Source organism: Porites lutea, chromosome 3 (assembly GCF_958299795.1).
Source record: "Porites lutea chromosome 3, jaPorLute2.1, whole genome shotgun sequence".
Classification (NCBI taxonomy): Eukaryota; Metazoa; Cnidaria; class Anthozoa; order Scleractinia; family Poritidae; genus Porites; species Porites lutea.
In genome coordinates this window covers 16,452,600-16,524,688 of record NC_133203.1, presented here as the reverse complement: position 1 = coordinate 16,524,688, position 72,089 = coordinate 16,452,600, and the positions used below count along the sequence as shown (strand labels likewise).

General features: G+C 39.6%; 6 pseudogenes; 2 read left to right on the top strand and 4 right to left on the bottom strand.

Moving 5' to 3' along the window:
* Nucleotides 1-413: 413 nt before the first annotated feature.
* LOC140931674 (uncharacterized) lies at nucleotides 414-1,936 on the bottom strand (annotated as a pseudogene).
* A 29,396-nt stretch (nucleotides 1,937-31,332) lies between these two features.
* On the top strand, nucleotides 31,333-36,528 carry LOC140931673 (uncharacterized; annotated as a pseudogene).
* Nucleotides 33,105-35,171, bottom strand: LOC140929927 (uncharacterized; annotated as a pseudogene).
* Nucleotides 36,529-37,736: 1,208 nt separating the features above from the next.
* LOC140931672 (G2/M phase-specific E3 ubiquitin-protein ligase-like) lies at nucleotides 37,737-40,535 on the bottom strand (annotated as a pseudogene).
* Nucleotides 40,536-41,641: 1,106 nt separating this feature from the next.
* On the top strand, nucleotides 41,642-42,255 carry LOC140931671 (uncharacterized; annotated as a pseudogene).
* Nucleotides 42,256-61,686: 19,431 nt separating this feature from the next.
* On the bottom strand, nucleotides 61,687-62,803 carry LOC140931669 (uncharacterized; annotated as a pseudogene).
* Nucleotides 62,804-72,089: the final 9,286 nt, after the last annotated feature.

Genomic DNA, 72,089 nt, shown 5'->3' with positions numbered 1-72,089 from the left:
CGAGCGAACACGTGATGGTAGGCCATATTCATTTACTGCATCAAGAAACAAGCTTAACACAGTTGCTGCTCTATTGTTGTCAGATGCGTTAAGAAACACGGGTATTCTGGAATAGCCATCTATTCCAGCATGGACAACAATTCTCCACCTTGAAAGAATACAAAAGCGAAGTAAGATAAATTAAGAAACTGGACTCAATTTAGAAAAGTAAAACAGTGACACAAAATGCAATGACAATTATAGTCGATGTTGTGATGATATTAACCCAGTATTTTCAATCAGTCATTTCGTGGAGGGTTCAAGGGGAAAAATATACCCCCCCCTTCCCCTAACATCAGACCTCCTCTGAAATTCTTGAGACTAACCCCCCATTTTTTCTTCCCCTCCACGCCATAAATAGTTAGAGAATCCATGTTCACCTTATCAATTTATGATTTCAATCTATGTGCCAAAGAGCCAAAGGACATTGGACATTGTATCGGCATCTTCTTACTGCATCCCTCCATCGCTGCATTACTCCAATGGGATCTGTCCTTAAAAACGACTGCCTTATCCTCTCGCTTTGTACACAATGCCCATTACTCTGTAATAAGCCTTTAGCCATCCTTATACCAATATTAGGATGAGACTGTTGTGCACATCTCAATAGTTTATCTAATTGTTCATCACTTCACTTACTATATGTACCTGAAATTTGAAAAGGTATACAATGTATATATTGTAGTTAATTTTTCATTTCAGGTAATTTTTATTTTCTCCTCAATTAAACTTCATTAGCATACAGTACAAAAACAAAGGGAAAACAAAAATTATCGGAGATAAAAAATTAACTGCAACCGTATACATGTTTAAACCAGTTGGTAAAGTAACATACGGTGCAACTAGGACAGTTAGAAAGGCTTTAAACGCAATATCAGTCAAAAGCAAAACTCAAATTTTAATTTGCTTTGTTAGGTTTAAGAACCAGAGTTGAGAAATGTACTGCTTGTTAACGCTGTTTTATGACCCATAGAGTGACAATAAATTTTTGGAATTTGCGGTTACTTCGCATTAGTCACGTTATACTGTCACACTTTATTTTGGGGGACAGAGGGATTGGGGGAGGGGTGCGTGAATATAACGTTTATTGTTTCCCACTTGGAATGGCTAATTTACTTACTTCTTTTCATAATGGTGGAATTTGAAAAGTTACTATACAGCCCCTACTAATAAATGGTACTCATTTTTCTTGTTACGAAAGTCTGCCAAAAGGGTACAATATTCAAATGAGTTTATGTTTTTAAACTCTCACATGAGATGCTAGGTCACGCAACGGTCAGCGACAGGGTTATGTGGTGGCTTGACTGTTTATACAGCCACCCATCGCCCAGGAAAAATTGCCTTTGACATCCCAGTTAAAATCACCTTTCGGTGATGCTTGTCGAAAACCCTTCTCTAACAAAAGAAAAAAAATCTAAATATCACCTGAAACACTCAGTCCAAACGCCGACATTCTCCTCTCAACAGTCCTCTGATCAACTCCCAGCATAACGCTGATTTTCGATACCTTGAACCCTTGGTCCAATAAGAAAGACAGTTGTTCCCTCGGTATTTCATAAGAAGGCCTTCCACGGGTCCCAGTGCAAAATATTGGGGCTGCATATCCATCATTTGCTACATTATGATTCGCCTCAAGCTGTACAACACTCTCGTATGAACCTCTCATTGTATTAGCGATCTCATCAGGCACTTTGAGATTTATGAGCATCCTAGTTATATAGTCTAGTCTTAAGACGATTGAGCCAATTTCAAAGCCATTCTCTGAATTCTCAAACCGCTCGATGCGAGTTATGAGGCCATTTGTAGCTTCCACAACGCTCGGAAGGTCTGCGATTTTGTGTAAGGACTGGGACCGGAGACTGGAAACAACCTCTGCATCAGCGGACATATGATACATTTTGGCGGAAATTTTAAGCTGTCCTCACAACGAGGTGAAGAATTCGCAATGATGACATATGATACATTTTGGCAGACATTTTATGCTGTCCTCACAACGAGGTCAAGATTTAGCAACTATGAACTTTAATCACATGGCAGTTATTCACGACCCATCGCTTCTGATAAGAGTTCAATATCTTTTTAACATCGGACTATAAAAAGAGATGATGACACCTATATGAAGTTGGTTTTGGTTCCTCAAGTTGAATGTTGCTTGTTCAACTGGCATGTTGTTGTATAGGCAGAATGCTGCGCGCTTAATTTTGAAGAACAAGTAATCATGTTAAATGTTGGGAGTTTAAGTTGAATTATTAACTTTAAATGTTGAAACGTGAAGTTGAAAGTTGGGTGCTATAACTTAATGTTAGCCGCTCAAGTTGAATATTGAGGACTCAAGTTGATTTTTGGGAGTTTAAGTTGATTTATTAACTTTGAATGTTAAAATGTGAAGTTGAAAGTTGAGTGCTATAATTTAATGTTAGCGGGTCAAGTTGACTGTTGAGGACTCAAGTTGATTTTTGGCGGGGATTGAACACCATATTGGGCGACTGTTTAATAGCCGGTGTCACGCGTGTTTGTGGTATGTTAGGGGTTGTGGCTTGCCTTTTTATACTTTTCTGAATTTTTCGAATATCCCCCATGAATTGTTGCATGGGACCCACCACTAAATTATTTTCATCATTATCCTCTTCTGAATCATTACGCCCTATAGAGCATATACCCCCAGGCTGACGAATTTTCTTGGTCCATTGTCATAACTGTCGATTCACGGATTGCAAACAGGGTTCTTTCCAGGTATCGGGGGCCGGACTTTCTAGCAACAGTTCTTGTTGGGCCACTAAATCCGCTGCTTTAGTCAGACCGCTATCATCTAAGAGGTCTGATTTGTATTTATCCCTTGGCGGTAAAAATTGAACAGAGTTTTTGACGGGTGTGCTACTAATACCGTCCATGGTCAGCAATGAATGAACATCAAAAGTCCCAGGGGCATACTTGTACGTTTTTGGACCCCCACCTCTTAGGATATTTTTCTTTCATTCGTTGGTGAAGGTTTTTCAAGAGGGTTGCCAACGTCATCAACCCTTCTAGCACACACAGCAGTCGTTGGAACAAGACTTGTTTCATCTCAATACAGGTAGTGGGTCTTAGCACAACGATAACCACGTCTTAATTCGCTCCAAACACTTGCTCCTAATTGATGAATCATGAGTTTGCGTCTTCTTTTTATACTCTGACGGGGAATTGCAATCAGGCGAAGCTGTTTGCTGTAGGGTTTTAATTTGGGCACAGTTTTTCTGCCAGGACGAATTGCCCCACGTAAGGTATTCACGACTAATTCACTCACAGCATTAATTTGTTCTGCATTGGCATAGCAAAGTTTTTGTTGACGTTTGTGTTGGTTAGCTTCCTTTAAGACATCTTTTAAAAAGGCCCCTTGTCGTGTCATACGTCCCGTCATCGTGCTTTAGTTCTCCTTTGAGGTCTGCATTTCCTTTTATACTTCTGTTTGGATAAGGGATGCAAAGCTTTCATGGTCCCATAATTGGCTGCAGCGCCTAGTCCTCCCATGGCTGCTGCTTTCCCTCCAGCCACTAAGGCAGGAATAGCTGCTGCTAAGAAGGGAGCTATCCCTCCACGTTGTCTTCCCACCCCAGGTTTGCGCTTTTTTGCTAATCCTCTCTGTCGTTGTCATCCTTTGGCCATGGTTAATGAATCACTCGTGAATGAATCTCCGTTTATATCATCGTCAAACGTATGAACCTGAGGTTTCCTCTCACGTTGGGTTAAATGACTCCATACGCAAAAACGATCGTCGGAGGCTGGATGTAAATCCAACATAGCGAGCCGTCAACCTCAAAAATAATTGAAGCACTCTTCACAATTTGTCTGGATACACTTGCAGCAACAAGTCACTTATGCCCGTCTTGTCCCGAGGACTTTTGAAGCAAATAGCATAATGCACGTTGCGGTTGATGGTTTTGGCAAATTTGCGGGGAGGAAAGAGATCTTGGGTTAGATACAAGGCGGTAATACCACGATGATGAGAATCTTTGGTAAACAAATCAAGCACGCGTTTATCATTGCCAGATTCCTCCATCAGATCATCGAGAATAAGAATCCCATGATGTTTTTTCTCTTAATAATAATTTATTACATTTAATATAGTGCTTTAACTACTAAAATATTCTAAAGCGCTTTACAAGAAAATAAATATATATATACAATACATGGACAGAAATAATGGTGATAAGAATATAAATTTACACATTAAAAGCTTTCTTAAAAAGATAAGTCTTCAACTGTACTTTAAAAGAGTCAATGTTCCTACAGTTTCTAAGGCTAGATGGCAAAGCATTCCATACTGTTGGTCCAGCATGGAAAAAGGCTCGATCACCAAGTCTTCCGTGTCACCTTAGGGATTACAAGCAATGTTTCAGAATCAGACCAAAAGAAACCTGAAACCCCAAATGCGTGTCATGCCACTCCCCATTTTGGGAGCGAAATGCAAATGAAAACCCGTCAAGCGAGACAAGTCGACCTCTCGCGACTTCATCGCTTGTGGTCGGCGGCTGCACGGCCAAACAAGGCTAGCTCCACTCACCAAGAGGTCTACTTGTGGCAAGTCTAGGATTGCAGGTAACAAGGATTATTTTACGTCCAGTGCATGGCAGAACACAGAAGAGAAAGTGAAGTTGTATCAAGGCATTAAGAAGCCTCACTACTCTAACATCAATCAAGCAGAGAGGCAATCCAGTAATCAAAGGCCTTCTCCTTCTATCCACCGCCACTCTTTATCCACCCTTCCCCATCTTGTAGTCCAGGGTGAGATACAAAATCATGTATCTATTTGGAAGTTTCCAATTTCCATTTCACAATCAACGGTTGGTGGCCGCAGGGGGAGCAATGCCTGCACATTTATAAGCCTTTTACTGGCAAAGTATTACTATTGCAATCCTTCATGTAATAATCATGAACTGACCTAATTTACCACTTCCCCAAGAATGGGTGTATCTATGAACATTAGCAATAATACAAGGCAACAACACACGACAGACTTACAGGAGGAGGAGCACACAATTTCGGAGTTCGGGAGGCTTCACAGGCTATGCCCTTATATTCAAATAGACTAAGAATTAGTGCGAAGTTCCCAGCTGACTTGGTTCCCCAGCCACAGCCAGCTGCGGAGTTCCCATTTTACCTAACACAAGCGGAACAACAGCAGAAAACTGTGGCTCTCTTCATCATTAATGAGAAGACAGTATCCTTTATTCCACAAAAAAGCGGGTACATCTTGATTGACAGCCATGTTCATCAGCACCATAGGGCACTGATAGCCTATGTCAAGAAAACTGATGTTTGGGAGCTCATAAAATTTTACCATGTATCAACAGGCCGTCCCTTTACGCTTGGAACAGTTACAATGGTGTCATTGGTGACATAAAAGATTGCTCCTATTGCTTGGTTACCGGTCGTTTCGATACAGGGTGTAAATTGTTTCTTGTACTTGGCCTTTCTTTGCAAACAATTAACCAGCATTAAATGGGAAGAAATACTACTCACCTTTAAAATTTTGTAACAGGTACTCCCTTTTCTTTCACCACCTGCCATAACGAAACGTATATTTCACACAGAAATTCATCGCCACGCCACAATATTCATCACTGAACACACGATCATCATCAGTTCAAAGCAACGTAACTGATATGTCACGGACGTGCACAGTGCGTTATTCAGCCCTGTCCTCCTGAACAAAGACGTACCTTTCCTTATAGATGACATGACCGATGTGACAAGCAAAGAACAGATGATCACAACCTGTTTTCGCTTTCCACAGACAGCATAGTCAGATCTGCTGTGGAAAACTGTCCAGGGATCATTTAAACCCTTCTCAAACGAGAGGGAAAATGTGCTACATCAGCAGGGCTATTACGTTACATCAACATTGGCAAGTTTTTTAGTACAATATACATTCTATACTCTGTTCTGCCCAAATTTTCAGATGTCTCCAAAGCTTTCCAAAGGTCAGTGGTTAATTTCAGCCGCATGAAACCTTGTCTGGATTCTGTAAAGGCTGCCTTGAAAGAGATGCAGACATCTTAAAGTCCAATGGAGGACGTTAAATCTACCACAGAAAAGCTGAAAGAAGCAGATCTTCTTGATTTTGAAGTTCCTGACGGAGTTGTGGAGGATCTGAAGCGAATGCTAGTGCACTACACTGATGCTCTTGTGAGAAATATAGATGACCCGTTCAAGGAATCTGACATTAGTGACAGCACTGTTCATATTTGATCCTTTGTTGATGCCCTCAGCTGGTGATTTCAAGTCATGGCCTTACAGAGATCGAGTTGACTGGAAAGCATTTCTTCCCTGAGGGCGATGGTTAACAGGAGGGAGTGAAAGCTGAATAGGGGAAGTTAACGTATGACATCCTTGACTGGAAGACCAAAATTCCTAGAGAGATCAAGGAAGGGACCACACAGCAGACAGAACAGCTACCTTGGATCACTATATCCTTATATCTCCATGACTGCAGAAGTTGTATTGGCATTGCCTGTTTCAAATTCATGGCCCGAAAGGGGAGCAAGCAAGATCAAATTGATAAAGTCCAGGGTTGGGAGTCGTTTGAAGAATGATCTACTCAATTCCCTTCTGCAGATATCAATAAATGGCCCTGATGTCTTCTCCAAGTAGAATGATTATGTAATCGAAGAGCAGTAAGGCTGTGGATGAATGTGAAGAAAAAGAAGAAGGTTGCCTACAAGACAAGTCGAGGAGCTGTAGGGCCACATGCAGGGCAAAATGGTCGGCTGTAGCGTTACAAGCAGGCCAGAATGAACAAGCCAAGTCAGTTACCCAAGTAGAAGCAGGTACACACACAGAACAGGGTTAGTTGAACTTGTGGATTCCGAGAAAGAACAAGAAGAAGTGGCAGCAAAAGTGTTCTGTTTAGACAAGGAAAATGAAGAATCTGACAGTGAAGGGGATGACAGTGGATGGGAGGACGATGACGATTATGAAGACTACTTTTCTGACTGAAAGTAGACTGTGTTTTAACAATAAACACAAACTAGGTGCAGACCTTAGATAAAGGTGTAGTTTTATTGACGCTGATTCATGAAGTGTGCAGTAAACTCCCCCCATTATTTGAAATTAACGATGGACATGTAAGAATGTAAATACTCGGAGCCTTTCCAAACTTGTGATTAACTACACATACATGTTGTGAAGGCTCTTGTGTACTTCAAGACCCAGATCCATGCTAAGGACATAAATGATATCATACACCAAGCAAATTAACCCATGCTGTAGAGTTAAAAATTAACCAGTTTATTTTCATTTCATTTATTATTAGACACATGAATCATAATTAATTTGCCCTGCCAAAATTGCAATGACTCTCTTGAACTCTTGTTTAAACGAAAGGAGTGCATTGTTATGGCTGGAATTATTAGAACCTATTAAAAATATCAGTGTTTTTTGGTATCTGAAATGTCCCATAATGCGTCTCAAATTAATCTGCAAGGAGGTAAGAGGTGAGAAATTATTTTCTTCTAAGCCTGCTCTACATGAAATAAGCTAAGCTGGAGTTGTTAGGAATATTGGCGTTTGCATGTGAAGTTTCTGCTGGCGATGACAACAAGTGAAAATATTTGTTGCTGAGATAGTGAAGAGGGGCTGGTGAAGTGCAGCTACCACCTTAACCAAAAAAGTAAAGCACGTCAGCATCAAAAGTAATAGCGTGTATATTTCAGTAACTTACCTCCTGAGTAGACGTGTCGTCAGTGGAAGTCTCCAAGGTTTCTGCTGGTAGCATATCCTGAGCAAGGAGAATAGCAAATAGAATCATATTCTCCTGGTATTCTGACATAAGCTTTAATAATTATGAAATGAACGCGGTTAATGGAAGTGCGATATTTGCAATCAGTTTCTTTTCATGACCTACTAATAAGCGAAAAGTAAAAGGCTTCTTGTTTTCCTGATCATTTTAATACGATGAAATTTTTCCCTTACCTCTTTTCCTGATAAAAAAGGACACAATGTACTAGTTGCTTTGAACCAAACCTGAGTCCGCAGCAGCTACTTTGTTCTTACACCTTTGCACTCTAATATTCGTGACACAGCCAGGGAAATATCGATGCATCGTTTCACCCTTTTATCAGCCAAGAATGAATTCTTACTCTGGATTGTCGTGGTCTTCAAAATGAAATTCTTTAACCTCCTTTCACAAGGCCTACACAATGGATGTGGCAAGGATTCACTGTGTGTTAGAGGACTTCTGCAAATATTCTCCACGGCCGCTAGCAGAGCGCAATTTCCCTTGCCATGTAGATTTTTCCAATGAGAAATATTGCCAATCGATTTAGAAGTTAGATCTTTTTTACCAACGGATTTATATACTTTTCTCGGTGTTTTCGGTAGACTGCCACTTGACATTTTGAAGACTGCTACTTGACATTTCACCACGTGATTTGACCTGGCTAGGTCAAGCACGTGAGTTTATTGTGATAACAACACTTTCCACTCTCCCCTGGTCTCAGAGGCGACAAATTTCACACTTATCTGCCCCTCCCCCAACTCATTTGTTTGTAATCTCCCAGATTATGGGAGAAACGTGACCAGACCCAACCAGGGTCTCTCGACGGGTAGGAGAGAGAAGCTGGGAACGAGGTTGGTCACACTATATAATTTTTGCTTAAATGACAGACTTATTTCAGCGTGCCATCCCAAAGCTGTGACCAGGACATCATCTTATAATGATAAAATTAAAGATAATTGCATAAGTGGGGTAAGCAGGTAAGAAAACTCGTTAAATCATGCCATGCTACACTTAGTGCCGGAAAAGTTGTTTGTGTTGTCATGTTTATTCAAAATTGTGCAATCATTGACAACAAACGTTTGAAACGAAGAAAAACGTGAGAGGCATAAGTAATTGGAATTAGAGCTGCCAATACAAATCTGTGCATGTTTTTACCTAGGCCACACTTTAAGGTCTTCTACATTTGGGTTGTCGCACACCTTGTTTCACCACACAGAATAATACCAGTAGCCCCTTCTCTCTAGTTTGCTTTTTAATGAATTTTATCCTTATAAAAAATGCGCACAGCAGCATTGTTTTTCAATAGTCAGTTCATTGTTATTTTATATGCCCCTTTGTGTAAGTGATAGTGTTGACAACTAGCAAAACAAACCTGTAATGTGATACCTTTACCAGCAATTGTAAAATTGTCAGGTTTTAATTATGTTTACATAGTAAATAGGACAAAATAATTTTTAAGAACATGTAAAACACTCAGAATAGGTATCAGTTAGAGACGTGGCAGAAAAAATATTAACAATGTGCGCTTTAAATATGTCTTCAACAAGTTCAAGGTCAGTAAAAATGGTAATGAAGTTAACCGTGGGTCCTTGCTGGTCTTCCAGAATCTCCACGACTCCAGATTGTATCTTCCAAAACAAAGCTGGTGACGAACCACAACACATATTGAAAATGAAGTCTATCCGTGCTCTTGAACAAGTGACCATAAAAAGATAACATAGGGTGTTCAGGGTCTAAGGAGAGTGAGGCATTTTTTTACACTAAATCTCTAAATGACTTAGTTTTATCATACCATTCAGGTTCCTGTATAATGGCATGATCAATATCTTTATAAATGACTAACCTAAAGTAATCTCACGTGAAACATCCTTACTTCTTTTTGTGGATGATTCTAGGTCCTTTCGCTGAATCCTTGGGCAGGATGATTGTGATAAATTACAAGATGGCCTAAATGAGTTATTTAACTGGTCTCATACTTAGGGAATGGAGTTGAATGTTAAAGAGTGTGTTTTTGAGGGTGGCACGTTGAAGTTGATAGGGATTATTTCCTTGGGGGAATTAAGTTGGACCATGTTGCTGTTGAAAAAAGACTTGGGGATTTTGATAAGTCATGATTGAAGTTGGCATATGTGTTGTAGTACAAAGATTCCTGATATTAATCACCCTTGTTCTTGTTTTTGGGCCACATTTCTGTAATAAGAAAGCTCTTATGTTGTTGTGGAAAGCTAAAGCCATCATGAAGACATCTGTGTCCTCTGAGTAGAAAACAACACGTTCTTGGCCCGCTTCAATAACATGTGTGTCATGGGCAAGTAGACGCCCATCTGCTTCCTACTGGCACTGGGGTTGACTGCGAGCAGTCTCTCTTTTGCTCAAAAAATCCATAAGTGAGAGTATGTGAGCAGCAAAGTCGTGTGAGTAGCGATGGCAGTAGTTGAAAAGGCATGGATATGAGCAACGAGAGACAGTAATGGTTTCGTACAGCATTTTGGATGCCCGGAATTCTGGTGACGGGCAAATGACAGGTCAGGATGATGGTCATCGGTCATTCACCAGCACATCATCACTTGGAGACTTTCCCCTCTCCCTAAATGATCAATGGAGTGCGCCAAAATTTTAGTAAACAATATGGCTGCCACTTTGCAGCATGTATGTGAGGAGAATTTGGGTGGAGTGAAGCTAAAAAAGAAGCAGGAGCAAGCAGTACTCGCTTTTCTGGAACTACAGGTTTTGGTAAAGGTTTTATGTACCAAAGCTATTCTGTTGCAAAATGTGTGATCAATGCTGTTACGCCAACCGTGACTGTTGTCTTGCTGCTGAGAAGTATTGCTGAGGAACAAGTCAGAAACAATGAGTTTGATCTTGCAGCCGCGCAGTTGTCTCTCAATAAAGAAAAACTTCATGCTGTTGCTTCTGCTGAAGTTCAAGTTCTGTACATGTCTGCTGAAGAGGTGCTTCATGAATTGTTCATTGACCTTATGAAACAGGACTGCCCATTTCGGCAAAATCTGGCATTGATTGTTGTGGACCAATCCCACATGGTCCTATACTTGGTAAGAATTAATCTTACATGTAATAATACTGTTTTTATCATTTACAATATTGCCCTAGCTCTTTGTTTAAGTCCGTGGTTAGACGTTATAATTTAATAGGGCTTGGGGTGGGGAAGCAATTTTATAGTTGAATTTGATTGTTTCGTGAATTTCTAAAGTTCGTCAGCTGTTCATTCTTCCCTTAGTTTTTCTGATAATAATTAATGCGACTGTCTTTCCAGGGGGGGGGGGGGGGGGGCAAGGAAGGAAAATCATCTGAAAAACTCTTCAGTGAAAAATAGACCACTATTAAGATTGCGATCAATTTGCAGTGGTAAGCCATATTAGCCTCGTTTTTGTAAGAGGTTAGTGATATGCATTTTCCATTTCATTTCTCATCCAGTACTACCCCTTGATAAGCTTACTTATAGGTGGAACACGATTCATTTGCCCTTCATAGGTAAAAAAAATGACAATTATTACACTAGGACAACATTGTTTTGCTTCCTGAGAGCATCAGTTTAGTCTTCTTTACATAAAGTGATCATTTGTTGTAGATATACCAGTGGACCTAGGACACTCCTTTGTGGTACACCCAGATCAACAGTGCGAGCCTCCCATACTTTGCCATACATAAACATGCCTGACAGGGATGACAAAAGGTGACTGTGTTAACAATTCCTTTCCATAATCTAGAGGTAGGACAGGGAAAGGATTAATAGCTCTCTTTGTGTATACACCTTTTTTTCAAAATGGTGTAAGATCACTGTCTTCTATTTTGTATTAGTTAGCCATCTTTGACTTGGTCACATATGCTGGAGCTATAAAAAGAACCCTCTTCCTAGAAAGGAGACGTTGAGGGCTAATATTAGTCATGAAAACAGAAGAAGTGAATCTGAAGAACTGTATTTGCCACCATTTTGAATTAAGGAGTACATTATACAACCTCGTTCGGTGTGATTATATGGACACATGTCCAAAAATGACTTGGCTTTGTTGTACATTTCTTAGCAAGGTTTTACATTTACAGAATATTGTGTTTATCCTGGTTGCCTTTCTCTCTCTGATATTCCTATCTGCTTTTCCAAAGGTGAACAATAATCATTTAATGATTGTCACTATCTCTCTATTTAAACCATAACCAACCTGTGTAAATAATCACACTGGCACGAATGAAATTTACAGTGATAAAATATACTTGCGTCTGATATAAAAGCAAATTATATTTGATGCACTTTTCTTTTCTCTGTTTGAAGCTAAGTTCATGCCTCGTTTAGTGAAGGTCTATTGGCATCTGTTGACTATATGGTTAGGTTTCTCACTACCAACTTTTTTTTCTGATATGTAAATCAGTTACTATGGCTTGTTAGAATTTATTATTAACAGTGAAAACTTACGACTTCAGGTTTCTCCTTCTGCTCCGTACAGAGTGGGTGAGGAATGTGGTGAATAACTGTATCCTTAAGGTAGTGGAATTCAGGAAGAAATCTGGTAATGACTCGGCTCACCAAAACAGTAAAATCATCATTGTACATTAGCAGATGGTTGGTAGTAGCTTTTCAACTCAAGATCTTCAAGTTTTCTCTGTGGTTTTCTCTCCTCAAGACTGGCACTGCTAGGGATCCTATCCTGCACAGCGCACTGATTTGTCCAATGAATAGACTGGTTTGAGTGTTGCTGTGTCTGGATTTGAGCTTTAACACTTAAATCACTATTGTTAGTCACAAGCCTAACAAAATGTAAATCAAATTCACCCAAAGATGTCAGTCTTCAATGACTGGTGCTGTGTTTTGGATAATCAATCAAGAATGTCAATGATTCCAAAACAATGAAATTGTTCTGTTATGTTTAAAACAGTAATGGACACCTTATTTCTCAAATTTTTTAATAAAGAGCACTGCAGGACAGTATTTGTGTATAAATTCTGATACATGATATCTCATTGACAATGAAAAGTATATCCCTGCATTAAATAGAGAAGCAGTATGTTAATTAAATCCTGAAACCTCTCATTTACAAATAATGAGGTTAACCTTCATGCTGGCAAATCCCTTCTTTTATATATAAATAATGAACTTCCCCTTTTTGTGTAATTTCATTATTTATAAATAATCAAGTTTGATCTCACCGAGTGTACATCTATTATTTGTAAAAAATGGATTTTTGTCGTGTCCTGGTCAATTAATTTATGAGTCACCAGAGCGCCACAACTGCAATTTATTCCATGGAAATGGCGGGAATTCTATGCCTTCTGAGTCGACTCCTGTGATGGCTGATCAAGACCTTATGCGCTCCCTCTCCGAGGCTGTTTCTCGAGCTGTCAGCGAGACAGTGAGTGCTGTTCTTGCCCAGGTAAGCATCTAACTTGACCTTCAGTCTTTTGAGATTGTTTTTAATGGGCGGGTTACATCTAATAAATTCTATGCCGTTTTCTCAGAATTCGCCAGCAAACCAACATGACCAACATGTCCCGGCACATGTGCAGCCGACGGATACTTCAATGCCGACATCAACAATTCAACAGGTAAGTTCTGTTGCAAGAAATCTTTGTAAGGAAGAGAAACAGATCATTTAAGAATGGAAAATCATCACAATGTAAATTCTTGCATTAGACTATTCATTGTTACTTAAAGGTCACCTCTGCTATTAACCTGGCCTGTCGTCCGACGCAAACCATTGCGTGACATTTTTGCTTGTTGTACCGGCCTGATATTTAATGAATCAGGGTCATGAGAAAATGTCTCCTTTCGTAAACAAGTAGTGAAATAAGCGGTCTTGTCTTTAACAGGGTTTGATAGAGTTTGAACACAGGCAGACCACCCTCTGTTATTGGGGGCCATTGTTGATTGAAATCTGAGTAACGCTCTTTTGTTTTTTATAGAAAAATACATATGAGCAATACGGTGGCTATAATTTGTTGCAAAATTCAGAATTGAAACAAATTTTTCAATAAAAGTTTGAAGAAAATGTTAACTGAGTCATGTTTTTTCGCTGTTCCGTGCTGTTTTAAGTGCTATTTTGCAAGATGAATATTTGACCTCGGCCGTTAGAACTAATGAAGGAAACAAGGCAGGCAGCAATCAGCCGCAGGCGCGTGGCCCAGTCCAATTTAAGCTGGAACTGACGCCAACCTATTTAATTTCTTACCTCAAAATTACTGGCTCCTGATCCACTTGATATGTATCCATGCCCCATCTGAATGAGAGCCCAATCCTTCCAAAACTTCTCAAGAAAAGCGGTCCTGAAGTTGCAAGACCAGCTTTCTCAACATGACCAGTGCATAAATCTCAACCAAAGGCATTTGAGGTATGTGCGTCGTTTCAAATCCTACAGTCAGCGTATCGCGACCATTGGCAGTTCAAAACCACAACCCTGCCCCGCACAGGGATGTTTGTAACTTCCGCTCCTCAAAACGGAAGTCACTTGTAACCAATCAACTGAGTGGCGCTGAGTTTTCCCAGGTAATACGATTCCTGTGTGTTTGTTTTGATTTTGTCAAAAGCACGTGCAAAGCTAAAAGCATAGATTCGATGGCAGTGAAACTTACTTGTGAGCAAGAGGATTGTGTGAAAACAGCATTGGAAGGTCATAATTTTTCTATATTCGGAGAAGCTGGGACTGGAAAATCTCGAGTTATTCAGAAATCTGCAGGCTTAAAGGAAAAGGGGTGCGAGTTGTCTGATTTATGGGCATAGCTTGCGAAGTTTTAAAGGACGATGGCAATCTAGCTTTCCCTGCTGTGACTGTGCATTCATTTATTGGTGTAGGAACTGCCCAAGGATCTTTTAATTCCGTTGTTGAAAAGGCTTGCAGGAACCAAAGGATCAGAAAAGAATTATTGGAAGCAAAATGCGTTGTGTGGGACGAATGCTCTATGGGCAGTGCAAGGCTTTTAAAATTGTTTCAGATAAATTTGATGATGGTGAGCCGATATATGTCTGTTTTATTCCCTAGTCTGTTCCCACACACCATACAACTTACCATAGTTCATTGGCAGAACGAACACGAGGTCGTTTACCGCAATATCCTGGGACAGCTTCATGTGGGAAGGTGTGATAATGACTTAGAGCAAGCAATTTTGGGCCTTTCGAAGGATTTAAACAACGCCGATGGCGCTATTCATTTGTATTTTACTAACTTGCATATCAATGCGCACAATGTTTCCTGCTTGGATTTGCTTCCCAGAGAACGCCAATCGCTTATGGCTATTGACACCGGCGACCTGCGAGGACTCAACTGTCCAGCTCTGCAGATGTCTTATTTCAAAAGTGGTGCCCCTGTTGTAGTTTTATATAACGTTAACGAGATCATTCACAACAGAACCCGTGGAACTTTTGTGAGAAAGCTGGAGGAGAATACAGCAGTTATCAACGTGGATGGGGGTGAATATGTCACCCAGAAAATTTCCCGGACCAATGTCAGTGAAGATGGACACAGCATTGGGTCCAGGTTGCAAGTGCCCTTAAAGTTGCACTGGGCATCAACCATCCATAAATCGCAAGGGCTAACTCTTGAAAAAGTTGTAGTTCACTCAGCCTATGAATTCACCGGTGGGCTGCTTTATACAGCTTTTTCAAGAGTTAGGTCAATCAATGATGTGCAAGTGCTAGATTTTAATAAGAAGCATGTTTGCAAGCGAAACCAGGAATTGAATGAACTCAACAATCTTCCAAACAATAACATTGTAAACTGCCCATGCTTTAAGGAAATGGATCGTCTTTCTTTAGGAGAACGACCCATCAACCCTCAAGACATTAGTGATGAGGAATTACTTCAAATTGTACAGGAGATGTTTGATGATCAAGAGAGTAACACTGAGGAACAATCAGAGAGACCTGTAAGTATGGAAGAGGTTTTGGAAATGGTTTAGGAAAACGAACACATCCTGAACAAACCTTCTGAAGATTTTGACATGAAAATGTTCGTTGAGTCATTCAAAGGGCAATCTGTGCCGGGGGAAGAATCAAACTTTGGACGTGATAAGAATGCTGCCGTGGATTCAGCTGTGAGGAACATTGATCAGTTTTCTGCACTAGTCCAGATTGTTTGGCATAAGATTTTCGTTTTACTGCCAAAACACTACTGTCATTTCAAGAACATTAGAGTATAGAGGATGGCTCAAAGAATGTTTTCAAACACCTGAAAGCACTTTACGAAAACCGGTGGAGATTAGCATTGGCTTCGACATTGTCCTAGGTGTATTCCACAATACACTACATATTGTTGGAGAGTCTGTCAGAGCAAAGTCAAGTGATGACATAGTGTCCACATTTTCTGTTAAGCAAATGAAGGATGTCGGCAAAGGAAAAGTTCGTTTTGTGGCTGTGTGGGCAGTGAACAGGGTACTACAGAATGCAAAAAAATATGTAAGGGACAACTTGTACACTGCTAGTAGTGCCACAAGGTCCCAAGTTAACAAGTGCCTTCACAAGATTGAACTTATTGAAGCATTGTCGCGATTCCCTATGGAATTTTATGTTCTGAAACAAAGTACCCTGGAACACTTGAACTGGCAGAGTCGCGACAATACAGAACTCATGGACTGATCCATGTCTCAGATCATTTCTTTGAATTTGCACTTGAATTGGAGCAAAAAAAAGAATGAATGGCCTAAATAGTAGAATGCTCAAAGTGCATGGCGACAAACTGGTTGAAGTTGTTGAAGCTGGCTTGTTGAATGACCAGGGCCTTAGGTTGCAATGGAGGGACCTGTTTGACAGTTTTGATATCATGGTAAGATAAAATATCTTAATCAAGGTGAAAATCATTTGCAGGATTATATAGCTGTAATATAAAGATGAAGAACAATATGATTATGTTTTCATTTTCCATTTTCTCTTTTCTTTATATATCTTCCCATATATATTTCACTTCTCTTATCAAATCAATATTGCTCAACTTGTTTGATTCAACTGTCAGTTAAGTCATTGCTTCTGTCTTCACTTGGTGTAACATATTGCTGACATTGCTTTGTAAAACATAAGATCAGGAACAGTGTATTTTGCAATGCAAAAGCATAAACTAGATTTATTTTTTTTCTCCCAAGATGAAATGACTAAAGTGAATGTAACAGTTGCAGGGATAAATTTATACAATGTATAGAGGTTAAAAAGTTTTAGCATTGGTTGAGTCTCTATTTTTTGTTATCGCCTAGCTTGCCCTTATATTTAAAATGACATCATTACGTGAATTTAATTTCGACGTATCTTTCAGGAATATAATGGGTTCAGTCAGTGCTGCTGATTTTGCTGTTTGTCCTGTGCTCGCCAGATGTTCCTTATATTTCTTAAAGAAATGAAAATGATGTCTATAAATAAGATAACCTTCTACAGCAATTAACAATTACTAAGTTTGAGTCACCTCTTTCTGTTTTATAATATAATTTTGATGCATTTATTGATGTTGTTGTTGTTGTTTTTTCAATTATTTGTCTATACTTCAGCAAGCAATATATGAGGCTGTGATGTTAACGGTTTTTTATGAACTTAAAAGGCCTGTCCATATAGGGAAGTGCTGCATGTACTGTTATCGACTGATGAAAAGAGGATTAAAAAATTCATTGTGTATTTTTTTCGTTCAATGTTATCCTTGGTTTCAATTTTATTTATTTCGTTTCAACACCTTTATTATACATCACCTTACACCCCCCAGAAATGAAAATATAATTTCAACAAAGGACACAAGTAAACCACAACATATGCTGTTGCATCTCTTTTGACTACCTTAACATTACAGGCAACATCACTTGAACAATAGTTTTCTAAAGCAAAATGTCAAAAACGTCCATGAGAAACAACATTTTTTTATCTAATACATCTTCAGCTAGACGTGTCCATCTGTTAATCTCTCATGCAGAGAAAGGGGGTGGCTTCCGTGGTCCCATTCATAGGCATCCTTCCAGAACTTAAAGAGTATTCTTAAATTGTTCACTGTCAATTGCCTTGTATTGTTTGATTGCAGGGTACTTTTTTCGAGGTGATTCCTTATTTTCTTGAAGTTATGCTATAAAGGGAAGACAAAAATTTATTTAATACTGTGTTGGAATTAAAACTGTCTATAAGTTATTAAAGCTCTCTAGGTTATGGAAGATTTTTTAGGCAGGTTGTCTTCACTTGGATCTGATTTCATTGTATTTTCGTTGTTTTACCTTGGAGTCTAGAAGCTTCACAAAGGACCGGTTTGGCTCCCCTCCATCACACAACACCCAATAAATTCTGTAATAAGAAAGTACAAGGGACAGATTGTCAGTGTTATAGTTCAGTCTGAAATGCATTTGATGTACATAATTTTCATTTCAGCTATTTTGTTTGTATTTTTCCATTGTTTAAAAGTCATAAGTGTAGTACATTATCCAACTCAAAAAGAACATATTTCAAAAGTAATGCATGGCTACCAGTATATAGATGGCAAGTGACACTAATTCAGTACACACTTGAAGCTGTGCTAATTTATTTGCTTATTTTTAATTATTTAAACATATTCAACATTGATTTTTTATTTGCCCTTCAAGATTTCTAAAAATTTGACAATTTTAAGAAATACAAAGTGTGTCAGTTTTCCATTTCAAGCCTAGTCTGTAAACATTTATTTATTTAGCAACAGTTATTGCAACATCTTGTTTGTTCATGTGACTCTCAGATGGAATGGTATTAAGATCAAAATATCTTACTTGCCTAAATCCCATTCTCTAGCAGCGTTCAATACCTTCCCAGAATTTCTCTAGTAGTGTTACTGCAGGCAAGCTTTTGACAGGAGAATGGGCAAAGCGAAAACCACTGTCGGTGACTAATGCAAACTGCATCACTTTTGAAGCCAATTCAGGATCATTGTTGCCTTCTAAAAAAGTGAAAGGTGATTAATTGTTGTTAAACTTTTCTGAGATCTTGATAGAGTTGAGGTGATATGTTTCATCATTTTATCTTTTGTGTTTCTGCATTAGTCTCACATCATGTAGTCTCCTTCGCAGCCGTTATTAGGGTGGTCACGTAATGCTTAGTGGGGAGGAGCTTTGCGTGACAACCCTGATAACAGCTGCGAACAAGACTTGCGTCATCATGATGTTCCTAGTTAACTAATGAATATCTCATCAGTTGATGTTTGGATGCACTATTTTTTTGTCTGAAAGGTATTGAAAGTTTTTGAAATGCTTGGCCGAGAGATATGTGAAGTACTTCCAAGCCTACATGCCATAACCGGTTGTGATAGTGTCAGTGCCTTTGCTACCAAAGGAAAAAAGAAAGCACTTGATATTGTACAGTTGAATCTAGCTCTGACGGAAATTGTCAGTAGTCTTGGTGAGAGGCTCCCTCCTGATGAAGAAGATTTAAAGAAGATGGAACGATTTGTTTGTGCCTTGTACAATGACCCTAGATGCAATGATGTGAACGAACTCAGGTACAAGTTGTTTTGCAAGAGCAAAAACCTGTAGTCACACCAGCTTCCACCAACAAAAGGAGCTCTGACATACCACCTCAAGCGTGCTAACTATCAGGCCTTCCTCTGGAAGCATGCCTTAGAGACACAAACGGACCAGGCGCCCGATGGCCATGGTTGGCAGATGAAAGAAGGCCAACTGGAAATCTACTGGACTAACCAGGCACCAGCCCCCGATGCTGTGATGGAACTTGTATGCTGCAGCTGCAAAGGATTGTGTCAAACACGACGCTGCTCTTGTGTTGGCAATGGTCTTCCCTGCACTGAGGCATGTACATGCCAAGATAACTGTGTCAATTGTGTTAGCAAGGAAGATAGTGAAGAAGATGATGATAGTGATGACAATACTGATGTTGATGATAATGATGACGATACCGAAGATAAAAATGACAGTTAAATTCAGATTTGGTGACGCTAATTAGTATCGGTTGTCTAGTTGACGTATTTAAATCTATGAGTTGAATGATTACAAAAATGTAATTTGATCGTATGACTTAAAAGTAGTTTTTGGTCAGAAAAAAGCCAGTTGTGAAATGAAAGGCCAAGTCATGAGGATGTAAGGATCTTTTGAAATCGCAAATGCTTCGATGGTCATCATCAAAACAGAAACAGTGTAATATACGTGTATTAGAAGTTCAGTAGGCAACCGTTGCCATGGAAACAGTATAAACAGCTACTGTGATGCATAACCTTTTAGTTATCGTAATAAAAATCGGCAAATTTCATTACAAACTCATTTCATCGCGTTGGTTAGAACGCATCCTTATCTGGTGTTCCTGTGGCACTAAGGCAGAAATTATCGAGCTATCACGGGTGACTGCAGATTAGCCGCCCCTATTAATTTTTTTAGGGGCACCTCGGCCGGGAAGCTGGACTTCTTTTGACTCGAGGAAGTTTCGTAATTTTTCCGTAAGTGACGAACGCTGATCCGTAATTAATGATTACCACTAGTTTCTAAAAGACATTAATGTTTAGAGGTCACAAAGCTCTTCCCCCACCCCACCCCCAGCTAAATTTGTATTTACCTGCAAGGGATTCAGTTATGCAGTATTCCCAAAAAATGTCAGGCCAGTGAGACCAAACATTTCTGTGCTTCCTTCTCAATTCCTTGTTTTCAAAAAACATTCACTAGTACAAAGTAAACGGTAAAAGTGAGAAGTGTAGCCTAATGCGCTATTTAAACGTTGACGGTTGTCATGGCAACTAAAGAAAACATATTCGATTAGTTCATTTCATAAAATATGGTGAGGTTAGTATTTTTGCCTAGTTTGGTGTAAAACCGTTTGGTATATACACAGAAAGTGATCTTTTGCAATTCTTGTACATTTGGGAAGCGCAATTTGTCCTTACCCACCCCCCCTCAGAAACAGTTGATTTTCTCACTTAAGCACAGGTTACATAAAAAGTAACAGGTAGATTATCAAAATATGGAAATCAAGCTTTAATTTGATACTAAATTCACTATGTCTTACGGGGGGTGCTACGAAAATTGATTTTTAGCCACATTTCAGGACTTGGCTCATGGACTATTCTGACAAATTTCACCTTTTCCAATGTTGGGAGTTTGAGGTGTTGAAAACCTCCTCCTCGGTTTGAATTTTCCTTTTTCCTTCAGATAGAGGGTATAGACTGAAGCAATTGGTGCAGTTCTTTTCAAAGTGTACAATGTAAATTAATGGTTTCGGTATTATTTGAACATTTACAATATATAAGAATCTCTCAAACCTTCAGTTAATCTTCTGACATCTTCATAACTTTGTCGAAAAGAAACAGCACCCATCAACCTTTTCTGTCCACCAACTCTAGCAAACTCCAAATCCTCCTGTATAAACACATGTGTAATTTAAAATCCTAAGGTTTAATTCAGTTAAAAATAGATGTATTTAAGGCACATTGTAGGAAAACCAAACAGTGTTTCCAATGTTAAGCACACTGTCTGTTAGGCACATAACTGAGCATGGACAAATCATGCCGACCTCTATAAAAAAGATAATTTATGGAGTCATGCAACATATATGTAGATATTGCCTTTCATTTTCACGATATTAATATTGTTGAAAGTCTTTTGATCATTTAAATCCAGTGATCAAAAAATATACAGCTGTGTTTGCGTTGTTTGGATAAAATCGATTTTGGTTAACTTTGAGACTTTATAGGGTTAAGGTTCAGAAGCATAATTAAAACACATGAAAGGTCTAAGAATATGTACCTGTATTGTCATTTCATCAAATATCAGATACCATAGATCCTTTTCTTTCAAATTCAACCTGCGTGCTTCTCGGTGACACCAAGAAAAAACTTCAGGATTCCACCCAGATAAACTTGAAACTGAATTCTTGTAATACCTTGTTATTGTAAATAAGCATATTATTATTGGTCACTGATCCGTAGTTAGACTTTCTATTTTGCATCCAAGAAATGGGTTTGTAGCAAGAATAACATGTTAGAGCCATGTTTCTACCTGATGAGCCTCTTGCTTGGAAGAATGAGATGTTCTTTCAAAGTGTCCAAGGCTTTCAGGGATGTTGAATACAAGTCAAGACAGTCGAATAATTCTGTGGAATAGATTGTCAGTACCTTATGGTTGTAATTTAACTTGTGACCTATTACTGGTACTTCCAAACCTATACACTAAGCTATTAAATCATTATGGGAGATTGGGTCGAGCAATCATGGCGGCAAGACGTGTCACTGTCGCTGCGTAAATTTGTGGACGGGAGGTACGCCTAACGTTGAATTTTTGCGTCATTTTTGTTTTCTAATATCTTGGTAATGAAACATCGATGCCAAAATCTGGCGGTAGACCCGACAGCCTCTAATGTCTAAAAGAAACGAGCGAGAAAACAGATCATCAAGCTCGTCTTCACAACAGACGCCATCGCCCAAAAGAAATCGTCGCTCTAGCAGCACTGTGATGGAAGACAGCAAACAATCTGAGGCCCTTAGCCTGGAGCAGTTTAACCAAATTATGGACAAACTTTCTCGTTTAGATACTCAAATGCAAGAGCATTTTGGAAACCTGACATCCGAAATTTCAATCTTGAGACACGAAATGAAACAAGAACTTGATGGTGTGAAAAAGTCCCTGAGAGACGTAGAAAAATCTCTAGAGGTGGCTTGGGATTCAATCAACGACATTCAAGAAGAAACAAAAACCCACAACGACTACAAGAAAACATGCCAACAAAGCCTCGACTCTCATCGCCAAGAACTAGACCTGCTCAAAGTAAACCTCAAAAAAGTTGACAGCCAACAAGCTGAAATCGAAAATTTGAAAATAAGGCTGCTTGAAGAACAGGAGAAAATCATTGCTTTGGAGACCTATTCTAGACGCGAGAATCTTCGATTCATGAATGTACCTGAACGCAATGACGAAAATTGCATGGATGTAGTGTATTATATAATTGAAAATGACATGAATATCAATGTAGAAGATATTCACTTCCATGCAGTTCATCGTGTTGGGAAACCGTGCTCAGAAGATGCCTCCAAAAGCTTCCCGAGACCAATTATTGCACGCTTCCTCAGCAGGGAAGACAGAGACGCAGTTTTTCGAGAGAGAAACAGGTTGAAAGATTCATCGAGAGCTAAGGATGTATACATAACGCAAGATTAAGCAAAAGCGATACAGCAGGAAAGGAAAGTATTAATCAAAGCAATGTTCCAAGCAAAGGAGCGAGGTTTGAGCGCAAAAGTTATCAATAGAAAGCTTATTATCAACAATGTTATTTACAAAGTAAGTAATATCCCTGAAGACCTTAGACCTCCTCAATCCAGTGCACAGGCTTAATGGAGACATTTAATCTAAATTTTCTGTTTTTCCATTGTCACGCAAACGTACGGCTGCTTCCCGTATCAGACTAAGTTCTTCTGAGACTCCTTATGGACCCAACCAACGGACTTTCAATGTTTTGCTTGATTTATTTGTTTCTTTTAGCCTCGTACCCTTCTGTTTTTGGTGGCAATATTTATTTTCCTTGTTAAGTCATAAAAATTAGTTGCATACTCGAAACATATCTACGTTTTTCAATTGCTTTGTTTATAAGCATCCACAAACTATCCCATACAACGCCGAATTAGTAATTTGCTCATTAAACGTGAGAGGTTTGTCGAACATCATGAAAAGGCGTGAGACCTTCCGTTGGCTTAAGATGAAGAAATATGCCGTTTATTTTTTACAAGAAGTTCATTGTACAAAAGACAAAGAGCACATATGGTCCGCGGAGTGGGGGTATTCCGCCATATTCAGCAGCTTCTCTAGCGCCAGCGCGGGAGTATGTGTGCTTTTTAATAATAATTTCAACTTTCAAATTTTAAAATCCTTTTCTGATCCATATATCCAATATATCAAATCCGATATCAAATTAGAAAGTAAGATCTTAACTTTGGTTAATATTTATGCACCGAATGAAGACAAGCCTACATTCTTCCAAAATGTTCTAAACCAACTTCTCTGTTTTGACTGCAGCGAGATAATTCTTGGTGGAGACTTTAATTTAGTGCTTGATGTCCAAAAAGACAAAAAAGGTGGAACACCAGTAACCCACAACAACTCATTAAAAGAGGTCAAGCACATTTCAAACGTATTGGATCTCATAGACATTTGGCGTTGCTTTAACCCAGAAGCTAAAAGATTCACTTGGAGGAGAAGAAAACCTGACATACACTGCCGTCTAGATTTTTTTTTGACAAGCTCTAGCTTAAGTACAACTATCACCAATGCAGACATATTACCTGGGTACAAAACAGATCACTCTTTAATATCTATTCATTTGGCAAATGATGCAAACCCCAGGGGCCCGGGTTTTTGGAAATTGAACACCTCTTTTCTGTTAGATGAAGAATATGTCGGCCTAATTAAGAAAACAATCACTGATGTAGCAAATGAATATGCGAACAATAACGAGATTGATGCCATTCTATTATGGGACACCATGAAGATGCAAATTAGGTCAAGCTCTCTAAACTATGCAAGGAGAAAGAAAGCTAAAATGAAATCACTTGAGTTAAAACTTGAATCTGAAATATTGTCTCTCCAAAAGGAGTTAGAAGAAAACAACATTTCTGAAAATGAGAAAATCCATATTTATAGTGAAATAGATGTTAAGATTCTACAAAGAGAAGAAATTTCAAAATATAAAACTCGAGGAGCAATATTAAGATCCAAGTCTCGGTGGCATAATGAAGGAGAGAAAAATACAAAATACTTCCTAAACTTGGAAAAACGACATTTCAATAAAAAAACCATCAAACACCTCACATTAGCAAATGATAATGTCGTCAATACAGATAGCGAGATCCTAGAAGAAGCAAAATCCTTCTATCAGAATCTTTATTCTTCAGCTAATACGCAACCCAACACTAAGGAAGAAAGTATGTTTTTTCCAGACGGAAATACTCTTATCCTAAATGAGCAAGAGCAAAAAGAGTGTGAAGGCTTCCTGACTGCCTCTGAATGTTTAGAAAGTTTAAAATCAATGGAATCAAACAAGAGCCCTGGAAGTGACGGCCTCCCAGCCGAATTCTATAAAGTTTTTTGGAATGACATCAATCAGCATCTGTTAAATGCCTTAAATTGTGCTTATACAAAAGGTCTCTTATCGATTACTCAAAGAAGAGGATTGATTACTCTCATACCAAAGAAGAACAAACCGACCAACCTGCTAAAAAATTGGAGGCCTATCACCCTGCTTAATTGCGATTACAAAATAGCCACCAAATCCATCGCAAGTAGAATACGAAAGGTTCTACCAAGGATAATTAACAACGATCAAACTGGTTTTCTAAAAGGCCGATTTATCGGAGAAAACATCAGACTTATTGATAGTATTATTAATTACACAAATACAGAAAAAATACCCGGTCTACTACTGTTTGACCACTTCGAAAAAGCCTTCGATAGCATTGAATGGTCCTTTATAGAAAAAACTCTGAAGTACTATAATTTTGGAACCTCTCTGGTTACTTGGGTAAAAGTATTTTATACCGATATCAGCAGCTGTGTTCTGAACAACGGATGGTCTTCGGATTTTTTCAACTTAGGTCACGGTGTGAGACAGGGATGCCCGCTGTCCCCATATTTATTTATTTTGTGCGCTGAAATACTAGGTAATACAGTAAGGAAAGATAATGAGGTCCGTGGAATAAAGATTTTTCATACTGAGTGTAAGTTATCCCAATATGCAGATGACACGACTATGATTTTGGATGGCTCCAAGTCCTCCTTTTTGAGGTCTCTGTACTTACTTGATGCTTTTGCTTGCATATCGGGTTTGAAGGTCAACTATGAAAAAACTGAAGCCCTCTGGATTGGCGCCTCTAAAAGTTCTAATCTCACTTTCCCTTCAAGTAAACCAATAACTTGGGCAAACGAGAAGGTCTTCGCCTTGGGAGTGTGGTTTTCGACTTTAGAAGATAGGTCTCTTAATTCTAACTTTATTGAGAAAATTGAGAAAATAAGGAGTATCTTAGATAATTGGTCAGCTAGAAGACTGACCCTCTTGGGTAAAATTACAATCATAAAAACTCTAGCCGTATCACAAATCGTCTACATATTGTCATCTCTTCCAACACCTCCTGACATACTTAAGACAATCAACTCTATATTGTACGATTTCCTTTGGGACGGTAAGGGCGATAAAATCAAAAGGACGACAATGATAAATAAGTACGCGAAAGGAGGACTTAAGATGTTAGATATTCAAAGCTTTAATGAATCCTTGAAAACGAAATGGATCCAAGGGTATCTAAATGAAGAAAATAAAGGGAAGTGGAAACTTTTTTTTGACAACTACTTAGGGAAGTACGGGGGAAAACTATTGTTCCGAAGCAATTTGAAACAGCAAGATTCTGCACTGCTCAACCTCAAGGACCCTTTCTTAAAAGAAATCATACAGTACTGGACAAAATGTAATTACAAAGACGATAACCTCGATTTTGCCTCCACATATATATGGTACAACTCTCACATTAGAATTGAAAATCGCCCATTCTTCTACAGATCATGGTTGAGTGCCGGGATAAAGGAAATTAGAGATCTGTTAGATAACGACCAGAATTTTCTAAGCTATAACGCCTTCATAGATAAATATAGCATCAAAACCAATTATCTCGAATATCACAAAGTGATATCTGCTGTAGCACATTACAAGAAAGTACACTCTACAGCCTATCATGACACGACTCCAAAGGATCCAGTTGATACCCTTCTGTCTCACACCAAAGTTTCCAAGAAAATTTATGAATGTCTAATAAACGAAAAAGCTTCTATACCATCAAGGAGTCAGGGAAAGTGGTTGGAAGAGAGAGACATACATTGTAATCTTAGTATAATTGTAAACTGGGAAAATACGTACTGCCTATCATCTCTGTGTACAAGAGAGTCAAAGCTTAGAGCGTTCCAATTTAAATTCCTCCACAGAAAAATAGCCACAAATGACTTCCTGTACAAAATAGGTATCAAACAAACAGATTCCTGCTCCTTTTGCGAGGAACAAAAAGAAACCCTCGTTCATCTATTCTGGACTTGCAGATACACTCAGAACTTCTGGAAGAGCATGTTCGAGTGGATGTCTCAAAATTTCAAAGATTTAGAAAACGTCTCTCCCTCCTTGTCTCTCTGTTTCGGTCTCATTGACGACGTAAAAGACCTTCTCTTTCATCACCTACTCCTTATAGCTAGACATAACATATACACCTGCAGACTTGGGAACAAGCTTCCTAAGCTGCAGGTGTATATACAGGTACTTATGAACTCGATAGAAATTGAAAAGCATATTGCATTCCACAATGACGACTCAAACGTCTTTGTACGGAAATGGTCTCGCTTTAAAAATAACGTGTCACAAAATCTGTTGCATTAACAATATATAAGAAGCGTAAAACGTAGAATCCCTTAACTTGAAACCAAATATGTTGTATGACCTTTTGTGTGATTTTATTTTACTATATGTATATACTTTTTGCATGATTTATTTATTTATTTGTTTATTTTAGTCTCGTACCTTTCTGTTTTTGTGACAATATTTGTTTTTTTTTTGTTTAGTCATACAAATTAGTTGCATACTCGAAACATGTCGACGTTTTTCGATTGCTTTGTAAAATGTAGAATCCCTTGACTTGAAATCAAATGTCTTGTATGACTTTTTTGCGATTTTAATATTACTATATGTACTACTACAATGTATGTCAATACTTGTTGTGGAAATAAAATAATAATAATAAAAAAAAAAAAAAATTAAATCATTATGGCTATTTACCACTTTCTCATAGACCCTAATATTTTGCACCTGTTAACCTTGAAACATTTTTTACAGTCATCCCAAGAGGAACTGAACATGGTGGTAGCGTAAACTTTTGGGGCTAAACAAGGTGCATTATGACATACGGGATAATGGTGAATGATTTACTCCACCCCCCCCCCCCCCCACCACCATCCACTTTTGTCTTGTCAGGTCTGTTTCAATAATTATGCTATTAAGTCAGCTCACTTTATTATCTTTTCCTTTAGCGTTCTAATTAGTACCAAATTGAATATCCTTGAAATGGCCCCCAGAACATATAAATCAAAAGTACAGGTAGGATGATATCATGCTATATAAATTTATACTATAAATTTGGTCAACAAAGCTACAAACCTTCAGGATTCTGGGAGTTGACGAAAAAAGGCATTGTGCAATATATATTATTTTCCTTACTGAAGATGTTTTCAATCAAACCAATGGGTTTCTAATATAATATACGCCCCTTTTATAATATCCTAGATAGTGACTTACTTTGGGTGCCATCTGTATCCCTTTGAGGAATTTCTTGTAAGAGCCATTTGCTGTTGCTCCAGCAGAAGAGCCATGTCTCCTTTTATTTTGGAGGTGTCCACAGAACTCAGCATGGATTTAAAATCGAGGTGGTCTTCATCTGTGGCACACAAGCACTCAGATTCAAATTTCGTTCGCCAGTATTTCTCTTGCCGTTGATCATTTCCCTTTTCTTTCAGAATAAAATTCACTTTCGCTAGCTTTTCTTCGTCACCCATAAGAGAGTTTTTGGTCTTCATGATATTGGAGTATGTCTCTTTTCTTTTGGACAAAAGTCTTTTCAGATATCCACACTCCACACAGGTCTCCCCCAGGGACGGCACCACTTGATGGCGTTTGCATGACAAATAGGCTGTTCGCATGCCAATTTTGACCTGGGTGCACATTTCATTGCTCTCTTTCTCCTGGAAAGCTGACTGTTTCCTTTTCATCTTTGAAGTCCAATGATTCATTTTGAATGAAGAATAACACTGATCAAAAACGGTTGACAGAATCAAAACAAACAGACAGGCGTCATAATACCCAGGAAAACTCAGCACCGCTCAGTTGATTGGTTACAAGTGACTTCTGTTTTGAGGAGTGGAAGTTACAAACATCCAGGGCAGGGTTGTGGTTTTGAACTGCCAACAGTCGCGATACACTGATTGGTGGTTTGAATCAATGCGCATACCTCAAATGCCTTTGGTTGAGATTTTTGCACCGGTCATGTTGAGAAAGCTGGTCTTGCAACTTAACATTCCACCTTCAAATAATAATGTTCCTTGAGCTTTCCCTTTTATAGTTACACTTGTAGAAATGGTAGTGGTGTCACTCTCTGTTACATAGAAATTCATGATAATTCAAAATCAGTTAACTTTGCTTATTATTCATATCATTGATGAATTTCAGCCTTCAAATAAATAAAACTAATGAAATTTCCAAACATTCGTATCATGAAAACACACCAACATTTCAAGACAATATGTTCATGCTACAATACCTGATCTTGATGCACTTGAAGAACTTCTTTTGGTAGTCGTAGAATTCTCTTCCTGTTTAAAGAAACAAATTATAAAGAGCGTTTTCATTCACGTGACTACTGGCCATATTGGTTTACTGAAACAAAAGAAAGTATTTGCACAAAAATAGACTTCAATTCCCAGAGGTCTAGTTTGGACACCAACATGGCCGCCATTTCTTTGTTTTGGGACAGCAACATGGCTGTTGTGATGTCATGTGAAAACACTATATACCATAAAAATCAATGCAATGTTTTTATCATTATTTAAAATAACTTTTCTGACGGGAAGACATGAAAGACAGAACATTAAATTTTTAAGCTTGTCAGTTTGTTCCCAATTTTATATTTCAAATATGTATATGCCAGATGCGTTTTTCACTTCTTTCAACAGCATTTGCACGGCTAGTTGCCCTCGTCAGAGATACACATCACATGTCTCCTCTCGCCAAACTTGACAAGGACCTACACAACATTTGAACCAATGAACAACAGTTTTGTAGCACTATCACAAACAATACAAGACTTTAATTCAGACCTATCCGTGTACAGACCTATCCATGTACAAAATATTTTTTAAAAGATTCATAAGAAGAGAATATAAACACCTGATGACATGCTTGATCAGTCAAGTGATTTTCAGAATAAATTATGAGCAAAAACTGTGACAAAAGATTTTTGTTCACAAAACAATCAATTATATTTATGTGTTCTTAGCATTATACAACGACCTTAAGAACGGATGGCATAGTCAGCCAAACGACTCTTATCTTCTTTTCATAGCCAAAAGCCGCCATCTTGCCGGACTAGCGATTCTTGACCCAGTCCACCTCTGTGGAAAATACCGCAGTCCACTCCCCCGCCGTTCTTGGATGACGTGCAAAAGAGGTCAAAGTCCCCGATACCTGCAGCCCTTTTGCTCGTGAAATAATGGAAAATTTCCTGCAAATGCCCCGCTATGTTCCAGCCGGAGGGGTGTGGGGGTTTACACTGACTGGTGCATTAATCTTCCCTTGAGTACACCCCCCTGATCGATTTTGATCTTTTAATAGTCACCTCGGCTAATCTAACTCGAGCTCAAGCCAAGGTAATTTCCCATAGAGCATCTAGGATATTAGAATTGCTTGACTTTACAACACCACCACCTTAATTCGTCCTTCTGTGGTGACATCTCTGCTTTCAACCTATTTTCCGAGACATAGCATCGCGTGACACATTTGTCTTACGCGGTATGAGCCGTGCATTAAAATCGCCCCAGCCGGTAAGAAATGTACGTCATGTTTGATTAATCATCCTTTCCTTGTAATATTATTGTTAGCTTTCAGTGACCAACAAACTGCAGCTTGCAATCGGGCCGCTTCAAGCAATGGAGTGAACTTGCCTTAAATTCATTAAGTTCCTAGCTACGCTACGACGTATAGCCTGCAAAAGCAGGCGTATTTAGCAGCACGATCCCAACCTCTTCCCTGACCCTAATCTAACCTCGACCCTGGGGACGAGTTTGGCGTGATCCATGTTTTTTTTGTTTTTTCGGGAATGACATTATGCCACCATCTTGGATGTTAATACCACCTGAGAGTTGCAACGAGTCAAAAACTGATTTTCTTGGCTTTTGAAGATGTCGAGCACGGTCAATGTACCTCTGCTTTTCCGTTAAAAAACACCTGCTCTGCAGCTATGCCACATATTATCATTGTGAATGTCTCCTAAATATTATTGAGAGAATACATTATTCCTAGCAAATTGTAAATTTGAGGACTCTTTCAGTCCTGGGAATTATTATTTATTATTATTAACTATAATAGTCATGTGAAGTGACTTATCATAACTCTACCCATCCTTTTAATTTTGTTGCTTTTTAATTAAAAGATGCTGTGATAAGGACTGTTTGAATTATAGAACTGAAGTGGAGTCAAACCGTTATGCCAGCCCCGTTTCTAGGCTAATAATTTATGGTCTTCCTCCTCCTTGGCCCGGACTAAAACTAACTGAGGAGTTAGGGGAATTACAACATAGAAAAACCAGGGCGGTTACTACCATTTTTATGACAATAATCAGTGCCAGATCCAGACCCTTAGATAGGGCGGGGGGGGGGTCCCAAAAATGTTTTTTCCGGCCCTTCGTGATTCAGGCCTCAGTTTGGTCCAAAAGTAACGGTATATTTATGATATTTATTTGTAAGCTATTATTCATGACAACCAATGAAATACTTTTATACTGACTTTGAAAGGCCTTATCCAAAGTGCAACTGGAAGGGTTGCTATGGCTTTAGATACTGGTTTCCCGTATTGTCGAAGACTTACAGGTATCCCATCCTACATTGTATAAAGCGGTGGCAGAATACAATCTACAAGAAACCCGTTACTCTGATATTTCAGAGGCAGATATTCAGCATGCTGTCTCTTCTATCAAGGGAAATCATCCCAATGCTGGCGAGGTTATGCTGCACGGTCACCTTAGAGCCCAACAAATCCATGTTCAGCGTAGCAACATACGCAAGGCTATACATGACTTAGATCCCTCTGTAACAACAAGGAAGAGGCCAGCAATTCGGCGACGTGTTTACTCCGTGCCTTATCCTAATTATTTGTGGCACCTTGACACTAACCACAAATTAATTAGATGGAGGTTTGTGACACATCACAGTATCGATTGTTTTAGCTGCCTCATAACTTTCTGCCACTGCTCAACAAACAATAAGACAGAAACTGTTCTTCTTTCTTTCAACGAAGTTATTCGCATGTACGGTAGACCACAGTGAGTCTGCAGTGACCATGGTGGAGAGAATGTTTTGGTGTGGAGGGATATGACGTCGGCTTGGGGAGAGGATGCAGGGTCTGTTATCATTAGGTCCCGGTACTTAATCAGAGGATAGAATGACATAACCAATCAGTTAATGAACACGACCTATCAGTTTTCAAGTCCGAATTTTATGACCTAGAAAGGGAGGGTGTTCATGACCCTCTGAAAGAGACCGCCCTATTTTGTCTTCACTGTCTACTTACCGCGATTGAAGAAGAATCTCACAGAGTTTGTTTCTGCTCATAACAATCACAAGATTTTGACGGAAGTTAAACTCATCGCCAATCGATGAGCTTGGGAACTGGTGCGTAAAAGGTTAGTGGGGAGGGCAACTGTGAAAAGGTAGCAAGGCAACCCTGGAAGTGGGAACCACCCCTGCCAGCAGCCTCCTAACTGGCACCATCACACTGAGAGAATACTCAGTGGAAAATACTTACCCAAGTGGAATACTTACCTGTACACCCCCTCATGAGAGCAGGGAGGGAGCAGAGGGAGCAAGAATCCGCCAAGATTCGCAAGCACAAAGCAAAAAGGTGATCCACAACCATCAGCTAGAATAGCTTGCAAAATAATGTAAAAGGATAGCGGCCCTGAAAACCCCAAGTGGGCCACCCTGCATGTCACGCATGCTAATATGGGGACACCGCTGGCAGCATTGGCTCGAGGTTAGCTTAGCCTAAATAAAATTTAGCCACATTTAAACTCATCGCCAATTGATGAGCTTCGGAACTGGTGCTTAAAAGGTTAGCGGGGAGGCCAACTGTGAAAAATATGGGAAAGGAGGTAGCCAGGCAACCCTGGAAGCGGAAACCACCCAAAACACATCCGTCTCCAAGTGCTTGGAGAATGGAGGGACCTGCGAACAAGGGTAGCCCAGTACCTCCGTACATCCTAGGAGGTGACTTACCACTGAGTAAGCAGTCTAGGAAAGCCCCATGCTTGTGGTGCGGCGTTGTGGACTCATGAGACAATAGACCAAGTGAGCATCATGAAAGGCATAGCCACCATTCACACCATGCAGCAGGAGCTTTCGCGTACTTTCTCCTCCATGACCAAGCTAGTATTCCCAAAAATCATCCCAGCGACCTGTATGTAAAGGAGAGCCGAGTATGAACCAGGTATAACCTGTGTTGCCATTGAAAACTAGAGCACAGATAGGTGAGTAGTCAAGGCCTAGCCTTAAGCGTTTTTTTTTTGCTTGTTTTGATTTGCTTGTTTATGTATAAATAATGTCAAAGTAGTTTCTGCGAAAGTGTAGCCAGCAACTCCGAAGGAGTCCTGATGTAGAGCTGATAGGCGTTGCTAGACCAACAGCCCATGGCTTGAATGAGATGGTCCGGAACTCCATTACGAGCAGCTGCTGTGGCTGGAAAAATTGCTAGGAACCCTGGCTGAGGCCATAATTTGTCGAAGCCATTCAGTGAGGGTAGCCCTGGACAGAGGTCGACTGTCTTGAAACAAGAATAGAGGGCTTGCAGAATTGCCCCGCAGAGAGAGATAAGTCATCAGTGCCAAGAGAGCGCAAAGTGGCAGATGGCCAGCACCAATGTGAACGTAACAACCTTGCCTAAAAGGGTCAGTCTTGGAGCCCTTGATGTTAACTCTCATGCAGGATGGAGAGCATGGAGTCCACACTAATATCTTGGACACTAAGATGGAGTGATGGGGAAAAACTAGCCAGGTTTGGTACGGTGAATTCTGATGCGTGGAGGAGACCAAAATATCCAAGACAGCAAGCAGCCCAAAACATGCAGTGGTCGGGGAGGCTGAGGTCCAGAAAGTTCCAAATAACCAGCATTAGGTCATCCGTGATTGGCAAACAACTAGCAACAGGAGAACCTTGGCAACGCTTGATCCCTCGTAAAACCCGACGGAGGCAAAGGCAACCGGCTAATGGGTCTGAGAACCCCTGATCAATATGAAGAGCTCTTACGCCAGACAAATAAACTTTGATGGATGCCTGCTGGACAGTCTTCGCTAGAAAAGTGGCAAACAAGTAGAGCGTCCATTCATCGGCTGGGCAGGGGGAACCTGATGAGTGGAGCATGCCAAGCTGGTGACAAAAGGCTATAAACTTGGACTAAGCCATGGAGTAGGATCGACGCGTAGAGGGAGCCAAACCCTGGCACAAAAAGGACTGGCATTGGAGCTCTAAAGCGGAGAGGTCAACTCCTCCAGTAGCTGAGGGGGAACTGGGGTAGGAGACCGCTGCACATCGGGAGCCAGCTGCCAAAAACACTGCCAATGAAAACGAGAAAATGCATCAGCAACCTGGTTGTTGACCCCCGGTACATGCTGGGAAGAAAAGGAGAAACTATGTCTAGCAGCTGACAATAGAAGATGGCGCAATAAATGCATAATGCAGGGCATTTTGGACGTTCTCGAATTCAAAATATGCACGACTGCATCATTGTCCGAGTCAAACAAGACATACCTCCGACACCACATGTCTCCCCAAATGTGAGCAGCAACGACCACAGGGAACAGTTCCTTGTAGGCAATGGACTGCTGTGCTTGCAGAGGAGACCATGGACCTGTGAACCAAAGGCCTCTCAGAAAGGCCCCATAGCCCAAGGAGCCAGCTGTATCCGAGGAAAGTTCATATCCGCTTCCGGAGATAGGCCAGGAAAAAGCCAAAAACTAATGCCATGCCAATCAGACAAGAACTTATGCCACCACTGCAGGTCAAGATGAAACTGATTGTTTAGGCGGATAGGATGATTCTTCCTCCGAAAGCAGCAGAGTAGGTCAATCATAAGGTGTAAGAAGGTCCTACCGGGCAAGACTACTTTTGCAGCGTGATGTAACTGTCCTATTAGAGATTCCAGTTCTTGTCTGAAGCACCATTTCCGGGGGAGCCAAGGGTGGATTAACCCCTGATGAGCCTGCAGCTTATCCTCAGGGAGGCATGCCATCTGAAGGTCAGAATCCAGCTCAATGCCTAAAACTGTCAATACCGACGAAGGGACCACACACTTACCAGGGTGGAGAGGTAAACCAAGACGATCACAAACGGCCAAAGCAACAGTAAGATTGTGAGTGCACTGAGGAGAATCTGGGGGGCCAGCGTTAAGAAAGTCATCCAAATAGTGGAGCAGGTCAGGGATCTGATGATTGTTCATAAGGATCCACTCCACCAAGTCTGGAATGGAATTAAAAATGTAGGGTGCCGAGCGAAGGCCGAAAGGGAGAGCCAAATCCACATAAAAATGATGGCGCCATTTCATTCCCAGCAAGTACCGATCCAGTGGATGGATTGGAACATTGTGGTAGGCAGACTCCACATCAAACTTGGCCATAAGTGGCCTTCGGCCAAACTGGGAAACTAGACGAATCACCTTATCTAGAGTGATATAATGAGGGAAGAACTCATCGGGATTGATCCTATCATTGACACTAGCCCCCCCCCAGGGGAAGAAAGGTCCACAATCAAGCGCCACTTTCCTGGGTGCCCCCGCTTTGGAATAAGCCCGAAGCTGCTAACTTGGAAGTTGGGTAAAGGGGGGCAAGTAAAGAGGCCTGCCACCTGGCCTAGGGAAACTTCATGGGCCAAATACTCATCAACCACTGCAGCATGCTGAAGCGCAGATGGTTTATTATTCTTGGCAGACTTGAGCTTGTGCGACGGGGAGAACCCCACTCAAAACCCATTTTTAATCCCATCCAACACATAGTTCACTAGTTGACTGTCAGGATGATGCTGAAGTTCCAAAGCAATTGATCTGCTCGCAGGGGGGTCACGGACAAAACTGGGGGAAGTGATCCTTGGGACGCTGAACTCGCAGAATTGGGTAAGATACCCGTGCCAGAGATCAAGAAGGCCGAGGCTTGGGAAGCAAGATTGCTTGAAGAAACGGGAACGCCGCCAAGCATGGTTGCAGTCGAAGGCTGTGAACTGGCGCTCGGAATCGAGTGGGCTGGTACTCGGTTGGCAGCTAAAGCATCTTTTACTGCTTGAACAACAGTTGCCAGAAAGGCAGGAGACGGCTGATCTTGCTGGACAGCAACGGATGGGCCAGGAGGATTAGCCGCCGGATCAGCGATCACCGAAGCACAATATGGTTCCGCCGAAACTGCGATGGATACGGCATCAAGAGCTGCAGACTGGCTGTTGCGAGTCGAACGAGATGACATCATAAAATACTAACCAAGCAAGTAAGATACCAATGTTGCGAGTCGAACGAGATGACATCATAAAATACTAACCAAGCAAGAATCCGCCAAGATTCTCTAGCACAAAGTAAAAAGGTGATCAGCAACGATCAGCTACAATAGCTTGCAAAATAATGCAAAAGGATAGCAGCCGTGAAAACCCCTAGTGGGCCACCCTGCATGTCACGCATGCAAGGTTAACTTAGCCTAAATTAAAATTTAGCCACATGTAATAACACTCCGGCCCAGATCTTTTGGACAAATCTACATTTAACGGCCTTTGGAGAAGGCCAGGACCCAAATGATGCATGGATGGGTGTTAATATCGACGAGCTTGTTTCCACCAATTTGCCTCGCGTGCAAGTGCCTCCCACATCAAACCCCTTGCATGACACAGAGTACGAAGAACAACAATGTCTTGTTGACCCATCAACCTCGACTTGTGGTAAAGAACTGTACCGTTGGATAGTTGACTTTGTGGGGAGAAAGTTATCAATTCATTGACATCTTAGCTTATTATTTACCTTTCTTTTTCCACCATTTTTTTGGGGAAGTAAACAAGTATATGTAAATGGAGGAGCGCATTGAGGCAAAACCAGGCGAATGTCATTGTTGCTCATGCTTTAAATAAATAATTAGTTTTTATAAAATTATGGTTTATAGTTAGCAGACACTTGTCTATTAACAAAGACTGGCTGATTAAAAAACCGCCCTACTAATGAAGTGAAGTCTTAGTAAACAGTTAATGTAGAAAGACCAAGGTCAAACGACGAACTTTGCAGTAGTGAAGTCATCATTGTGACCTTTTTTATACAGACAGCTCTTTTAAAGGTTGATTTCCACTGACGGGTTTTTGGCTACGCACGTTAATGCCCATGAATTTTAATCACATAAATAAAATAGAGGCAACATAAAAAGTGCTGCGCTTAAATGAGAAGTTGACCAAGGTTCAACTTTTATGCTTACAAGCGACCTTTTATGCATTGCCTCTATGTTATTTGCGAACGAAAATTTTGTGCACGTACACAGGTAAAAATTATGTGACAAATCCACCCTAATACAGACACTTCGCTCTTTCCGTTCAGTGTATTAGAGAGGTTCAACTGTACATGATTGGTGTATGCAAAGCAAAGGCTTGATGCAAACACCAGCATAAATGAAAAATAGTAATTTGCCTATCAAAATTGAGATTTTAGAAAAACTAATCGCCCTCCCTAGCCTTTGAGCAAAATTTCAAAAGTTCAACCAATCACAAACCGGTGCATGAGACAGCAAATTCTTTTCTTATAAAAAAGCGGCCGACCTCGTTTCATGTCTCATGCGTTCGACAACAAACAGACAAACTTAACTTACCTATTAAAATTTGTTTTGACTACAACAAAACAATGAAAATTCACTTCAGAAATTGCAATGATATTCTTTCTAGCACTGTCTTAAATATTTGAAAACCCATAAGGTATAATTTCTGCCCTTGTTAATATTGCACTATTATTTGGTAACAAACAGACTTAAACAACGATCATGGTTATGAAAAACGCCTCTGAAATTAGTCAGAACAAGGACGTGGCTTTTGTGCGGTAAAGAAGCCAAAAAAAATGTTAATACGAAATCTTACAAAATCTGTTATGCTTGTCCAAAACAAGGACAGTTCAGAATACTGAAGTCCATTTTCTCCTTGAATTCATCATAACTGTCATACACAGTTGGTAACCTCAATGTTGTGGCGTAGGTATTGGCGGTTGCAAAAGCCGTATCTGTAAAGGCGATAACGGGCTGTTATCGAACCCTAACACGAGCAGTACATCTGCTCCAGTAGCGAAGGAGAGGACGTCCCCCAGGGTTGCTCGGGCATCTCTGCCTGAATTGTAAAGAAAAAAGGTCTATAGTTATTACAGTATTTGGCCTTTTCGTGTCCAGTCATTCATAGGTATGGTGGGAATATAGAAGTCATTGTCCTTCTTACTGAGTTGGTCCTTACAAGTTGACTGGAGGGATATGTCTCTTGGTGGGTCAGTTCATACTAGACAACCAGAAAAGGTTGCATATGGTACGAAAGTGCTAGTAGTCATAAAGCACTTGTCAATGTATTATTTGGATGTAGAGCAAATGAACGCTTACATGAAGCATCCAATGTGTTTGCATTGGATTTTGTGGTGATTACCTGAGAAAACAGTCGACAATTGCCAATGTCACCATTGGTTTAAAAACCACGCCTGAGGAACGAATGAAAAAGAAAAAGGAACTGGGAAACCAGTGGTGGCGTCGCGAATTGTCGGCTCTTTTGTCAGGCTTGAAATACATTCCCACTAATCCCGTCTCACACTCTCAACTTAGATGATCAATTTGAAAAATACTTTTGCAATCTTGAAGATAATCCCTCCAGTTGATAATTTCCAGCTCTTGGCTGTCTCTTCGATTGGATCCCTGTTCATCAAAGTCGATGCGAAAAATTGGATCTACTGTGGCAGCGTCCAAGGGATGAATATTTGTCCGTAGTAAACAGCTCTTGGAATTGCTCTGGGTGTTTTTGAATGGCCTCCAGTACACCCAGAGTTTCCAGGCCTTTCTTGAAGTCTTCCAGGAGATACCTCGTGGAGTCTACAAGGACGTGACGAAGGATGATTTTCAAGATGGAATCTTCATTTTGTAATACTGACGACTTGACTGCACCTTGAGCATCCAGGATACCTTGGATATCTTCATGATGCAGGTTGTTTTTCAACTCTTTGCCTGTTTTGGAATCAGGAATCTGAAAGATAGAAACCTGGCACTTAAATTTTGTTTGATGCTACAGCACTATCAGATCTTATGTTGTTAAACAATACAACCCTAGTAACAGTAAGGCTAGTGACATCATAACACTCAAGACTAGTCCTGAATAATCTTCTGTTTTAAATCTTGATTGGGGATGTCCTCCAAATGTGGTGGGCTTGTACCCGGTCCATAAGCAATGGAATCGTACAGCATACCACTGAAGAAATTACCAACAGGACCTGCATGCCACAGTGACCATACTAAGACGACACCTACAAGGCGGTACAGATATTTCTCGTGTGCTGGAGACATAACACAAGTCCGAACCAAAACTTAATTTACGCTGTTTATCATTTAAATGGTCCACAGTTATATTTACCTTGACGATTTTGCATATCGATGAAGACCATTAGTTTAGGTGCTTGCAACTGTTTGGACAACCTATCACTGCACAGGATCGGTGCCCAAATCCCATAGATAGAAAAGTAAAATTTATCGACGAGTGAGAAGCACGTTATCCGATAAGGCAAATATTCAGATAAAAGATCAATGAAATCACTCAAGTGAGAAATCCAGTATGGTGAGTTTGGTGCTCACTTTCTGTCCGACGGTGCATTGCAATGCAACTGGAAACGTGAAACTCTTGGTGCTTGTATGAGGTGTTTTCAGACGAGGTCCCTGCCTAGCTGCTGATCATGAACAAGATGATTGCGTCTGTATTACCATAGTTGTGGTTTGGTTGACTAGCAAACCTCTTTTAGCAGACTAGTCTGAGTATCCAACTTACGTTTGTATGTTTGTTGCAGCTCGTTCCTATGCGTACGTTGGTGGTCATCATACGACCTGACACATCTGTGCATTCTGCATGTAAACAAAATGCACTCTTTAACAACGCCATGGCATATTCGAACTTTCTCAGGGATTCCATTGCTGCTTTTTGGGGGAGGTAAAGTATGGTGGCTCATCATTGTCACGTCATTTCTTTGCATAAAAGTCAGAAGTCGAGGTCATTTTATATTATAATGAGTAATCTCATAACAATTCTTGTCTTACATCTATACTAAAATTATCATTTCATTTCTGATTTCTGGTTGCTTTGAAAGAATCAGTTTAATCTGTTATTTTTAAGGCAAAATGTAATCACATTAAATTCGTTACATGATTTGAAATTACAGGTTAAAAAATTATATTTATAGTTAGTAGTCATAGTACAAACAGCAAAAACAAAAAAAAACTTGAAAGCGTTACCTTGTTGAAAAAAAATATGAATGGATTAGTGTTAGGGACCGTTCATTTTTTACAAGGTACGCAAAAAAAAAAACGGCTTAAAAGGGGGGGCATCCCAAAAAACAAAGGGAGGGAAGGGGGGGTCACGCAAAATATTTTAGTTCATGTACAGTTGACATGATGTTTTATTAATAAATAAAAATACATATACAGAAACAAGCAAAAGCTATATAAATGTATCAAAAACTTTTGTTCTGTGTTTACATGACAGTGTTCAGTTCCACGACAACAATTTTCAAAGCTAGGAAACTATCAGTAAAAGATTCTTTATCAGGTTAGTGCTGTGCAACGTCTCTCTGCTCCTGTTCCTGTTGGTCATCATTGCCTAGCTCTTCCTTATCGCTTGTGCTGCTGCCAGAGTCGCTTTCATCGTTTTCAGTCATAATCCGGCTTGAGGTTTGTGATAATTCTGCTTCCTGCGGCGTTGCTGAAATGGTTTCCTTGCAATAGCTGTGCAATGTATGCTGCATCTCGATCAAAAAGCAATTCGGAAACTTTCTCAACGCCAATGCACCCTTCAGGGACAGCAAGGCAAGGAGGATACAGAAGACATTTTGGAAGATCATTACCTACCGGGTTTCCGACACAAATACTATACACTCGTTGGACGTTGTTTTCAAACCTTTTCTTTTTTCTTGCATTCGATTTTCGATGGTTTCCTTTTTTTCTTCTTCCCTTGCTGATGCGGTCTCTATGTAGGTCCTTGAAAGTGCTTCGAAAACTGTCTTTACTTTCTTCTAGTGGCTGCTACATCTGTAGAATGAGTTGTCAACAGCTTTACAATGAGCAGAAGATACAAATCATATTGTACACTGCAATATATATGCATGTCAGGTTTAATTATGATAATGTCTCTTTTAAAAGGGGGGGTCACCCCCCAAAAAATGACCGTCTGTGGGGGGGGGGCAGGAGAAAAATTGAGGACTTGGGGAGCCATGGTAATTCGTAATGGGGGTTCAAAAAATTCCACCAGCCCCCCCCCCCTACCTCGTAAAGAATGAACGGTCCCTTATTAATCCATGTGGTAAGAACTGGGACTAGTTTTTCTGTGTGGCCGCTCAGTTTTCATAATGGCAGCAGTGTTGTAAGAAGTTCTGGACTTTGTGAAACAGGATTTTCGTCAATAAACATGGAGTATCGCAACCCACGACAGACACCTTCATCACTATGGCATTCACCACATAAATTATGACACTCCACTTGTGGAAGTTTCTGCTGCAGTTCAGAAATAATTAGAGGGACCAGGTAAGATATTGAGGTACAGAGCTATGAATCAAAAACTTAGAACAGAGCACATCATACTGGTACTGCGCCATCTTATTCATAACATGATGGCTGAATTGCATCCCGAAGGACTGAAAGCAAGAAACCTTCAAAGAAAAGGGAAGAAAGCAAAGGGTCACTTTCATCTGAGGGCGTGATATGGAGAGTCTCCTTGGATGGCCATCACACATTGTGTGGCTATCGGAACTCAACATTCCCCCTGGGAGTTTATGGCTGTATTGACACATTCTCTCACAAGGTCTTGTTCTTGTTTGTATGTTATTCCAACTCGAACCCTATAATCATTGGCAGGATGTATCCTCAGTACTTGCTTGAGACAGAGGTAACTGAGACGGGAAATGGCCACAATACATGCATACCTTTTGAACCAGCATAAGGTCACGGATAACCCCACTGATTTAATTATTTATGGCCCCTCAACTAGCAACAAGATCGAGCAATGGTGGCGAGATTTTCATGAAAGACTAGAAAAATTTTTTAAAGTGCCATTGACACTGCCTTTAAGGGGAGGAGAACATGATCCACACAGTGCACTTGACAGACAGCTTCTTGCCTATGTCTTCATTCCAATTGTCCAAAGAGAGTGTGACATGTTTGTTAAGTGCTGAAAAAACTCTCACAGAATTCGAGGACAAGAAAATTTAGAAATTCCAACTAGGGTGGGTACCAGAGCATATGTTTTCTTTCCCTGGGCAATATGGATGAACCAATATGGGGACGAAATTGACCAATGATCAGTTAGAAGAGGTTTCTGAGCTTTCAGGGGTCACAGATGGGGATCTGCTTGATTTTATGGACCCAGAGGTAAACAGAGAATGTAAAGATCTACTTCAAAATCCAGAAAAAGTAGAATCAAAGAATGCAGTTGAGGCTTTTCGGTTCCTTAAGAGAAATGTTAACTCATAGACACATACTTTGATGAATACTATTAGAACAGTACTTTATCAGTTTTGTTTTATGTGTTGTTGGTACTTGCCGTAGGGGGTGATTTCCATGTGACAGGTGCAGGGATGCTCATTGAAAAAGTGGAATTACACCCTGAAAGGGAAGAAACATGGTCAGAGCTCAAACCTTATTTTATCCCCCCAAAAGTGCATTTTTTCCTCTGCACCCAGCCGTAAGTGATAACTGTTTGGGTAAAAGTATTGGCATTCCATCTTACACACCCTAAGAAACAGAAAAATCTGCCTTTCTGTCAAAATTCCCACGAATGTGCCCTTAATATAATTGATATGTGGATTACAAGTTTATTGTTTGATTTAAATTATAAATTTGTAAAAGGGAGCTTTCGTTTTAGCCCTGGCTAAATCTATATATTATAGATAAGCTGTGTAAAGCCACCTCTTTCCATCTCTACAACATAAGACGTATGAGAAAATATCTTACAAGTGAGGCCACTCAGTCCCTTGTTTATGCCATCCTTATGGGTTGCATAGACTATTGCCATAGTTTGCTCTTCAACACAGTGCATAGAGAATTGTGCATCCTGACTAGTCTTTCCAACACCTAAATTTGACCACATAAGATCTACATTAATTCCTACGCATTGGCTTGCAGTTCATTTTAAAATCAAGTATAAAATATTGATCCTACATTTTAAGGCAACTTAAAGTGTTGCACCGTCTTAGGTTTGTAACTTAATCAAGATTAAAGAACACAATATAACCTGCATTTGAGCAAGGAACTGCTGTTAGAGCCACCATTGGTTAACACCAAGAAAGCTCTTTGAGATAAATCATTCCAAGTAGCCGTCCCTAGATTATGGAATACATTACCCTCTGGAGTAAGAGCAATTAGAGTTTAAAATCTCTTCAAGGAGCAATTAAGATGTACTTGTTCACGAAAGCATTTGCTTGTAACGCCTAGAGCTTCTCTTGTATTTTAGTTTCGGATTTAGTTCTTAATTTTAAAATGTGTCATATGACAATTTTTAAGATAATTTTTGTTTCTCAATGACACAGTCCTCTTTCAGTTTTCCCACTTTTCCATTGCTCTTCGTTGCTTCCTTTGGTGGTAAGTCTCCCACGGTTATTACCCCTTGGGCATTCACTCTGGTTATGCCTACATTTATGAATGTTAGCTACATTAATATCAGCTGCCACCATTATTTGTGGTGGTGATTTTTCATCTTGTTGTGGTTGATGTTCAAAGTTCATGTCACTTACATTTACTTGAACAACATTGGTTGTTTGATTCACAAAGAGTTTACCTTCTTGTTCTGTCACACCAACCAAATTTAAGGGTCTCCAATTTGTGTAGTACAGAGCTTGTTCATGGCCTTTTTGGTCAAATTCATCTACTTGGGTCAATTTGGTGTGAGAAGTCTGCAACATACAAACGAAATAGTCTCTACTTGTTTTTGCTGATATCCTTAGAGGGGAAACGGAATGGAGGAATCCTGGGTCACTGTTATTTTGTTTTGAGTTTGACGATGCCATCACTGCAATGGGTGTTGTTAATGTAGGAAAATAAATCGGTTAACATTATTGCGCTTACCTTTAAGAGTGAGTGGAAAGAAAAAAAATCAGTTGGAGAAATTGATTACTTTTATGGGTCAGAAGGTATAGAAATCAATTTATGCATGCGTTTATTTAAGTAAATGGGACAACCATATGTGACTGCATGTTAAGATTGTGTGACATGCAGTATTAAGAAGGGAGAGCGCGGCAGTGAAACTATAGATTCTGTCAATCGATTCACGTGCCCTGAGCATGAACCATATCTCAGGGAGTTCATTCACCCCTCGCTGTTGGCTGAATACTTGTCCTGCTCTATTTGAAACATTGTAACTGTTCTCACGTTTGATTCATTTATCTGCCCGTATTTAAGTTTATTTCTGCATTGCTGTGTGGAGTCTTGACAGCATTTTCTCGACTGACCAGGATGATGCTACCCTGTCCTATATGGCTGACTTCCCACCAACACTTGAAACACAACATATCCCACCTGCTTAGGGCTCTGTCTCTCACTGATCTTCAATCCGTGTGTTTACAGCAGGGACTTCAATCCACTGGTGTACAAAAGAAACTTGAATGCCCGCCTTAGAATCATGGCTCTAACCCATTCATCAACAGCCCTCCAGCCCAGTTTGAACTTGACAAAAGCGAACCAGTGGCCCAAGGGCGGGATTTTACCGAGGTCCAATTGCAGACAATTTAACAACTCTATCCAGCTCCTCATTAGTCATGAGGATCAGGCTGTAAAGTTTACCTTAGCGAGCTTCTAAGCCAGGTATACCTTTCTCTTGCCTCCCTAGCTCGTTATTTTATGGTTTCCGCTTGTTGTAGATCTGCATGCAAACATGTGAAGTACTGGTGCTATTAAACCTTTTTAGACTGGAGGATGTCTGAGTGATATTTGCCATACCCTTCACAGGCTTAGTTTTAGTTTACTTCTTTTATCTTTTCTTTTGTTGGAAATTTCACTGGAGAAAGTATGAAAAACTTCTTTCTGTGTATTACTGTATGCCCAAAGTATAAAACAGGCCTGCTCTTGCATATTGTTTTAGAGAAAAAATAGAGATTAACAATCGTTGCCCATTGTAGAAATTTAAATGTAATGTTCATTTGAAAATTATAAAATCTATGCTGTTCACAGCATCACCTAATCATGATCAGTTTAAACATCTTATAACAGTGCCGATTTAAGAATTTTCAATTGAACGCCTTGCATTATATTGATAAACTTATAACTAAATATAATTATAGTATGCAGAGCTGAAGAATATTTCAAGACTTGAATATTTCATGTTTATCCAACTTAAAGCCCTTGAGGTTCTTTGCCTTGAACCATTTCAATTCGAGGAGAGCACTGCTCAGTGTCCAGGCATGGCAGGATCTTGTCAACAAGGTCATAACAAATTACCCACGGAAATTGGAGAAGCTAACCTCAAGGAGGTGTCAAGGACCATATAACGCTCATAATAGAAAAAAACACGAGAAGAAGAATGCAGATGAGCTGGAAGCCAATGTGATTAGCCCAGAACCATCAGGACTGGATAATATATTTAATGAAAAAAATAGAAAAGATGGAGATAAATGTGGCAGAGAATGAGAAAGACACTGAAAAGAAGAAAAGGGAGGTGGCTATGACCAGACATCAGGCTGAAGGCCATGAAGGCCCTATGCCAAACCAAAAGGAGAGGAGATGAGGATAGGAATAGACCTGCAAAGCATATCAGGAGAAGATCAATTGGTTCAGAAATGATTGCATACCTTAAGGAGAGGGCAGAGAGGGAATTAAATGGTCATACATGCTAAGGGAGAAGAATCAAAACAATCCCAGATGACTAATGAAGCAAAGAGGCACGAAGACCTTTTTAACATTCTGCTACAGCAACAGAAACAACAGGAGTTTCAACAACAACAAGTACAGCTACATCAAGAAGCTATGAAACAACGACAGCAATCAGCAGTCTGGCCAATCAACAACAAAATTTTCAGATGTTGATGGCCATCCTGCTAAAAAAACAGTAACTCTGTTTAAAAACAATTTTCATTAGCTAAGTAAATCTACCCATTCCAGAAAATTTGGTAATCACGTGACTGTACACCGTCCGTCCGCACCACAGGGAAACCAAAGGCGGCAGAACCTGCCAAATGCACTAAGATAGACCTTATTACTGTTAAACGTACACGTGCGGGACGCTTAGTGAAAATGCCGCAAAGATACTCCAGTTAAACGTAAAATTGTAAATTTTACTGGGGGGAAGGTGTTATAGGATGGTAACCCTAATGCTAGGCATCCTGGTAAGGGGCTCGAGAGAGCGACGTTCTGATCTGTCATGGCGTTGAGTTGAGTTACTTTAGGGGATTGATTCAACCTGTTCATTGAAATGCTAATTATCAGGTGGCTCAACGATTTGACCGTGACACGAGCGATACAAGCATGAAATTTGGCACATAAATTGCTTTTACCCTACCAATCAATATTAGAAGGGGTGCCCAAGTCAAAGTAGCCAGCGGTCCGGTTATAGTCAGGTCACTTAACTCCAAATTTTCGCGGAAACATTACACAGCAGATACAAGCATCAAAATCACCAGATTGTTTCCTTAATTACTATTAAACATTTTTTTGCGTGGATCCATGCGGATTTTTGCGTGCAATTTGAATAATTTCTCTCAAAACAAAAGCATGTTCAAACTCTCGGGCGCTGCTTCAGATGCCATGTTGTTGTGGTGCTTTTATGTTGGGACCAAATGCAGTGCTTCTTAACCTGGTATGTATACAATGTTACTAGTAGTTTTGCAGTTAAAAGACGTTGTTATATTTAGAAACCTATAGAGGTCCAAGCTTTCATGAATTGTAGTGAAATTTTCCTTAAAAGTATGGTGAAACGGGCAACAAAAAAGTGCAACTTGTATTGTATTGCATATACGTATTTTCTTAATCAAGTAAAGCAGTTTCAAGATATTGATTCTTTACCAGTGATAGTCACATTTGGATGTGATGACACTGCAGAAAACTGGGAATTTCATCGTGCGTCGTGGCATAAGTCTTGCTATGCGAAATTTAGCAGCTGCAAACTTGAAAGAGAAAAACTGAAAAGAAAACGGAGCAGTGATTAGACAGAAACAAGCTCTCGCCGTAAGCGACAACGGTTGAACAGTGAAGTGTTTTTTTGTGTGAGAAGGGAGCTCGAGAAGATGATGGAGATCTCTGCCAGGTGTCTACATTTGAGACAGACGCAAATGTAAGAACAATGATAACAGAGCTTAATGATTCGCGACTACTTGTGAGAATAGTTGGAGGAGATCTTATTGCGATCGGAGCAAAGTATCACCTGAAATGCTTGATTGAATTGAAAAACAGATATCGCAGTCACGTCAGAAAATCAAACAAGGATAAGCAAAATATTGATGAAAATGTGTGTAACTCCCGCGCGTTTGTCGAGCTTGCAAGTTATGTCAAAAAAGAAGTCAATTCTGGAAAACTCCTGTTTAAATTGTCGGAGCTGCACTCTTTATATGAAAGTCACCTGGAGGCTCTAGGTAATGCGAAATCAGTAGACAAGACCAGGCCAAAGGAGCGCTTGCTGGAATACTTCAAGGAAGCTCAAGAACAGTTCGATGGGAGGAACACTTTCTTAGTTTTCAAAGAAGGAATGCCTAACATGATTCAAGACGCCTTAAAGAAAAGAGACTTCTCAGAAGACGCACTAATTTTGGCCATGGCTTCTTCTATAATGACATTTTTAATCATGAAGGCATTCTCTTCAACGGATCTTTTCCGGAAAAATGTCAAGACACGTCACTGCCATCAAGTCTAAAGACCCTCATTTCCTCTGATCCACTTATGAAGTTCCCTGTAGTCAAGCCCAGAAAACAGGTTGGCATGAAACTTAGGAAAAGAGGGGTATCCTTCTCTTCCCCTAACAAATTCAAAGGCTTTTATACATTGTAGGTCTTCAGTGATTTGATGTACTGCCTCTTCTTGCTTGGGTACCGACCTGTAGGATGCTTTCCGTGTCAATTTGCAATCTTCATCAACATGATGCAAAATTAATTCCACTGCAGCAAGGGTGCCAGCAATTTGTGCAGCACTGCGTTCACTCAGATTCGATCCGAGTGACTTCCATAGGGTTTTCAAAAGGTTGTTCTGATGCTCCTTTCTTAAATCAAGAGGGATATTACAGGCTTTCTCACCATACAGGTTAACCACCCTATTCCACTTAGTCTCTCTGCATCAAACTCAGGTAAGAAAGCTGCTATCCTTACAAGGTAGTGCAATGTCACAAAAGCATATTTGCGGTGTTTGTTAGACTTGTAAATTAACAGCAGAAGTTTGTAAAGGTCATAAACTCGCTGACCGTCTCCTTCCTTTACTGCATCTTCAAAAGCCATGATTATGAGCCCAAACACCATCTTGCTCTGGTGATGGTTAAAGACGAAGTCTTCTTTGCTGTCATCTGCTTCTGTGGTCTGTGTCTGCTCTTGGGCAGTAAAGTTTGGATGGACTTGCCTCCCATGCCTAAAATATATGTCATAAAAATATAACTGTTGTTACTCTGGTACAGGGTGCAAAGAAAGTCAGTTTTACAAGCCTTTCATTACAGCAAGCTGTTGTTCGCATTAATTCTACTAGTCCACAAGTCAGTTGAACAACTATCCCCTGAAAAACTTTTTGATGAGCAGGATTGATTACAGTCCCTCTGTTCTTTGAGTAAACCCAAAGCTGCACACAAAAAAATCACTAGCGCAATAGCAAAATCCACTAGTCCCGGGCTATTGGACATGACTTTCTTTGCATGCTGTCCTGGGAAACAAATTTAAGCAAAGTCAAGATACATATTTCTGCATCCAACTTTAAACAGTGAATTATTTTACCTATTCCTCGTTGTCCTAGTACTGAACACAAGCCCACACTTCTGTCTACAGTGGAAGTAGCCCATTTCATCTCTCTCAACATTCACATAGATTTGAAGCTTTAAGTGGTGGTTTTCCAGTTCATGCCTAAAGAAAAAATGGACAAGATGGAAAGTTAAGATATTTAGATGTATGGGCATGTGAATAGAGATACATCTTCCAGGAGCATTTTCCAATGTGGCAAAAATAGTATGGGCTGACTGTTATTAATTATAATGTACCTATTGTTATTATGATGACCTGCAAGCACCCTCATAGCACACACAAAAAAATCAGAAGTATGAAAGAGTCAGGAGACAAGAGGAAAGAGTAATGCCATTTTTTCTTACCTCAAGTTCCTTAAAAGTCTTAAGTGATAATTAAAAACTACACTTTATTTGCATTTAATTTCTAGTTATAAATTAAACCCTGTGGGAAATTGGAGGACTCAATAACCTATTGTTCTGTAAATTAAAAGCTACATAACTGCCAGGGTGCTGAGTATGAAGCAAATAACACTCACCTGACTCTCCTTGAGTGGAAGACAAATGTCTTCTCACAGCCTTCAAATCGACAAGGGAAGCTTTCTTGATGGGCACAATCTAACTCATGGGTTTGCTGAACCAAACTGGCTACATCTAAGGGTACCACAGATGTCTCAACATGCTTTTTGCAAATTTCCAGCAACTACTCCATTTTTTTTCTGGAATTTTATTCTTTTTTGGCACAACAATGGATGATGGCTTATCTGAAATTAAGGTGAGACAGAACTATCACTGTTTAATGTAATAAAAAATTTATTATGTTTTTTTTATTAGAAGTATCTCTGTACCAGTGATGGGGAATGCCATAAATCCAGAAATATTACTTTCTTTTACCTGACTCAAAACAACACTTCTAGGATACCAATGGCCAAGTTGTGATATCTCGGGGTGAATTAGGTAAAACTTCATAAATTAGCCACAAACACTAGACAACTACTACACTGTATTCAAGTCTTCAATTTGTTCATACATAGTGAACTAGTGTTGCTAATACTTAAACATGTAAATATTATTAGCATCTAGTTTGGACATCCCACACATCACCATAAATGATGCACATATATGAGCTTCAATCTCACGAGAGTGGAAATCCTTATACTCATTGTAATGAGTCTGGACACCCTTTGCTGCACTAAATTTGCCAGTACGGTTCACACTTGCTCTTGATGTACTTATTTCTGCTGCAGATTCTGCTTTCACAAACATGTCAAATTCAGTCTATGAAAAAAATATATATATATATTATAATCATTATTGTTATTGACCATGTGCTGTTTTGATAATGGCTGGTATCTGGTTTAACCTTTTGGGATATATTTCAAAATATCAAAAAATTAACAAGGGAAGGGGTTCACCTTGAAAAGAGTAACCTTTGCATGCCAATCTGCATGTTGTGGAGGAACTCCTTCCAGTCTTTCATAGCTGTTATGCCCATCTCGAAATGTCCATTCGACATTCCTTGCTCTCTCTTCGACTAACTGATCACCATGAACAGGTACAGTTGCAACAACCTCCTTCTTGTTGTCTGACACAAAGCATGGGACATAGTTGGACTGGTAGTCTTTTAGAATTTGAGCCATCTCTGCTGCAACATTAGGTTTGGTAAATTCCATTCCAAGGGAGCACTGAAAAAATGTAGTTTAAAACAGCATAAGTTACACAATCTGACCAATGTTATATGGAAGAAAAATCAGCTGGCCCTGATCATTTGAATTCTGCTCAATGTACTGGACTTTAAAAGACCATAAACATTGGATTCCTTAAAGAATAAGATCCAAATTATAATTTTCATCATAGTCAATACATTATAATAAAAATTTTAATTTTTTTTTGTTTTATTAGATATGGGGGGGTACTGTGGAATTTTGAGGTGGGGATGCCAGGTGCCTCTGGGACCCTGGAACCCTTAGCCTATACCTGGGCTAGTTCACCTGCATTTTGCTACCCTTTCCCAGAGTAAACTGATAGATAACCATACCCTCCACAGAAGGACTGCATAGCCCTTTTATGCCAGTACCCCCCCTCCCCCGGTGTCGGGAAAGGGATGGTACATACAAAAACTTACTGTTTCCGATTTTGTTGTCATTTCTGTTGAATATTTACGTGGAATGTGAAAAATCACATTTTTCCAGAACACCTTGAAGGGTGGCAGATATTTTGTCACAACTCGGCTCACAAGTACAGCCCACTGCCAAATGAGGTTTTCTTGGACAGCTGGATCAGGCAGAAGCTCAATGTACTGGAGGTCCTTTAATGACTTCTGCTTCTTGAAAGTCTCCAAAGAAGGATCTGACGCTCTGTCAACAACAGCAAATTGATGTGTCCAATGCAGAGAGCGGTTACAGTGCTCTTTTGTTTGGATTCGTGCACTGATGTTTAGGTCAATGTTATCACCCACAATCCTGTTAAATCATAATAGAGAGATTTAAGAGTCCTGCCCTATACGGAGAGGCTCCGCCCTAAGGTCTGACCTCTTTACTCTTTTTATATGCCATGTTTGACAGAAAAGGTATCCCCCTTGCAAATACTTTCAAGAAACAAATGTTAGCGCTTCCACAAGCCTAGTTTAGAACTTTGCATCGCAATTAACTGCTGTAAATGCTCTGTCTTAGTTTTCGTTTTTGCCGTAACCGTGATTCTAAAAACTTTCAATCATTTGCCATTTTTTAAAAATAAATAATAAAATAAATTTAAATCATGAACATTTCTACAGCAGGAAAAAAACTGGCCGCTTGTTTTCAATGTTAAAGATGCATGGTTTTGCACGGTTTTTCAGGATGTTTATTTAAGCAAGCGATTCAACAAAAAGCTTACTTGAAAAAAGGAAGCTTTTCATTTCCCAGTTGCTTGGCTGTTTCGTCAAGTACCTCATTAGTAATTGTTTTCTCGCCAAGGCTTTGACGAGACTTCTCTATGAGCTCCATTGTTTGCATATAATTTTCAACACTATATTACGTGTAACTTCGGATTGCTACTTCGCTCACATCAACATCTATAATCAGGTCCATGTCACCATCCTCTTTCCCCCGGAATCTGCTTTTGCCTGATTTCTTTGACCAGCAGCTGGTCGCATTTATTACCTTCGATCTCTTCCGCCACATGATTGCCTTGGCATCAAAGTTTGCCCCCATTTTCTGCTGCAACGCGACCATCATGTCGTGAGACATGCATATGCCTAGATGATTGAGTCTGGTGAAGTCCTTATAGCTCACACCAGTATGGAATAACACAGTAGAGATCCTGTAGGCTGCTGCGGACATCTTTGGATTTCTGCAGCGAATTAAAGATGAGAAGGCTAGAGCTACAGCATTAACAGCCCTCTCTGTGGCCTCTTCTGAATTGGAACCTAACAACTTTGACACCTAACAGAGCACTATGTACAAAAGTGGACAGTACATTTTCAGTTCCTTGCAAAGCGTTTTGTTAGAAAACACTTCCAACTGATCGGGGCTGCTCTCCTTCAAACAACTGTCACCGTTCGTGAAATTTTTGCACTCTTGCCCTAATTCATTTTGAAATGCTTCTTTTAACTCTAGGGCAAGAAATTCGTGGCGGAGACATGCGTTGGACGTTGTTTTCCAGTTTTTCAAGCCGATGTTTTCGACAACACTTTGACTCTCCGCATCGAGTTTGTTAATTGCTTTAACTTCTCTGCTAGGGTAAGAAATAATTATTTTCACAGCAGCTCCTTGCAATGTATCTAAATCGTCTACGTTACACGTCGACAACGCATTGACACGAACAGCTCTTGATAAATCTTCTTCCTCGCGATTTTCAAATTTAAGAGATTTCTTACCGCTTAGATTGTTCCCTTTCATTGGCGATCAAATTCTCAGGGTTTTGCGATTTGGGGGGCTACTGCGTGCTGGAGATAAAACCGCGACGGACTTTCTCTTTGCTCCTTCAGAGCTGGGAGTAGTAGAGCTTCCTTTCTGAACGAACTGGAATTGTTTGCATAAATTCATCATCTTATGGAAACAGATATTGCATGCCAGTTGTGATTCAGTTGGAGAATCCTCGATTACTATTCCAATGTTATTCAAGGATCCGTACAATACCACACCAAACGCATCCTTTCTACTAGACGGTTTAAACAAATTAACACAAGCCTTAACGCTTTCAAAATTTCCGTATGTAATCCTCAGATTTCCTTGGCAAATCCGGCATACATCATTACGATTATCCACCTTTTTGGGGCGACCTCTTTTCACCATTTCCATCTTTGAGACCCGCTGCCATGCAAAGGTCTCAAAAGGTCAATTTCCTGCGGACATATGAGAGCCTTTCTCTGGCGAAACTACTTACCTCTGATTGGACCATTTTGACAGCCCGAAATTTATGGATGACTGGATTTAGTTTATGTAATTAGGGGGCTGGATGGAAAAAACAATGGTTTCCTGGCAGGCGTTTCCCTCCCTCCTTCCCTCCTCACGAGCCCCTTGCGTTTCTCTTGCAGTTAAAACTCCCTTTCCCTTGCCTTTCAAACGCTGGCCATGCAGGCTACCTTCCAGGAAGCTATTATGGTGAAAATAACCTCTCAGCTAAATACTAATGTTATTATTATTAGTATTATATTATCAATATCATTATTCCAATTGTCAGTCTTATTTTACTGCTAGATCATCGAGAAACGGTGGGGGGCAGGGGAGGTTTGAATGAGAGGGGCCAATAATACAGGAGGTCAAACCCATAAGGTTTTTCTTTAAATTAATTCATATAGGCTAATCTGAGTACTTAGTTACAACTATTCTAAAGTATTGTAAAATTTCCCACAAAATATTTGATGTAGGATTGATATAAGGCCCCAGTGCAACTGTAAAACTCAGAAAATGATGGAAAGCCTAGAAAATATTTTATGCATGTTGGTTATGTATTGGCCAAGCAAACCATTAAAAAGCTATCTTATGTACCTCTACTGCTTCTGTTTAATTTTGTTTTTTCAATGCCTTATTGGCGTTCTTTTTCTTTTGCAATTAAAAGAGCATTCAAGAATGTTTCTAGTGTTCAAATTTTCCGAGTTTTGCAGTAAATTGATACTACATGGTCAAAATATTATAAATAGATCCAACCTGTAGAATAGATGTGCTCTTTTATCTTTGGCATTATCAGTGCAATGTCAACATCCAACTTCTCCATGGTGATGTGGTAATTATTTGTTAGAGGTCCCAAGCTACTACCTTCCAAGGGATGAGCTGTGGACTCTGTCTGACTGCCAATGAAGTGGGTTTCAGATATGGTAGAAGTGCCTTGAGAGGAAGAGGGACCAGCTTCAGCTTGGTTGTCATTGCCACATGAAGAAGGGAAGGTCAACATGGGGCTACTGTCACTGGACTCTGTCTGATTGCCAATGAAGTGGGTTTCAGATATGGTAGAAATGCCTTGAGAGGAAGACCAGCTTCAGCTTGGTTGGCATTGCCACATGAAGAAGGGAAGGTCAACATGGGGCTACACCAAGTCAAGACCTCTTTTGGGATCACGGACACTGCTCTTGCATGGTTCATATCGTATCTATCTGGACGTAGCCAGTGCATGTCAGTAAATGGAGAGATGGACTGTTACCCCTTGCCATTTGGTGTTCATCAGGGTTCGTGTGTCGGACCCCTACTCTTCAGTGCCTATGCCAGCAAGCTGTTCGAGGTCATCAAGTTGTACCTGCCCAACGCACACGCTTTTGCTAACGATACTCAGCTTTATCCTTCCTTCAACCCAGACAATTCCCTTAGTGAAGTAGAGGCAGAACATGCCATGGAACAGTGTATTTGCACCATTAGGGTGTGGATGCAAGCTGACTAACTTAAACTTAATGGGAGCAAAACTGAGGTCATGTTAATCCGAACCCGGCAACAACTTAGCAAAGTCAACCTAGATACTCTGACTATTGGTGATACTAGAGTTGCTACTGTAAACAATGTGCGAAATGTCTGAGTTTGGTTTGACTCGCAGCTGAATTTTAACGTCCACATTATGAAAACACGTAGTCTATTCTTTTGTTCACTATACAAAATTAGATGCATCAGAAAGTACATTTCGTACAAGAGTGCACAAACACTAATCTTAGCACTAGTAATTGAACGCCTAGAATACTGTAACAGTCTGCTGTATGTCTGCTGTACGTTTTGATCACATTTCTCCTGTTATGAAGGACTTGCACTTGCTACCAGTTAGTGCCGTAATTAGACTTAACCCACAGTCAAATTGTAACCTGCGATCAAATACAAAACACTTATCTGCCCAACAAGACCAAGACGACAACAGGAGACAGGGGGTTCTTTGCAGCCGTGCCAACCTGTGGAACGCCCTTCCAGACGAGTTGATAGCTTTAGGCAATCTCAAAACTTTTATGGCACGGCTAAAAGCTCATAATTTTTGGCTTATAACATACAGTATTTTAACATAGATTTTTGCACGCATATATATATATAAGATTTTTATCTAGTACTATTTATTAAATATTTAGATAAGTTGTAATTTTTATCCATATTAAAAGCATTAGATCAAATACCCATGTATTTTGCGCTATACAGGGTGTCCCAAAAGTTCGTTCCTCTACTTTATAAGGCTGTAATGTAGTCCGATTGGACAGGGTAAGCAAATCGTTTACACTATCAACGAGATAGCTCTGACAATAGTTAGCAAGCCAAGTCTAGAGCAGTTTCATGAAAAGCGAAGGTTAGAGGCCCCAGAGATGGCAACAACACCTCTGCTGAGTCTGCCAAACACTATCAGCTTGTCTCAAATTTGTAAAGAGGTACAAAAGCGTTACTCTGGATAGGCGCTGGGATGATTATCTTTTTTCGGATGAATGCTTAAAGTACATTTTTTCAGCTGCCAAAAGTAAAAAAATGTTGCTGGGGGGGTCGAAGTGGAGAAGTGGCTCCTGCGTACCAGGAGATAAAAGAGCTCAAAATAGATCATCTGTGGCTCTACACGCTGTATCCCACTCCATGCCGCAACAGCTATAGAATGTGATAAAAAACAAAGGGGGGAAGCTGCAGTCTCAGTCAAAATGGTTGGGACACTTTGGGGTCTCCTTGTCCCCTCAATGTTGGTGTACAAGATTTGGTGACCAAACCGCGATAAACAACTTTGAGAGGGACGAGGGGAAAACGAGAAGGGAAAAAACAGCGTTTGGTTAAAGTGTCCCAACTATTTTTGTCTGAGACTGTGTCAGGGAGGAATTTGAAGGTGTGTTGACAGATACAGAGGTTAATCTGTAGGTCGGTCACAAGCGACGGGCTTTTGGTTTGTTGGGTATCCATTGTGTTTCGCGAACGTTTCTATAGCAGTGAACTAAGTTATTTGGGCATAACAACATAACACAAAGAATGACCAGTTCGCAGAAATTTCTTGGGCAGAGTAGAGTATTGTAAAATAAAAGGAACTGAGTGTGCACTAAACCATACACAAATAGCTTTCTAGTGGCCGATTGATAGCGTGACAATATAGCACGTGCATACTATCTAGGTAAGATTCAGGGTTTTCATATACAGAGAGGCGCTCGAATGTGCCACATTTCTAAAAAAAATGTGTGGAGAATAATAGAGAAGGCCTCTTTGCCAAGAAAGAGTGTAGGAACAAGGCTCAAAGGGACGCATTTCTAACTTAAGGGCAAGAGGCGAAAGACAGCTGAAAGAGCGATTAAGCGATTTCGAGAGAAAGGGGGAAACTTTCCCTCAGTTTGGAGGAAAATGCAACAAGCCAGGATTATTCCCAAGACCTATCAGCGAGAACAGTATCCCGCTTTCTAAATTTCTAAGGATACTATTGACTACAAGCGCGTAAAAAGGGTGTCCAACAATAGTGTAACTGTTTGGTCCGACGCCAAAAAGTTTCTTAATGATATTCCAGGCTACTGCTGTGAAATCGACAACTTTTTATAAGTTGTTTACAACATATGTTAATTTGGCCTTGCGCCAAATGGTGACATCGGTTCTCATTCTTTGCCCCAAATATACACCTTCCTGAATAACTCTAAAACAAACTACTGTGCCATAAATGTGGGACTTGAGCTACAAAACATGAATCATATAAAACGAGGACACTACCTATCCTTGAAACCTCCAAAAAAGCGTTCTACTCGACGTGTGCACGGGTCACCGTACATTAATTCAATTAAGATATTTATAAGTTTCTTTTAGCGAACAATCGTGTCACCATGATCAAAGTTTTAATAACTTGTCCTACATGTATCAAGGCGATATAAACCTTGGCTATTTCAATTAAGTATGAAAGTACCTTATCCTTTTCTTTCTTAATCCATTATATTTAACAGAGAGCTCTTAGAAAACGCCCTGGATAGTATGGTGACCCGTTATGGTGACCCGTCCAATCGTGTCTCCACCGGTACAAGATATTCGCGGCAAGATACACAGCCTGCGAAATAATGCGCGCAGTTTTGACTCATCCCTTGTTCACTCTTTAACCCTAATACGTAGAAAGCTTTTTTAATACCGTGGAATGTTGTAATTAAAGAAACAAAGACTTCTTTCCCCTATTAACTGTCTTCTCTCTTTCTATCCTTGAAATCTTTAATGTTTTTCCCGAAAAAATGGCTCCGAAAGGTGCATATACCTGCCTAGCGATTTCCCGCCACTAGAGCCAACGAGGAGTCACATAACTAAAATTCCTCAAAAACACAGTCTCAGTCAAAATGGTTGGGACACTTTGGGGTCTCCTTGTCCCCTCAATGTTGGTGTACAAGATTTGGTGACCAAACCGCGATAAACAACTTTGAGAGGGACGAGGGGAAAACGAGAAGGGAAAAAACAGCGTTTGGTTAAAGTGTCCCAACTATTTTTGTGTGAGACTGTGGTTACGGAAATTCTGAATACATGTACTCAATAGAGCAATAAAGTTTTGATCAAAAGTTATAGCGCATGAAATTAGAAAAATGAAATTTTGGGACACCTTGTATAAACAATAAAGTTATGTTAAGTTATGTTATGTTATGTTATGTTATGTTAGGAAAAGGGATCAGTTTCATTTGTTATCCCCACCTTGTAGGTTAACCCTAGATTAAAGGGAAGTGCTGTAAGTAGTTGATAGAGGACATCATGTATTCATTATTGGACTGGCAAGGGCTGGAAAGTCGTTTATAGTGAAAGAAATATTCCAAAGCTTGTCAAGAAGAGGAACTAAATGTGAGATCATCTGTTCCAGTGGGATAGCGGGAACAGTTTATGGAGATATCACAACAACAATGCCCACAGTTTATTCCTTTTATGGTTTGCAAACTGCGGATTTGCTGTGGAGAGATGCTGTTTATCGCCCAACTGCTAATAATCAAGTTCAGGATAAAATAATAGGGGCAGGATGTGTAATGTGGGATGAGGCGTTGATGTCGAGTAGTCAAATTTTGGAATTGCACATTACATTCATCATGATTTGGCAAAGGAAGGTGACATGGCAAAACCGTTTGGAGGAAAGCAGATCATAATCATCGGAGAGTTCGTACAACTGCCTCTGGTCCTGAATGTCTTCGAAGAGGGTAGGCTATTGTGTGGATCGCCCTTGTAGTTGTATGTAGCACATCACCCGAATGAATTGATAACATTAAAGTGCTTTACCAGAACAAAAGAATGTTTCATAAAATTTCTCCACGAAATTCGTTTGGGTACATGCCCACAAGATAGCTGTGAGTACAGTAAAAGTCCTGCGTGATATTTAAGTGATCCTGTAAGTATTGAGACCACTCACGTGTGTTTTAACAAAGTAAGCGTACTGTTCCACAACAGTGACGTCATACATAGCATGCCAGGAGAGTTTTCTAAGATTTGAGGCCACTGATGAAGGGAATACCATCAGAATGCAATGCCCAGCAGGAAAAAACACCCTTCTGAAGCCAGGATGTAAAGTTATGTGGTTATGGAACATGAGTGACGATTTGAGGAATGGAACATCTGGAACTATTTTGGAACAGGCAGGAGAACACCTTATCGTGCACGTTCACAAGATTGGCAAAGTAGGTCAGAAGAGAGAGACATGGAACAAACGTCTCATCAGTGGGAATTTGGTCAGTTCCAACCTATCATCACACTGACTATCTTCAAAGCGTGCAAAGCTTACGTCGAACTCCTTTGCTGATGAGTGCTTCCCACTTTCCATCTCCAGATTCCTTTGCAATTGCAGGGGCCTTAATGATTCGAGCAAAATTCATTTGATGATGCATGTGTCCAATCTTCCATATTAGGATAGAAGGCTTGGCTACTGAGCATCGACCATGTGCTCGAAGAGATGGTCAAAATGGACGCCAATCTTAAACAACTTGTAAAAGACGAGGTGAGCATTGTAGTATTCCTTTATTAATTGATGATTTATTTAAGCACTATTTGGATTCTTTTTTAAACGAAAACAGAACGTGAAAGTGCTTATTTTTAGACGGTGATCTGCACTCTTTGTTAGACTATTTCAGCATACAGAGTTTATCAAGCTTAAATGTGGACTTTAATTTTTTCACTTGCTTGAAGGTTGCTCGACATATTGCAAGCCACAATGTGCCTGGTAATTATTAACCCATTTGCCCCTGAACCGCCCGTGATGATCCACGTCCCTTGTACCACTTCTGACGTCATCAGTTTTAATGGTCAAGGACAACTTTCTCAACTTACTTGTGCAGGGTGAAGAGATCTTTCAAACCATACCAGAATGAGCATGGTTTGGTCAAGGAGGCCGTAGAAAAGGCAAAATAAAACCATGTAACATTGACCCAAATATTCCAATAAAAATCTGGTTCCACTATCCACCTACCTTTCCTTTCATCTAATCCTAAGATCCTAAAAGGTTTCCCTAAAACTTTTCCACCGAAATGAAGCTATTTAATGCCCAGCAAAAGAAAAACATGAGGCAAGAAAAGCAAAAGAAGAGGGGAGGAAAGAAAGCAAAAGGAAAAAGTTAATCTCCAAATTTGGTTTCTGCAAATGCCCAAACTTCGCAAGCTAAAATTTTGCATCTGGATCAGAAGGCCGCGTAGTGCACGACCTGTGAACAGCTTTGTGGTAAATTTGAGCTCTTATCTGTAGCCAGACAGTGATCACAAAAAACTCGACTACCTTCAAAACGTGATTTTCGGCGAAATTCCCAGGAGCGAATGGGTTAAAATAATAACATTTCACTGCCCTCGTGCCCTTAGTCCATAAGAGAGCCCTATTACAGGGCCGACACAAATTGTCTTTGAGAGTTTAAAATAATTTTTTGACAAATATGTTCTCTTTTTAGATAAAGACATTGGAAAGAGCTCTCTTTAGTTGTTGGTCAAGTTTGTTATAGGCTGTTGGCAGGTCATATGTAAAGATGTCTGGAAGGTTTCTTTTGTTGAAGGACCACTCCCAGAATCAGAGCCTTGCTTTCATAAAGTATATTTGCTTACTTGCCTTGCTTCATGCAAGATTTTAAAAATGCATGTCTAACCAGCCTTAAATATGGAGCTGACGGTTATGGTAAATTTTAGGGATAGCCATGCACAGGAGGTACCATATCGAGCTTATGAGTACATGTTGAGTTGAAACCGTTATTTTGTTCATGCTCACATTGCATAGGTTTCCAGAGCAAGAAAACATTTTGCATAATGTAGTCCGACTTCGTTCACAGTCATGCTACTAACTGTGTTTAGTTGCATTTTTATCTGAACAGAATTTGCATTCAAAACACCAGAATTCAAGTTGATACCTTATTTTTACGAGAGACATGTTCCAGTTGTAACTTTTATATAGTCAGGTTTGTTGTTGTTGTTAGAAATATATACTCCTTTAAACCTACTGAGGGAGTGATGTGTCGGCTGTTGTGTAGAATTCATTTGGACATTATGTTAGACAATGTCTGATGACTATAACCAACGGGGTATATACCAGCCAATTCTAATTGGAGTGATGTAAACTTTTATATAACAGATCACATGACTGATAAAATCATGACTCATGATTGACATTGATATTAATATTCTAAGCATTGTAATGTGCAAGAATGACCCAGTTTGCTGACAAATATAAAAAAAGGAAAAATCATCTTTATGTTCTCTTGTAAATCTTTGCCTCATATACATATCCTTAAAAATGATTAATGTCCTAGCTCTCCAGCCTTCATCTTATCATCAGGAAAATGAATTCAAGTATTACTATTTCTGTTACAAGGAAAACACTTTGTACACGTAATTCATACTGAAATAAAGTAATTTCATTTCTTCCCTGTTGGTCAGCCAAATGCTTGAAAGCTCAGAAATTAAAACATTTGGAAAATAGTAGAGGTAAAGATTTACTAAACCACGAAAAGGTAGCCCAGTAATGAATGAATGATTGTGTTACAACTAACGTACTTGCATGTACCTTCTGGAAAAATCCTATAAAACTATGCCAAATAACTTTGATTTGTGTAAGGGGAAAAATTGTGTGGTATTTTCATTTCTATTAGCGATGGCTCAACCAAGATTAGTAAGTTTAAACTATTTAATGCTGTGCTTTGGGGCACAATTACCCACCTTCAGGATGAAATCAAAATGAGGAATTTTGTTTGTAGATTTTTCCTATTTTTACAATAATCACCCTTAGAACAAAAAAATCTTACCATGGAAACACAAATTGATATAGACTGATTCCATAAATCGGTAAAAGTAAAAAGAGTGAAAACTGCTACTTATGGAATCAGTCTAAAATTAACGTATCAATTTACAAAGTGATTGCTTGTAAATATGTGTGATATGCAAATTCCTTTTCCAGTTTGAGCAAATAGAAAATACACTGCTGTATATGAAATATGATCTGAGCTCCTGAAAAACATATTGAGAAAATAGGTTCTGAATTTCATTGACTTCAACAGTTCTATGATCTTCTACGGGAACTGGCCCTTCAGGGTTAATTCCAGAGGTCTATATTGGGTAGTACCTCTGCATCCATTTCTGCCATGGCAATGTCAGCACTATTATGTGCAGCCATGATATTGGTCCACAGTCTCACTGGGTTTCAGTTGTGCTTTGTGCGCACAGGCCTCAAATTTGAAGCAAGTTTAAATTCAGTGAAAGCATAGTTTATTCTTGGAGTGAAAACACAATGCAAAACAAACAAGTGAATGGGATCGTTGATATCGAGGTATCCACTGTCTTCTAGAGAATAGAAAAGAGACACATCGAAAAACTTCACACCATAGCCTCTCTATTCTCTGATTCCTTGTGGAAGGCCCTGCGATAAAGCTGCCTCTATTGTCTCCTCTTCTTTGGGTCATTAACTCTGCAAAACATGTTTTCTCCACCATGATCAACACGGACACGAAAGGGCAATCCATATTCAGTTGTTCCTCCAAGAAACAAATCTAGAACAGTGTCAGCGTAATTGTTTGTGGCACAATGCAAATATATAATCATGCGGGAAAAGCCATTAATGCACCCATGTGCCATAGTGAATTAGGCCTGGGCACACTATAAACACACCTTGATATTACTGCTGCCCAATGCAGTGGAGTGTTGTCAGGATCCACTCTTGTTAGACTTGACCTTACTCTGTCTCGTTGAATTCGTAGTCCCAGGGATCTTAGGTACCCAATTAGGTAGGATTGACCCCTGGTGGGTCCATGCCAGGAAATATAGTCTTCTATAACATGATCAAGTTCTGCATCAGTTATGTCTGAAAACTTACTAAGACCTCAAGACCATGATCTGCCACAGATCTCTGAATCATAGAATGAGAAACGTTTAACATTTCAGCAATGTGAGTCCAAGTGAAGCCAAGCTCTCTCAATTCTTCCAAAATAGCTGGTCGTTTATCGAAGGATGGTCTCCCGTGTCCACTCCTTTTACAAGAGGGCTTGCCTAGATCCACAGGACTGGTTGTCCTTCTCTCATTCTCAGCAAGTTGTTGCCACCAATATCGATGAATTTCACAAAAACTAGCAACAAGCTTAAGAACATGCCAAGACTGTCATTAATAGTATCTGCCACGACAAGAATAACAGAAAGAGCCATTTCAACGCCATTAAATACATTGGCTGTGATAGGATAGGTTACCTCTTCAGAATCTATTTCACATTATCCAGTAAATTGAGCTGGCTAAGCGCCAAAGGCTCCCATTCAATTTGTTCCGCCATTTTGTAATCTCAGTAGCCAAGTCTTCTATCCTAACATAGAAGATAGGTCACGTGCATCAGCGAATGAATTTTGCACAAATCATCCAATGAATATTGCCTGAATTATAAAATGAATTTTGTTCGAATCATCGAATGAATATTTCTTGAATTCTTGAATTATCACATGAATTTTGTTCAAATCGTCAAATTAATATTGCTAAAATTATTGAATGAATATTGCTTGCACCACTCCGAAGTGCCTAAACGCCCAATGCATTCTTCCTCGCTATTACTTCCGTCGCTCGAATTGAAACTTTCCTCTTTAAAACTATACTTGGGCTTGAAACAGTAGGGAGTGATTGCAAACTGTTCCGCAGACGCCATCTTGAGAATTCTGAAATACAATGAGGTCACAAATCTCCCATGACACATTGCAAATAAACATGGTGGCGAGCGCGTTTTTTAAACTACCGGCAGCACTAATACATGGAATCGGGAATCTGGAAACGGAAACACAGAGATGGAAACGAAATCTGGGAAAGAGGGATCCAAGAGATTAATTTTAAAGTAAGTAATAATAATAATAATAATAATAATAATAATGAAAATGATAAGACATAAAAGGTAAGACTTTGGATTTCCTGGTCAGAGGAGACTACTCTTGATGAAAAGAGGACTGGAGTTTAAAATGCAAATTCCCTTGTGACAGCAAAGAGTGAAGATGGCCAAGAGTCCTGAGACATCAAGTCCCTTTTGAAAGAGGTAAGGGAGACTCTTCATTTAAATCAATAGAGATGTTGTTTAAGTGACTGAAAGGCATCATTTTTCCACGGCAGCACAAAAACACGGAATCCGGAATCTGCAAACGGATCACGGAAATGGAATCCGTGAAAGAAGGTCCCAAGAAGGTTTTCGATTTGAAACAAAAAAAATTATCAATGACAAAAAAATAAATAAACATAACATAAAGACAAATGAATTAATTACCTAGCCAGAGGACTATACCATGGAATGATCTCTTGCCTTTACTAGAAGGTCAAACTGTACATCTACCCACCCTGAAGACCCAATTCTCTAAGGACCTTGCTGTAAAGTCCGATACACCGATTTTTTGTACTTCTTAGTATCCACTTCTCTTTCCCAAAAATGGCATGCTAGATCAGCAAGAGTCTGATATGGTGAAAGTATGGTGGAACTTGTTTCAGCAGAGTGACGTAATCCCTTGGGAATCCCAGCGCGTGATGGTATCTTGTGGGAAACGTCTCTCCGATCTTATACTACACTAAACTTTCATGGTTAAATAAACTTCGTTTGTAAAAATAGATTAACTTTTTCGGACGATACCATACATAGCATAATATCACGGTTAATAGAACATTGAAAGGGTTAACACAATTTCACTGAAATAAGTGAATGACCTTCTGATTCTTTGTAAAAGTAGTTATTTATTGTTAATCATTGCCAATTTTCATAGCCTGTTTCAAATGTCCTGCTAATCATTGCAAATAATAGATCTTGTGAATAGGAAGAGGTTAGGAGCCCACTGTCGCAACGTTTATTATCTCTTTATTTGTAACTAATTAATTTATATCCTAATTTTTTTCAGTAAAATGTAAATGTGAACCAGAGGAAAATAGTGGCAGTGTTACACGTAATGCAATAGTGCATTTTGTCACATTGCTGCATGTGACAGTTTTTGCACTGGTGTTTGCTACAATGTCTAAAAGAAAGTAAACATTTCAATTTGTAAAGTAAAAATGCGAGTTTAGTTAATATTTAATCCTCTTCCCATTCGATCCTTTTATTAATTGGAAGCTGTTATTCATAGACTTGATTGTCTAATCTATTTCTGCGATAGATAAATTGTTTAAAGTTGTTGTCACACGGTCTGAAAATTCAGGGAATGTTTTGTGTGTTATGTTTTGTTGCAGTGCTTGCTGCCTTAGCTTCTCTCTCATAGAATGAAATAAATTTTCAATGGGATTCATGTCCGGACTGTGGGGAGGAATTTTCAGTGGCTATGCTATTAAGGCATTCAGAGCCCGGCATACACTCCCAGAATTTTGCACGGGGTCATTATCTTGTACAAAAATGCGTCAACCTTTTTTTTCCACTTTACGAAACATCTCAGGGAACTTGTCCATAACAAATGCAGCAAAGGTTGGCCGGTCAAAGTGTTCGTACAGATGACACTGCAACACTCCCTTTCCATAGCTTATGGCAACCATTAGCTTCAGTACTTTTCCCCCACTCCCCTCTTTTGAACCTTTCACGGTACAACACTGTTTCAGTCCTTCAGACTTCTTTCGCCATATACGCCCCTTAGGTGCTCTTGCTCGATCCGCAGGATTGCGTTTATAATACAGACTTACACCATCGACGTAAAAAACGACTTTTGAAACCCATACATCCGCTGAATAGTTGTTCTGTAGTTCTTTTGCAAATATCCCGCGCTTCCTCTGATCGTTTTTACTCATCAGGCCCTTTCTGCGTGCTTGTAGATAGTAAGGGCCGTTTTCATTCAAACACTGCCGTATAGTTCAATCCTTACCTTCTTATTACTCAACCCTGCTCTTTGCATTAACCTTTTGGCACAAAAATTTCCTTGAATAAAACAGTACAGGAAGATTATCAATAATTTAATCATGCTGATGAAAATCACTTACTCTCTTTTGGTGTTCAGCATTCTTTTAACAAACTCTTTGATAGCATCATCTTCTAACAGGTCTACTTCACACCTTAATTTACTCTGTGCATGAAGCGTACAAATCACCTAAAACAGTTAAGCATTATGACATAGCAATTATTGTAGAAAGATGATCAGCTTTTGTCTTTTTCATAGTGCTCAGGAGGGTGGGTATGAGTAGCAATAGAATGGGCAAGGGACAGCAGAGTAATAGCCAATACTATTGCTTTCAGGTAGAACACTATATGTGCGGCCAGTAGTGATGCTAATTAGGATGCTTATGCCACTAACGACATTTTTCAAATCTAACATTGATTTTTTGTGAGAAATAACTGGAAATACACAACTTTTTCTCTCTTTGTTAAGGGCGGTTTACACGCTACGATTTGTTGGCCCGATCTGTCGGCCCGACAGTGTCGGAGCGCAAATCGTACGTGTATTTTAACACCCGATCCAAAGGCCCGACTTGAAGAATGTTTTGTAGCCCTCATTCTTTCTTAAAGCGGTGTTTTTAATCCGCATGCGCACTGAATGTTGCTCTCAGGAAAAAAATGGCTGACTATCACAATTTATGGGCGCTTTATTCATCATTAGCAGCAGCAACAACGTCACTGCTGTTACTTGCTGCAGCATTATTAAGAAACAAAAAGAGACGAAAAAGAAAAACACGATGTGCTTGGGTGAAAAATTGGCATCGAACTGAAGCCGGGGCATTTCACCAACTTATGGCAGAACTGAAGGTCAGCGATCCTTATTCGTACAGAAAGTATGTTCGCATGGATGTGGAAACATTTGAGGTAGCGTTTAAGTACATCAGCTACCAGTAATTTTACTGTATAAGAAGAACAATTATGGCGATGGTAATAGACACAGCTAAAGAGAATAATCGCCAGTAGTTTGCATTTTGTTTAATTATTAAATTGTCTGCTTTGATTCTTTGACACAACGTTCATTTTTGGTCATTTGTTGTTACAGTGTAATCAGTGAAGATCTAAAGGACAGCAGTTTTCTAACCGTCAAATTAAGCTCTATCTCTATTTTTTACTTGTTTATTTACTTATTTACTTATTTATCTATTATTGTAGGTTCTGTTGGAAAAAACTACTCCTTATTTGCAGAAGCAAATCACAGTTATGAGAAAGCCCATTTCCGCAGCAGAATATCTTGCTGCTACACTTCGCTTTTTAGCCACTGGAGAAAGCTATTCAAGCTGGGAATTTCAGTTTAGAATAAGTAAAAGTACCTTGAGCAACATGATTCCTTATGTATGTAATGTCATATATACTGTGTTAAAAGATGACTATTTAGCCTGCCCACAAAGTGAGTTGGAGTGGCTTAACATTGCCAAGGAATTTCAGGATAGGTGGCAGTTTCCAAACTGTCTAGGTGCTGGTGATGGAAAGCACATTCGTCTACTTTGTCCAAGCAACAGTGGATCAGAGTATTACAACTACAAAGGTTACTACAGCTTGGTACTCATGGCATTTGTAGGCCCTGAATATCAATTTCTTTTTGTGGATGTTGGATGCCAGGGAAGCATCAGTGATGGTGGCGTATTCCGCAAAACCTCTCTTTGGAAAGCATTGGAGGAAAACAGTATTTATCTTCCTCAAGCAAAACCACTGCCACAAAATCCTGATCCTGTCTTTGAAGACACCAGTGATATAGACATTGACTACTTTTTTGTTTGTGATGATGCGTTTCCCCTGGGACTGCACCTTATGAAGCCCTACTCTAAGCGGCAGTTGTCAGAAGAGAGGAGAATCTTTAACTACCGGTTATCACGAGCTAGAAGAGTTAGTGAAAATGCATTTGGTATATTGGCTGCTAGATTTGGTGTTCTTCACACAATGATGCGCCTCGGTCCTGATAAGGCAACCAAAGTTGTTCTGGCTTGTTGTGCACTTCACAACATGCTACTTTGCAAATCTTCCTGTTCCTACTGTCCCCCTGGTAGCATGGATTATGAAAATGAGAATGGTGATGTCATTACTGGTTCATGGAGAGAAAGTGCCAGCAGCAATTCAAGCAATTTCAGATCAATGCCAAAATGTGAAGAGAGGAGTCCTAAGAATGCTGAAGATATGAGAGACATAATTTGCTATTATGTAAATGGACCAGATGCTATCCCCTGGCAGTGGAAGTCTTTAGTAGTTTAATTTTCTAACAGTGCAAACTTTAGGGTTTCTGACAATGACAGGAAGAATTCTTTGATGGTCAGGAAAACATTAAATAATTTGAGATGTCTTTGTAGAGAAATTCTTAGTTTATGTAGAAAGGAGGGACAACAATTGATTTTACTGCAAGTTCCTCTCACAGTATTTTGGATTTGTTATCTTTCAGAAAGTAAGTGCAATGGGACCGTGCTAACTAGTACTTCCAAGGTAAACAAAAACATATAAGAGTCAGCATAGACTTGAGTTAATGGGTTTGAGATTTAATCTTAAGTATCCTGTTAAAAATTAGTAACAAGATTTTGTGGTGTTATCATTCATTCAAAGTCACAAGTCGTTTTTGCACAATTAGGTCATTTTAAAAGATGCTTTTGATGAGAATGTTTTGTTTGGAAATTTCATGTGAGCTAAACAATAAGGTCATATTATCAGGGTTTATTGTAGAAACTGGCCTGTGAAGGCTGAGTGGGCCCCCTTCTGGAAGTTTAGGGAGCTCCTATTCAAGAAAGGGGGCCCAAGAAGGCCCCTTTCCCCCCAGAAAAATTGACTTCATACAGACTATTCAGTGAAACCCATGTCTAAGGATCATGTTGTTTAAAATTTTTTCTTGCGTTGTACATTTATTTTTTAAACTGCTTCCCTGACTATATCAATGCCTGGAAGAGGCTATTCTGACACACTCCTTTCCATGAATGCACAACAATAAGAACATCTACCCTTCTTGCCACTGATCTATGGTGGGTAGCTTTTTTCAAACTTTACTACCGAATTGTGATTGCTACTTTACAAAAATCTGTTTTGTTGTCATAACTTGAATAGCAGGAGTGCTACTTGTATTGACAGGAATGTAACAAATTCATCAGATATATCCTTCTGATAACAATAACAATAATAACAACAATAACAATATCAACAATGTTCAAAGTGTAGCTACTTTACACCTTTGGATGGGAATGCTGTTTTGTCTGGATACTGAGACAGCTTAACAATAAAACTTATTCTGAACAAAACTATAAGATGACAAATGAAATATATACTCTTTCTTTTGCCAAAATAATGTTTCCTAAAATCATTGGTAGGTATATTGAGGACCACCCAAATTGTACAGTTGGTAAGCAGGCTGTTCATGGTGCTGAATCTGATGTGAAGCTTTAGCGAACATAACATTTTTAATTAATACTTGAATGTCAAGTTTAAGGGATTCTTTCTCTTCTCCTTCTGGTAAAGTGCTTAACTTCCGTGCAATCATTTGACCATAAAGTTCATCATCAGTCACCCTCACATTCCCAGCTTCACTGGGCAATGTTGGAAATTTTTCTGCAATTGCCTCAGCTGCTTGGACAATTTTTTCTTCAGCACTCAGTTTAATTTTTTTCCCTTTTTTATAGGTGATGGGAGTAATGACAGATGAATTACTGCCGTCAGAGTCAGTGGTGGCATCCACATTAACTACCAGGTTTGAAATACTCTCTTTTTGACCAATATGGTCCTTCAGCCACTTCAGAGATTCATACCATGGCCATGATGACTTGAATGCTTGCACAGCTCCTGAACCAGACTTGGGTTTGGTCTCACATTCTTTACCATACTCCTTGCCAAAATAAGTACGGAGATTTTCAATTTTCTTTTGCACATCATGATCTAAACAAATAAAACATAAATACTAAATATATAATCATTAAAAGGGCAAATTTGACTTTGACCTGGTCTGGAAGAGATGCTGACAGTGAGCCAAAATGGACCCCCTCCCCCCTCCCCCCCCCCCCCCCCATACACACACACACAAACAACCAAAGATTTTGGTAAACTAAGTAAATAAAAAAAGAATCACTATTATGTCTTCCAAAATGACTTGTTTATTCTGCTTCTGTCTCTCTGTCTTTCTTTTTCACCAGGCAACTTACATTAATGAATCATGAAGCCTGGTTGTACTTCTGCAATAAGTAAGATAAAGCAAAATGACATTCACACTGTGACAAGCACAGGCACAATGCGACCTACACACAAACAGTAAGACTAAACTCTTATTCTCAAGGTTGTACTTATACACCTTATTCCGAAATAGCGACGATTTTGCTTTTCCTTTGTGTCCATGTCAATAGGCAACTTTCGATATATTAAAATTCAGCATGACAACGAGTCTTAGAGGAAACAAACAAAGAAAATGAATAAACCATGATTATTCATGTTTATTCATTTTCTTTGTTTGTGTCCTCTAAGACTCGCTATCATGCTGAATTTTAATATATCGAAAGTAGCTTATTGGCCCTTGTTGCCTCGTTTTCAGTTAAAAATTCTTTTAAATTCTGCAGATGCGATCGAGGAAAAGAGGGCAAATTAACATGAATACACATGTAAAAAAATAATAAAGTTACCGCCATTTTGGAATAAGGTGTCTTTCCCAATTGGAAACCAGGCTTGAAGATCAAAGAATACACTGTGTGAAAAAAACTGTATGGAAATTATTCTACGTTGATAAGCTTTGTGCCATGTTAAACTCTCTGCAAAAACAATTTGATTTTGTACAACAAAGAGGCTTCACAGTTCGGTAGTTTAGCCACAAAAGTGATTAACTTTTTTATCTGTCACACCAACAAGAATAAAATAACTTAATATTTCCATAAGTTTACAGTTTCTGGCTTACCGGTGATTGCTTGGGTGCTGTCGACCTCTTTGTCAAATCCAAGTTGTTCATTCAGTGATCTGGCTATATGAGTTCTCGCAATCTCTCTTTTATTCTTGTCATGGTAATCTTTACTCCCCTTGTCAAATAGACACGGATATTTAAACCATTCACTTATCAGAAGGGAGATTTCTTCCTCTTGGAAACTGCGCGACTTTGGCCTCTACGGAGTCTTCTTGTCCGCCATTTTGATTGCTTCTGATTTAAACGCATGCTCTCTGCTCAAAATTTTGATCGACATGTCGGCTTCTTTGAAAGTGTCGGCCCGACTACACAAAAATCTGTTGCACTGCAACAGATTTTCTGAATCGGGCCGATTTTCGTTTTCACGAATCGGCCGTAAATCGGGTGTCAAAATACACGTACGATTTGCGCTCCGACACTGTCGGGCCGACAGATCGGGCCGACAAATCGTAGCGTGTAAACCGGCCTTTAGAGATAAATATAGGATTCTTCTTATTGGCCCCTGTCTACAAACATTTCCTGTGCCATGTGTCAAATCCATAATAGTCCCATTCATATCCCCAAAGCCAAATGTGGACCATGCCCACAGAGGTCCCCATCCTTCAACATATTCCACTAAATGAGCTCCAGTGCTGTGAACATTGAGACCACAACTGCCATCTCCTTTAGAGATAAAATGTGAACCTTTATTTGTGAGCATTTTCAGTAGTTCTCGGTGTCATCATTCAAAATAACAGCGGGTAATAAACACAGTACATATTTTTTAATTACATGGCCTCTGCTATGCACAGAAAGAAAACATGTATTATGTTTTCCTGATGCATTGTCATCTACAGTTATAGAAGTTGTAATACTGTAATGACTTATGTTGATACTAAACTGGATTATAACATATTAATAACCTATATTTTTTTCTTATGACTTTGCACATGGAAAGCAGGACACTATACATTTCAAATATTAATATTATTCCACCTTTTTTTTTTAAATTATTTCACTTCCTATTGCTACGTTTATTCATATACATGATCCCACATGCATGTTGCTCATTCAAACACTTGCGTGAGACACAAAAAGAGACTGCGTCTTTTTCCTTCACCTACATTATACTTAAACACTTGAACTATAATATAATCTTACTTTTGTTTTGAATCGGTTTTTAGAGCAGTTATTAAATTAACTTAATTCCTTATACTTGGCAGTTGACAAGAGAAAATAAACCTTTTCCTTACCATACAAAGCTTGAAAATCTTTGTAGAAAGCCTGTAGGAGGTCACGCGCCCTACCAAGCTGTGAGGGTGTTATGGCATCAACAAGAAGAATAGAGATGCCCTCTGCCAAATGTGCAAAATGGATAAGGTACTTGTCAGCAAGATAACCAACTAAACATGGAAGTGAATAACACAGAAGCCATGACTGTAACTCAGATGCTGCAACAAAAATGAGTCCAAATAATTAGTCCCAAAAGTCTCAATTTAAAATAAAAACAACCTATAATTACAGAGGATGAACACACCTTTCAAATTTTTGAAATGCTTCTCTGTGTCTCGTGGCAGGCGGGTAAGAAAGTCTGGAGGTCTCATCTGCAGTATCCGCTTGTTGACATGTTTAATCTGTGAGAAAGTTGTTATTACAAAGTTACTCTCGGACTAAGTACCGGTAATTTAAAGCTCAGATGTTTAAAAAGGAACATCAAAGCTTTGAAGGCATACAGCCAATGCAATAATTTTCAGAAATTAATCTTTAAAGTAAATACCCAATTAAAAGAAATGTACTTGGCAAAATAATTTGCATTGATAA